This window comes from Gorilla gorilla, chromosome 4, assembly GCF_029281585.2.
Source record: "Gorilla gorilla gorilla isolate KB3781 chromosome 4, NHGRI_mGorGor1-v2.1_pri, whole genome shotgun sequence".
NCBI classification, from domain to species: domain Eukaryota; kingdom Metazoa; phylum Chordata; class Mammalia; order Primates; family Hominidae; genus Gorilla; species Gorilla gorilla.
The window spans coordinates 193,687,243-193,759,331 of record NC_073228.2 but is presented as its reverse complement, the minus strand read 5'-3'; positions in this window follow the sequence as shown (position 1 = coordinate 193,759,331).

Sequence of the window (72,089 nt, the reverse complement as noted above, 5' to 3'; positions counted from 1 at the left end):
CCGCTATCAGCATGAACATGGAAGTTTCTACACCGCCATCTGTATGAACATGGAAATATCTTCACCGCCATCCGTATGAACATGTAAATATCTGCACCGCCATCTGTATGAACATATAAATATCTACACCGCCATCTGTATTAAGATGGAGATATCTACACCGCTATCTGTATAAACATGGAAATATCTACACCGCTATCTGTATAAACATGGAAATTTCTACACCGCTATCTGTATAAACATGGAAATATCTACACCGCTACCTGTATAAACATGGAAATATCAGCACCGCTATCTGTATGAACATGGAAATATCTACACCGCCGTCTGTATGAACATGGAAATATCGTCACCGCCATCTGTATGAACATGGATATATCTACACAGCCATCTGTATGAACATGGAAACATCTTCACCGCCATCTGTATGAACATGGATATGTCTACACAGCCGTCTGGATGAACATGGAAATATCTACACCGCTATCTGTGTAAACATGCATACATCTTCACCACTATCTGTATAAACATGGAAATATCTACACCGCTATCTGTATGAACATGGAAATATCTACACCGCTATCTGTTTGAACATGGAAATATCTACACCGCTATCTGCATGAAAATGGAAATATCTACACGACTATCTGCATATAAATGGAAATATCTACACAGATATCTCTTTGCACATGGAAATATCTACACCGCTATCTCTATAAACATGGAAATATCTACACCGCCATCTGTATGAACATGGAAATATCTACACCGCCATCAGAATTAAGAAGGAGATATCTACACCGCTATCTGTATAAACATGGAAATATCTACACCGCTATCTGTATGAACATGGAAATATCTACACCGCTATCTGTATAAACACGGCAATATATACACCGCTACCTGTATAAACATGGAAGTATCAGCACCGCTATCGGTATGAACATGGCAATATCTACACGGCTATCTGTATGAACATGGAAGTATCTTCACCGCCATCTGTATGAACATGGATATATCTACACAGCCATCTGGATGAACATGGAAATATCTGCACCGCTATCTGTATGAACATGGAAATATCTACACCGCTATCTGTATGAACAGGGATATATCCACACAGCCATGTGGATGAACATGGAAATATCTACACCGCTATCTGTTTAAACATGCATACATCTTCACCGCTATCTGTATAAACTTGGAAATATCTACACTGCTATCTTTATGAACATGGAAATATCTACACCGCTAACTGTTTGAACAGGGAAATATATACACCGCTATCTGCATGAAAATGGAATTTCTACACAGCTATCTGCATATACATGGAAATATCTACACACCTATCTCTTTACACATGGAAATAACTACACCGATATCTGTATGAACATGGAAATATCTACACCGCTATCTGTATGAACATGAAAATATCTACACAGCCATCTGGATGAACATGGAAATATCTACACTGCTATCTGTATGAACATGGAAATACATACACCGATATCTGTATGAACATGGAAATATCTACACCGCTATCTGTATGAACATGGAAATATCTACACCGCTATCTGTATGAACATGGAAATATCTACACCGCTATCTGTATGAACATGGAAATATCTTCACCGCCATCTGTATGAACATGGATATATCTACACAGCCATCTGGATGAACGTGGAAATATCTACACCGCTATCTGTATGAACATGGAAATATCTTCACCGCCATCTGTATGAACATGGATATGTCTACACAGCCATCTGTATGAACATTTAAATATCTACACCGCCATCTGTATTAAGATGGAGATAACTATCTGCATAAACATGGAAATATCTACACCGCTATCTGTATAAACATGGAAATATCTACACCGCTATGTGTATAAACATGGAAATATCTTCACCGCTATCTGTATAAACATGGAAATATCTACACCGCTACCTGTATAAACATGGAAATATCAGCACCGCTATCAGTATGAACATGGAAGTTTCTACACTGCCATCTGTATGAACATGGAAATATCTTCACCGCCATCCGTATGAACATGGAAATATCTGCACCGCCATCTGTATGAACATATAAATATCTACACCGCCATCTGTATTAAGATGGAGATATCTACACCGCTATCTGTATAAACATGGAAATATCTACACCGCTATCTGTATAAACATGGAAATTTCTACACCGTTATCTGTATAAACATGGAAATATCTACACCGCTACCTGTATAAACATGGAAATATCAGCAATGCTATCTGTATGAACATGGAAATATCTACACCGCCGTCTGTATGAACATGGAAATATCGTCACCGCCATCTGTATGAACATGGATATATCTACACAGCCATCTGTATGAACATGGAAACATCTTCACCGCCATCTGTATGAACATGGATATGTCTACACAGCCGTCTGGATGAACATGGAAATATCTACACTGCTATCTGTGTAAACATGCATACATCTTCACCACTATCTGTATAAACATGGAAATGTCTACACCGCTATCTGTATGAACATGGAAATATCTACAGCGCTATCTGTTTGAACATGGAAATATCTTCACCGCTATCTGCATGAAAATGGAAATATCTACACGACTATCTGCATATAAATGGAAATATCTACACAGCTATCTCTTTGCACATGGAAATAACTACACCGCTATCTCTATAAACATGGAAATATCTACACCGCCATCTGTATGAACATGGAAATATCTACACCGCCATCAGAATTAAGAAGGAGATATCTACACCGCTATCTGTATAAACATGGAAATATCTACACAGCTATCTGTATGAACATGGAAATATCTACACCGCTATCTGTATAAACACGGCAATATATACACCGCTACCTGTATAAACATGGAAGTATCAGCACCGCTATCGGTATGAACATGGCAATATCTACACGGCTATCTGTATGAACATGGAAATATCTACACCGCTATCTGTATAAACATGGAAATATCTACACTGCTATCTTTATGAACATGGAAATATCTACACCGCTAACTGTTTGAACAGGGAAATATATACACCGCTATCTGCATGAAAACGGAAATATCTACAGAGCTATCTGCTTATACATGGAAATACCTACACAGCTATCTCTTTACACATGGAAATAACTACACCGCTATCTGTATGAACATGGAAATATCTACACCGCCATCTGTATGAACATGGAAGTATCTTCACCGCCATCTGTATGAACATGGATATATCTACACAGCCATCTGGATGAACATGGATATATCTGCACCGCTATCTGTATGAACATGGAAATATCTACACCACTATCTGTATGAACAGGGATATATCTACACAGCCATGTGGATGAACATGGAAATATGTACACCGCTATCTGTTTAAACATGCATACATCTTCACCGCTATCTGTATAAACTTGGAAATATCTACACTGCTATCTTTATGAACATGGAAATATCTACACCGCTAACTGTTTGAACAGGGAAATATATACACCGCTATCTGCATGAAAATGGAAATGTCTACACAGCTATATGCATATACATGGAAATATCTACACAGCTATCTCTTTACACATGGAAATAACTACACCGATATCTGTATGAACATGGAAATATCTACACCGCTATCTGTATGAACATGAAAATATCTACACAGCCATCTGGATGAACATGGAAATATCTACACTGCTATCTGTATGAACATGGAAATACATACACCGATATCTGTATGAACATGGAAATATCTACACCGCTATCTGTATGAACATGGAAATATCTACACCGCTATCTGTATGAACATGGAAATATCTACACCGCTATCTGTATGAACATGGAAATATCTTCACCGCCATCTGTATGAACATGGATATATCTACACAGCCATCTGGATGAACGTGGAAATATCTACACCGCTATCTGTGTAAACATGCATACAACTTCACCGCTATCTGTATAAACATGGAAATATCTACACCGCTATCTTTATGAACATGGAAATATCTACACCGCTAACTGTTTGAACAGGGAAATATATACACCGCTATCTGCATGAAAATGGAAATATCTACACAGCTATCTGTATGAAAATGGAAATACATACACCACTATCTGTATGAACATGGAAATATCTACACCGCTATCTGCATAAACATGGAAATATCTACACCGCTACATGTATAAACATGGACATATCAGCCCCGCTATCTGTATGAACATGGAAATATCTACACCGCCATCTGTATGAACATGGAAATATCTTCACCGCCATCTGTAGGAACATGGATATATCTACACAGCCATCTGTATGAACATGGAAATGTCTACACCGCTATCTGTATGAACATGGAAATATCTTCACCGCCATCTGTATGAACATGGATATGTCTACACAGCCATCTGTATGAACATTTAAATATCTACACCGCCATCTGTATTAAGATGGAGATAACTATCTGCATAAACATGGAAATATCTACACCGCTATCTGTATAAACATGGAAATATCTACACCGCTATGTGTATAAACATGGAAATATCTTCACCGCTATCTGTTTAAACATGGAAATATCTACACCGCTACCTGTATAAACATGGAAATATCAGCACCGCTATCAGTATGAACATGGAAGTTTCTACACCGACATCTGTATGAACATGGAAATATCTTCACCGCCATCCGTATGAACATGGAAATATCTGCACCGCCATCTGTATGAACATATAAATATCTACACCGCCATCTGTATTAAGATGGAGATATCTACACCGCTATCTGTATAAACATGGAAATATCTACACCACTATCTGTATAAACATGGAAATTTCTACACCGCTATCTGTATAAACATGGAAATATCTACACCGCTACCTGTATAAACATGGAAATATCAGCACCGCTATCTGTATGAACATGGAAATATCGTCACCGCCATCTGTATGAACATGGATATATCTACACAGCCATCTGTATGAACATGGAATCATCTTCACCGCCATCTGTATGAACATGGATATGTCTACACAGCCGTCTGGATGAACATGGAAATATCTACACCGCTATCTGTGTAAACATGCATACATCTTCACCACTATCTGTATAAACATGGAAATACCTACACCGCTATCTGTATGAACATGGAAATATCTACACCGCTATCTGTTTGAACATGGAAATATCTACACCGCTATCTGCATGAAAATGGAAATATCTACACGACTATCTGCATATAAATGGAAATATCTACACAGCTATCTCTTTGCACATGGAAATAACTACACCGCTATCTCTATAAACATGGAAATATCTACACCGCCATCTGTATGAACATGGAAATATCTACACCACCATCAGAATTAAGAAGGAGATATCTACACCGCTATCTGTATAAACAGGGAAATATCTACACCGCTATCTGTATGAACATGGAAATATCTACACCGCTATCTGTATAAACACGGCAATATATACACTGCTACCTGTATAAACATGGAAGTATCAGCACCTCTATCGGTATGAACATGGCAATATATACACTGCTATCTGTATGAACATGGAAATATCTACACCGCTATCTGTATAAACATGGAAATATCTACACCGCTATCTTTATGAACATGGAAATATCTACACCGCTAAATGTTTGAACAGGGAAATATATACACCGCTATCTGCATGAAAACGGAAATATCTACAGAGCTATCTGCTTATACATGGAAATACCTACACAGCTATCTCTTTACACATGGAAATAACTACACCGCTATCTGTATGAACATGGAAATATCTACACCGCCATCTGTATGAACATGGAAATATCTTCACCGCCATCTGTATGAACATGGATATATCTACACAGCCATCTGGATGAACATGGAAATATCTGCACCGCTATCTGTATGAACATGGAAATATCTTCACCGCCATCTGTATGAACATGGATATGTCTACACAGCCATCTGTATGAACATTTAAATATCTACAAAGCCATCTGTATTAAGATGGAGATAACTATCTGCATAAACATGGAAATATCTACACCGCTATCTGTATAAACATGGAAATATCTACACCGCTATGTGTATAAACATGGAAATATCTTCACCGCTATCTGTATAAACATGGAAATATCTACACCGCTACCTGTATAAACATGGAAATATCAGCACCGCTATCGGTATGAACATGGCAATATCTACACTGCTACCTGTATAAACATGGAAATATCAGCACCGCTATCTGTATGAACATGGAAATATCTACACCGCCATCTGTATTAAGATGGAGATATCTACACCGCCATCTGTATTAAGATGGAGATATCTACACCGCTATCTGTATAAACATGGAAATATCTACACCGCTATGTGTATAAACATGGAAATATCTACACTGCTATCTGTATAAACATGGAAATGTCTACACCGCTACCTGTATAAACATGGAAATATCAGCACCGTTATCAGTATGAACATGGAAGTTTCTACACCGCCATCTGTATGAACATGAAAATATCTTCACCGCCATCCATATGAACATGGAAATATCTGCACCGCCATCTGTATGAACATATAAATATCTACACCGCCATCTGTATTAAGATGGAGATATCTACACCGCTATCTGTATAAACATGGAAATATCTACACCGCTATGTGTATAAACATGGAAATATCTACACCGCTATCTGTATAAACATGGAAATATCTACACTGCTACCTGTATAAACATGGAAATATCAGCACCGCTATCTGTATGAACATGGAAATATCTACACCGCCATCTGTATGAACATGGAAAAATCTTCACCGCCATCTGTATGAACATGGATATATCTACACAGTCATCTGTATGAACATGGAAATATCTTCACCGCCATCTGTATGAACATGGATATGTCTACACAGCCGTCTGGATGAACATATAAATATCTACACCGCCATCTGTATTAAGAATGAGATACCTACACCTCTATCTGTATAAACATGGAAATATCTACACCGCTATCTGTATAAACATGGAAATATCTACACCGCTATCTGTATGAACATGGAAATATCTACACCGCTACCTGTATAAACACGGAAATATGTACACCACTACCTGTATAAACATGGAAGTATCAGCACCGCTATCGGTATGAACATGGCAATATGTACACGGCTATCTGTATGAACATGGAAATATCTACACCGCTATCTGTATGAACATGGAAATATCTACACCACTATCTGTATGAACATGGAAATAGCTACACAGCCATCTGGATGAACATGGAAATATCTACACCGCTAGCTGTATGAACATGGATATATCTACACAGCCATCTGGATGAACATGGAAATATCAACACCGCTATCTGTATGAACATGGAAATACATACACCGCTATCTGTATGGACATGGAAATATCTACACCGCTATCTGTATGAACATGGAAATATCTACACCGCTATCTGTATGAACATGGAAATATCTTCACCGCCATCTGTATGAACATGGATATATCTACACAGCCATCTGGATGAACATGGAAATATCTGCACCGCTATCTGTATGAACATGGAAATATCTACACCGCTATCTGTATGAACATGGATATATCTACACAGCCATCTGGATGAACATGGAAATATCTACACCGCTATCTGTTTAAACATGCATACATCTTCACCGCTATCTGTATAAACTTGGAAATATCTACACTGAAATCTTTATGAACATCGAAATATCTACACCGCTAACTGTTTGAACAGGGAAATATATACACCGCTATCTGCATGAAAATGGAAATGTCTACACAGCTATCTGCATATACTTGGAAATATCTACACAGCTATCTCTTTACACATGGAAATAACTACACCGCTATCTGTATGAACATTGAAATATCTACACCGCTATCTGTATGAACATGGAAATATCTACACAGCCATCTGGATGAACATGGAAATATCTACACCGCTATCTGTATGAACATGGAAATACATACACCGATATCTGTATGAACATGGAAATATCTACACCGCTATCTGTATGAACATGGAAATATCTACACCGCTATCTGTATGAACATGGAAATATCTACACCGCTATCTGTATGAAGATGGAAATATCTTCACCGCCATCTGTATGAACATGGATATATCTACACAGCCATCTGGATGAACGTGGAAATATCTACACCGCTATCTGTGTAAACATGCATACAACTTCACCGCTATCTGTATAAACATGGAAATATCTACACCGCTATCTGTGTAAACATGCATACATCTTCACCGCTATCTGTATAAACATGGAAATATCTACACCGCTATCTGTGTGAACATGGAAATATCTACACCGCTATCTGTTTGAACATGGAAATATCTACACCGCTATCTGCATGAAAATGGAAATATCTACACGACTATCTGCATATAAATGGAAATATCTACACAGCTATCTCTTTGCACATGGAAATAACTACACCGCTATCACTATAAACATGGAAATATCTACACCGCCATCTGTATGAACATGGAAATATCTACACCGCCATCAGAATTAAGAAGGAGATATCTACACCGCTATCTGTATAAACATGGAAATTTCTACACCGCTAACTGTATGAACATGGAAATATCTACACCGCTATCTGTATAAACACGGCAATATGTACACCGCTACCTGTATAAACATGGAAGAATCAGCACCGCTATCGGTATGAACATGGCAATATCTACACTGCCATCTGTATGAACATGGAAATATCTACACCGCTATCTGTATAAACATGGAAATATCTACACCGCTATCTTTATGAACATGGAAATATCTACACCGCTAACTGTTTGAACAGGGAAATATATACACCGCTTTCTGCATGAAAACGGAAATATCTACAGAGCTATCTGCTTATACATGGAAATAACTACACAGGTATCTCTTTACACATGGAAATAACTACACCGCTATCTGTATGAACATGGAAATATCTACACCGCCATCTGTATGAACATGGAAATATCTGCACCGCCATCTGGATGAACATGGAAATATCTACACCGCTATCTGTATGAAGATGGAAATATCTACACCGCTATCTGTATTAAGATGGAGATATCTACACCGCTATCTGTATAAACATGGAAATATCTACACCGCTATGTGTATAAACATGGAAATATCTGCACCGCTACCTGTATAAACATGGAAGTATCAGCACCGCTATCAGTATGAACATGGAAGTTTCTACACCGCCATCTGTATGAACATGGAAATATCTACACCGCCATCTGTATTAAGATGGAGATATCTACACCACTATCTGCATAAACATGGAAATATCTACACTGCTATCTGTATAAACATGGAAATATCTACACCGCTATGTGTATAAACATGGAAATATCTACACTGCTATCTGTATAAACATGGAAATATCTACACCGCTACCTGTATAAACATGGAAATATCAGCACCGCTATCAATATGAACATGGAAGTTTCTACACCGCCATCTGTATGAACATGGAAATATCTTCACTGCCATCCATATTAACATGGAAATATCTGCACAGCCATCTGTATGAACATATAAATATCTACACCGCCATCTGTATTAAGATGGAGATATCTACACCGCTATCTGTATAAACATGGAAATATCTACACCGCTATGTGTATAAACATGGAAATATCTACACCGTTACCTGTATAAATATGGAAGTATCAGCACCGCTATCGGTAGGAACATGGCAATATCTACACGTTTATCTGTATGAACATGGAAATATCTACACCGCTATCTGTATGAACATGGAAATGTCTTCACCGCCATCTGTATGAACATGGATATATCTACACAGCCATCTGGATGAACATGGAAATATCTACACCGCTATCTGTATAAACATGGAAATATCTACACCGCTACCTGTATAAACATGGAAATATCAGCACCGCTATCTGTATGAACATGGAAATATCTATACCGCCATCTGTATGAACATGGAAATATCTTCACCGCCATCTGTATGAACATGGATATATCTACACAGCCATCTGGATGAACATGGAAATATCTGCACCGCTATCTGTATGAAGATGGAAATATCTACACCGCTATCTGTATGAACATGGATATATCTACACAGCCATCTTGATGAACATGGAAATATCTACACCGCTATCTTTCTGAACATGGAATTATCTACACCGCTAACTGTTTGAACAGGGAAATATATACACCGCTATCTGCATGAAAATGGAAATATCTAGACAGCTATCTGCATATACATGGAAATATCTACACAGCTATCTCTTTACACATGGAAATAACTGCACCACTATCTCTATGAACAGGGAAATATCAACACCGCCGTGTGTATGGACATGGAAATATCTGCACCGCCATCTGTATGAACATATAAATATCTACACCGCCATCTATATTAAGATGGAGGTATCTACACCGCTATCTGTACAAACATGGAAATCTCTACACCGCTATCTGTATGAACATGGAAATATCTACACAGCCATCTGGATGAACATGGAAATATCTACACCGCTATCTGTATGAACATGGAAATACATTCACCGATATCTGTATGAACATGGAAATATCTACACCGCTATCTGTATGAACATGGAAATATCTACACCGCTATCTGTATGAACATGGAAATATCTACACCGCTATCTGTATGAACATGGAAATATCTTCACGGCCATCTGTATGAACATGGATATATCTACACAGCCATCTGGATGAACGTGGAAATATCTACACCGCTATCTGTGTAAACATGCATACAACTTCACCGCTATCTGTATAAACATGGAAATATCTACACCGCTATCTGTGTAAACATGCATACATCTTCACCGCTATCTGTATAAACATGGAAATATCTACACCGCTATCTGTGTGAACATGGAAATATCTACACCGCTATCTGTTTGAACATGGAAATATCTACACCGCTATCTGCATGAAAATGGAAATATCTACACGACTATCTGCATATAAATGGAAATATCTACACAGCTATCTCTTTGCACATGGAAATAACTACACCGCTATCACTATAAACATGGAAATATCTACACCGCCATCTGTATGAACATGGAAATATCTACACCGCCATCAGAATTAAGAAGGAGATATCTACACCGCTATCTGTATAAACATGGAAATTTCTACACCGCTAACTGTATGAACATGGAAATATCTACACCGCTATCTGTATAAACACGGCAATATGTACACCGCTACCTGTATAAACATGGAAGAATCAGCACCGCTATCGGTATGAACATGGCAATATCTACACTGCTATCTGTATGAACATGGAAATATCTACACCGCTATCTGTATAAACATGGAAATATCTACACCGCTATCTTTATGAACATGGAAATATCTACACCGCTAACTGTTTGAACAGGGAAATATATACACCGCTTTCTGCATGAAAACGGAAATATCTACAGAGCTATCTGCTTATACATGGAAATAACTACACAGGTATCTCTTTACACATGGAAATAACTACACCGCTATCTGTATGAACATGGAAATATCTACACCGCCATCTGTATGAACATGGAAATATCTGCACCGCCATCTGGATGAACATGGAAATATCTACACCGCTATCTGTATGAAGATGGAAATATCTACACCGCTATCTGTATTAAGATGGAGATATCTACACCGCTATCCGTATAAACATGGAAATATCTACACCGCTATGTGTATAAACATGGAAATATCTGCACCGCTACCTGTATAAACATGGAAGTATCAGCACCGCTATCAGTATGAACATGGAAGTTTCTACACCGCCATCTGTATGAACATGGAAATATCTACACCGCTATGTGTATAAACATGGAAATATCTACACTGCTATCTGTATAAACATGGAAATATCTACACCGCTACCTGTATAAACATGGAAATATCAGCACCGCTATCAGTATGAACATGGACGTTTCTACACCGCCATCTGTATGAACATGGAAATATCTTCACTGCCATCCATATTAACATGGAAATATCTGCACAGCCATCTGTATGAACATATAAATATCTACACCGCCATCTGTATTAAGATGGAGATATCTACACCGCTATCTGTATAAACATGGAAATATCTACACCGCTATGTGTATAAACATGGAAATATCTACACCGTTACCTGTATAAATATGGAAGTATCAGCACCGCTATCGGTAGGAACATGGCAATATCTACACGGTTATCTGTATGAACATGGAAATATCTACACCGCTATCTGTATGAACATGGAAATGTCTTCACCGCCATCTGTATGAACATGGATATATCTACACAGCCATCTGGATGAACATGGAAATATCTACACCGCTATCTGTATAAACATGGAAATATCTACACCGCTACCTGTATAAACATGGAAATATCAGCACCGCTATCTGTATGAACATGGAAATATCTATACCGCCATCTGTATGAACATGGAAATATCTTCACCGCCATCTGTATGAACATGGATATATCTACACAGCCATCTGGATGAACATGGAAATATCTGCACCGCTATCTGTATGAAGATGGAAATATCTACACCGCCATCTGTATGAACATGGATATATCTACACAGCCATCTGGATGAACGTGGAAATATCTACACCACCATCTGTATGAAAATGGAAATATCTGCACCGCCATCTGTATGAACATATAAATATGTAAACTGCCGTCTGTATTAAGAAGGAGATATCTATGCCGCTATCTATATAAACATGGAAATATCTACACTGCTATCTGTATGTACATGGAAATATCTACACCGCTACCTGTATAAACACAGAAATATGTACACCGCTACCTGTATAAACATGGAAGTATCAGCACATCTATCGGTATGAACATGCCAATATCTACACGGCTATCTGTATGAACATGGAAATATCTACAACGCCATCTGTATGAACATGGAAATATCTTCACCGCCATCTGTATGAACATGGATATATGTACACAGCCATCTGGATGAACATGGAAATATCTACACCGCTATCTGTATGAACATGGAAATATCTACACCGCTATCTGTATGAACATGGAAATATGTACACAGCCATCAGGATGAAGATGGAAATATCTACACCGCTATCTGTATGAACTTGGAAATACATACACCGCAATCTGTATGAACATGGAAATATCTACACCGCCATCTGTTTGAACATGGATATATCTACACAGCCATGTGGATGAACATGGAAATATCTACACCGCTATCTGTGTAAACATGCATACATCTTCACCGCTTTCTGTATAAACATGGAAATATATACACCGCTATCTTTATGAACATGCAAATATCTACACCGCTAACTGTTTGAACAGGGAAATATATACACCACTATCTGCATGAAAATGGAAATATCTACACCACTATCTGTATGAACATGGAAATACATACACCACTATCTTCATGAACATGGAAATATCTACACCGCTATCTGTATGAACATGGAAATATCTACACCACTATCTGTATGAACATGGATATATCTACACCGCTATCTGTATGAATTTGGAAATATCTTCACCGCCATCTGTATGAACATGGATATATATACACAGCCATCTGGATGAACATGGAAATATCTACACCGCTATCTGTATGAACATGGATATATCTACTCAGCCATCTGGATGAACATGGAAATATCTACACCGCTATCTGTATGAACATGGAAATATCTGCACAGCCATCTGGATGAACATGAAAATATCTACACCGCTATCAGTGTAAACATGCATACATCTTCACCGCTATCTGTATAAACATGGAAATATCTACACCGCTACCTGTATAAACATAGAAATATCTACACCGCTATCTCTATGAACATGGAAATATCCACACCGCTATCTGTATGAACATGGAAATAGCTACACCGCTATCTGTATGAACATGGAAATATCTACAGCACTATCTGTATGAACATGGAAATATCTACACCGCTATCTGTTTGAACAGGGAAGTATATACACCGCTATCTGCTTGAAAATGGAAATATCTACACAGCTATCTGCATATACATGGTAATATCTACACAGCTATCTCTTTACAAATGGAAATATCTACACCGCTATCTGTATGAACATGGAAATATCTACACCACCATCTGTATGAACATGGAAATATCTGCACCGCCATCTGAATAAACATATAAATATCTACACTGCCATCTGTATTAAGATGGAGATATCTACACCGCTATCTGTATAAACATGGAAATATCTACACCGCTACCTGTATAAACATGGAAATATCAGCACCGCTATCAGTATGAACATGGAAGTATCTACACCGCCATCTGTATGAACATGGAAATATCTTCACCGCCATCTGTATGAACATGGAAATATCTGCACCGCCATCTGTATGAACATATAAATATCTACACCGCCATCTGTATTAAGATGGAGATATCTACACCGCTATCTGTATAAACATGGAAATATCTACACCGCTATGTGTATAAACATGGAAATATCTACACCGCTATCTGCATAAACATGGAAATATCTACACTGCTACCTGTATAAACATGGAAATATCAGCACCGCTATCTGTATGAACATGGAAATATCTACACCGCCATCTGTATGAACATGGAAAAATCTTCACCGTCATCTGTATGAACATGGACATATCTACACAGCCATCTGTATGAACATGGAAATATCTTCACCGCCACCTGTATGAACATGGATATGTCTACACAGCCGTCTGGATGAACATGGAAATATCTACACCGCTATCTGTATGAACATGGAAATATCTACACCTCTATCTGTGTAAACATGCATACATCTTCACCGCTATCTGTATAAACATGGAAATATCCACACCGCTATCTGTATGAACATGGAAATATCTACACCGCTATCTGTTTGAACATGGAAATATCTACACCGCTATCTGCATGTAAATGGAAATATCTACACAGCTATCTCTTTGCACATGGAAATAACTACACCGCTATCTCTATAAACATGGAAATATCTACACCACCATCTGTATGAACATGGAAATATCTGCACCGCCATCTGTATTAAGAAGGAGATATCTATACCGCTATCTGTATAAACATGGAAATATCTACACCGCTATCTGTATGAACATGGAAATATCTACACCGTTACATGTATAAACACGGAAATATGTACACCGCTACCTGTATAAACATGGAAGTATCAGCACCGCTATAGGTATGAACATGGCAATATCTACACGGCTATCTGTATGAACATGGAAATATCTACAACGCCATCTGTATGAACATGGAAATACCTTCACCGCCATCTGTATGAACATGGATATATCTACACAGCCATCTGGATGAACATGGAAATATCTACACCGCTATCTGTATGAACATGGAAATATTTACTCCGCTATCTGTATGAACATGGAAATATCTACACAGCCATCAGGATGAACATGGAAATAGCTACACCGCTAACTGTTTGAACAGGGAAATATATACACCGCTATCTGCATGAAAATGGAAATATCTACACCACTATCTGTATGAACATGGAAATACATACACCCCTATCTGTATGAACATGGAAATATCTACACCGCTATCTGTATGAACATGGAAATATCTACACCGCTATCTGTATGAACATTGAAATATCTTCACCGCCATCAGTATGAACATGGATATATCTACACAGCCATCTGGATGAACATGGAAATATCTGCACCGCTATCTGTATGAACATGGAAATATCTACACCTCTATCTGTATGAACATGGATATATCTACACAGCCATCTGGATGAACATGGAAATATCTACACCGCTATCTGTTTAAACATGCATACATCTTCACCGCTATCTGTATAAACATGGAAATATCTACACCGCTATCTTTATGAACATGGAAATATCTACACCACTAACTGTTTGAACAGGGAAATATATACACCGCTATCTGCATGAGAACGGAAATATCTACACAGCTATCTGCTTATACATGGAAATATCTACACAGCTATCTCTTTACACATGGAAATAACTACACCGCTATCTGTACGAACATGGAAATATCTACACCGCCATCTGTATGAACATGGAAATATCTGCACCGACATCTGTATGAACATTTAAATATCTACACCGCCATCTGTATTAAGATGGAGATATCTACTCCACTATCTGCATGAACATGGAAATATCTACACCGCTATCTGTATAGACATGGAAATATCTACACCGCTATGTGTATAAACATGGAAATATCTACACTGCTATCTGTATAAACATGGAAATATCTACACCGCTACCTGTATAAACATGGAAATATCAGCACCGCTATCAGTATGAACATGGAAGTTTCTACACCGCCTTCTGTATGAACATGGAAATATCTTCACCGCCATCCGTATGAACATGGAAATATCTGCACCGCCATCTGTATGAACATATAAATATCTTCACCGCCATCTGTATTAAGATGGAGATATCTACACCGCTATCTGTATGAACATGGAAATATCTTCACCGCCATCTGTATGAACATGGATATATCTACACAGCCATCTGGATGAACGTGGAAATATCTACACCGCTATCTTTATGAACATGGAAATATCTACACCGCTAACTGTTTGAACAGGGAAATATATACACCGCTATCTGCATGAAAATGGAAATATCTACACTGCTATCTGTATGAACATGGAAATACATACACAGCTATCTGTATGAACATGGAAATATCTACACCGCTATGTGTATAAACATGGAAATATCTACACCGCTATCTGTATAAAGATGGAAATATCTACACCGCTACATGTATAAACATGGAAATATCAGCCCCGCTATCTGTATGAACATGGAAATATCTACACCGCCATCTGTTTGAACATGGAAATATCTTCACCGCCATCTGTAGGAACATGGATATATCTACACAGCCATCTGTATGAACATGGAAATATCTACACCACCACCTGTATTAAGATGGAGGCATCTACACAACTATCTGCATAAACATGGAAATATCTACACCGCTATCTGTATGAACATGGAAATATCTACACCGCCATCTGTATGAACATGGAAATATCGTCACCGCCATCTGTATGAACATGGATATATCTACACAGCCATCTGTATGAACATGGAAATATCTTCACCGCCATCTGTATGAACATGGATATGTCTACACAGCCATCTGGATGAAAATGGAAATATCTACACCGCTATCTGTATGAACATGGAAATATCTACACCGCTATCTGTGTAAACATGCATACATCTTCACCGCTATCTGTATAAACATGGAAATATCTACACCGCTATCTGTATGAACATGGAAATATCTACACCGCTATCTGTTTGAACATGGAAATATCTACACCGCTATCTGCATGAAAATGGAAATATCTACACAACTATCTGCATATAAATGGAAATATCTACACAGCTATCTCTTTGCACATGGAAATAACTACACCGCTATCTGTATAAACATGGAAATATCTACACCGCCATCTGTATTAAGAAGGAGATATCTACACCGCTATCTGTATAAACATGGAAATATCTACACCGCTATCTGTATTAACATGGAAATATCTACACCGCTATCTGTATAAACACGGAAATATGTTCACCGCTACCTGTATAAACATGGAAGCATCAGCACCGCTATAGGTATGAACATGGCAATATCTACACGGCTATCTGTATGAACATGGAAATATCTACACCGCTATCTGTATGAACATGGAAATGTCTTCACCGCCATCTGTATGAACATGGATATATCTACACAGCCATCTGGATGAAAATGGAAATATATACACCGCTATCTGTATGAACATGGAAATATCTACACCGCTATCTGTATGAACATGGGAATATCTACACAGCCATCTGGATGAACATGGAATTATCTACACCGCTATCGGTATGAACATGGAAATACATACACCGCTATCTGTATGAACATGGAAATATCTACACCGCTATCTGTAGGAACATGGAAATATCTACACCACTATCTGTATGAACATGGAAATATCTACACCGCTATCTGTATGAACATGGAAATAACTTCACCGCCATCTGTATGAACATGGATATATCTACACAGCCATCTGGATGAACGTGGAAATACCTACACCGCTATCTGTGTAAACATGCATACAACTTCACCGCTATCTGTATAAACATGGAAATATCTACACCGCTATCTGTATGAACATGGAAATATCTACAATGCTATCTGTGTAAACATGCATACATCTTCACCGCTATCTGTATAAACATGGAAATATCCACACCGCTATCTGTATGAACATGAAAATATCTACACCACTATCTGTTTGAACATGGAAATATCTACACCGCTATCTGCATGAAAATGGAAATATCTTCACAGCTATCTGCATATACATGGAAATATCTACACAGCTATCTCTTTGCACATGGAAATAACTACACCGCTATCTCTATAAACATGGAAATATCTACACCACCATCTGTATGAAAATGGAAATATCTACACCGCCATCTGTATGAACATATAAATATCTAAACTGCCGTCTGTATTAAGAAGGAGATATCTATGCCGCTATCTACATAAACATGGAAATATCTACACCGCTATCTGTATGTACATGGAAATATCTACACCGCTACCTGTATAAACACAGAAATATGTACACCGCTACCTGTATAAACATGGAAGTATCAGCACCGCTATCGGTATGAACATGCCAATATCTACACGGCTATCTGTATGAACATGGAAATATCTACAACGCCATCTGTATGAACATGGAAATATCTTCACCGCCATCTGTATGAACATGGATTGATGTACACAGCCATCTGGATGAACATGGAAATATCTACACCGCTATCTGTATGAACATGGAAATATCTACACCGCTATCTGTATGAACATGGAAATATGTACACAGCCATCAGGATGAACATGGAAATATCTACACCGCTATCTGTATGAACTTGGAAATACATACACCGCAATCTGTATGAACATGGAAATATCTACACCGCTATCTCTATGAACATGGAAATTTCTACACCGCTATCTGTATGAACATGGAAATATCTTCACCGCCATCTGTATGAACATGGATATATCTACACAGCCATCTGGATGAACATGGAAATAGCTACACCGCTATCTGTATGAACATGGAAATATCTACAGCACTATCTGTATGAACATGGAAATATCTACACCGCTATCTGTATGAACAGGGAAGTATATACACCGCTATCTGCTTGAAAATGGAAATATCTACACAGCTATCTGCATATACATGGTAATATCTACACAGCTATCTCTTTACAAATGGAAATATCTACACCGCTATCTGTATGAACATGGAAATATCTACACCGCCATCTGTATGAACATGGAAATATCTGCACCGCCATCTGAATAAACATATAAATATCTACACCGCCATCTGTATTAAGATGGAGATATCTACACCGCTATCTGTATAAACATGGAAATATCTACACCGCTATGTGTATAAACATGGTAATATCTACACCGCTATCTGTATAAACATGGAAATATCTATACCGCTACCTGTATAAACATGGAAATATCAGCACCGCTATCAGTATGAACATGGAAGTATCTACACCGCCATCTGTATGAACATGGAAATATCTTCACCGCCATCTGTATGAACATGGAAATATCTGCACCGCCATCTGTATGAACATATAAATATCTACACCGCCATCTGTATTAAGATGGAGATATCTACACCACTATCTGTATAAACATGGAAATATCTACACCGCTATGTGTATAAACATGGAAATATCTACACCGCTATCTGCATAAACATGGAAATATCTACACTGCTACCTGTATAAACATGGAAATATCAGCACCGCTATCTGTATGAACATGGAAATATCTACACCGCCATCTGTATGAACATTGAAAAATCTTCACCTTCATCTGTATGGACATGGATATATCTACACAGCCATCTGTATGAACATGGAAATATCTTCACCGCCACCTGTATGAACATGGATATATCTACACAGCCGTCTGGATGAACATGGAAATATCTACACCGCTATCTGTATGAACATGGAAATATCTACACCTCTATCTGTGTAAACATGCATACATCTTCACCGCTATCTGTATAAACATGGAAATATCCACACCGCTATCTGTATGAACATGGAAATATCTACACCGCTATCTGTTTGAACATGGAAATATCTACACCGCTATCTGCATGAAAATTGAAATATCTACCCAGCTATCTGCATATACAAGGAAATAACTACACCGCTATCTCTATAAACATGGAAATATCTACACCACCATCTGTATGAACATGGAAATATCTGCACCGCCATCTGTATGAACATATAAATATCTACACCGCCATCTGTATTAAGAAGGAGATATCTACACCGCTATCTGTATAAACATGGAAGTATCTACACCGCTAACTGTATGAACATGGAAATATCTACACCGTTACATGTATAAACACGGAAATATGTACACCGCTACCTGTATAAACATGGAAGTATCAGCACCGCTATCGGTATGAACATGGCAATATCTACACGGCTATCTGTATGAACATGGAAATATCTACAACGACATCTGTATGAACATGGAAATACCTTCACCGCCATCTGTATGAACATGGATATATCTACACAGCCACCTGGATGAACATGGAAATATCTACACCGCCATCTGTATGAACATGGAAAAATCTTCACCGTCATCTGTATGAACATGGATATATCTACACAGCCATCTGTATGAACATGGAAATATCTTCACCGCCACCTGTATGAACATAGATATGTCTACACAGCCGTCTGGATGAACATGGAAATATCTACACCGCTATCTGTATGAACATGGAAATATCTACACCTCTATCTGTGTAAACATGCATACATCTTCACCGCTATCTGTATAAACATGGAAATATCCACACCGCTATCTGTATGAACATGGAAATATCTACACCGCTATCTGTTTGAACATGGAAATATCTACACCGCTATCTGCATGAAAATGGAAATATCTACACAGCTATCCCTTTGCACATGGAAATAACTACACAGCTATCTCTATAAACATGGAAATATCTACACCACCATGTGTATGAACATGGAAATAACTGCACCGCCATCTGTAGGAACATATAAATATCTACACCGCCATCTGTATTAAGAAGGAGATATCTATACCGCTATCTGTATAAACATGGAAATATCTACACCGCTATCTGTATGAACATGGAAATATCTACACCGTTACATGTATAAACACGGAAATATGTACACCGCTACCAGTATAAACATGGAAGTATCAGCACCGCTATCGGTATGAACATGGCAATATCTACACGGCTATCTGTATGAACATGGAAATATCTACAACGCCATCTGTATGAACATGGAAATACCTTCACCGCCATCTGTATGAACATGGATATATCTACACAGCCATCTGGATGAACATGGAAATATCTACACCGCTATCTGTATGAACATGGAAATATTTACTCCGCTATCTGTATGAACATGGAAATATCTACACAGCCATCAGGATGAACATGGAAATAGCTACACCGCTAACTGTTTGAACAGGGAAATATATACACCGCTATCTGCATGAAAATGGAAATATCTACACCACTATCTGTATGAACATGGAAATACATACACCCCTATCTGTATGAACATGGAAATATCTACACCGCTATCTGTATGAACATGGAAATATCTACACCGCTATCTGTATGAACATGGAAATATCTTCACTGCCATCAGCATGAACATGGATATATCTACACAGCCATCTGGATGAACATGGAAATATTTGCACCACTATCTGTATGAACATGGAAATATCTACACCTATATCTGTATGAACACGGATATATCTACACAGCCATCTGGATGAATATGGAAATATCTACACCGCTATCTGTTTGAACAGGGAAATATATACACCGCTATCTGCATGAGAACGGAAATATCTACACAGCTATTTGCTTATACATGGAAATATCTACACAGCTATCTCTTTACACATGGAAGTAACTACACCGCTATCTGTACGAACATGGAAATATCTACACCGCCATCTGTATGAACATGGAAATATCTGCACCGCCATCTGTATGAACATTTAAATATCTACACCGCCATCTGTATTAAGATGGAGATATTTACTCCACTATCTGCATAAACATGGAAATATCTACACCGCTATCTGTATAGACATGGAAATATCTACACCGCTATGTGCATAAACATGGAAATATCTACACTGCTATCTGTATAAACATGGAAATATCTACACCGCTACCTGTATAAACATGGAAATATCAGCACCTTTATCAGTATGAACATGGAAGTTTGTACACCGCCTTCTGTATGAACATGGAAATATCTTCACCGCCATCCGTATGAACATGGAAATATCTGCACCGCCATCTGTATGAACATATAAATATCTACACCGCCATCTGTATTAAGATGGAGATATCTACACCGCTATCTGTATGAACATGGAAATATCTTCACCGCCATCTGTATGAACATGGATAAATCTACACAGCCATCTGGATGAACGTGGAAATATCTACACCGCTATCTGTGTAAACATGCATACAACTTCACCGCCATCTGTATAAACCTGGAAATATCTACACCGCTATCTTTATGAACATGGAAATATCTACACCGCTAACTGTTTGAACAGGGAAATATATACACCGCTATCTGCATGAAAATGGAAATATCTACACTGCTATCTGTATGAACATGGAAATACATACACCGCTATCTGTATGAACATGGAAATATCTACACCGCTATTTGTATAAACATGGAAATATCTACACCGCTATCTGTATAAAGATGGAAATATCTACACCGCTACATGTATAAACATGGAAATATCAGCCCCGCTATCTGTATGAACATGGAAATATCTACACCGCAATCTGTTTGAACATGGAAATATCTTCACCGCCATCTGTAGGAACATGGATATATCTACACAGCCATCTGTATGAACATGGAAATATCTACACCGCTATCTGTATTAACATGGAAATATCTACAACGCTATCTCTATGAACATGGAAATATCTTCACCGCCATCTGTATGAACATGGATATGTCTACACAGCCATCTGAATGAACATTTAAATATCTACACCACCACCTGTATTAAGATGGAGGCATCTACACAACTAACTGCATAAACATGGAAATATCTACACCGCTATCTGTATGAACATGGAAATATCTACACCGCCATCTGTATGAACATGGAAATATCGTCACTGCCATCTGTATGAACATGGTTATATCTACACAGCCACCTGTATGAACATGGAAATATCTTCACCGCCATCTGTATGAACATGGATATGTCTACACAGCCGTCTGGATGAACATGGAAATATCTACACCGCTATCTGTATGAACATGGAAATATCTACACCGCTATCTGTGTAAACATGCATACATCTTCACCGCTATCTCTATAAACATGGAAATATCTACACCGCTATCTGTTTGAACATGGAAATATCTACACCGCTATCTGCATGAAAATGGAAATATCTACACAACTATCTGCATATAAATGGAAATATCTACACAGCTATCTCTTTGCACATGGAAATAACTACACCGCTATCTCTATAAACATGGAAATATCTTCACCGCCATCTGTATGAACATGGAAATATCTACAGCGCCATCTGTATTAAGAAGGAGATATCTACACCGCTATCTGTATAAACATGGAAATATCTACACCGGTATCTGTATTAACATGGAAATATCTACACCGCTATCTGTATAAACACGGAAATATGTTCACCGCTACCTGTATAAACATGGAAGCATCAGCACCGCTATCGGTATGAACATGGCAATATCTACACGGCTATCTGTATGAACATGGAAATATCTACACCGCTATCTGTATGAACATGGAAATGTCTTCACCGCCATCTGGATGAATATGGAAATATATACACCGCTATCTGTATGAACATGGAAATATCTACACCGCTATCTGTATGAACATGGGAATCTCTACACAGCCATCTGGATGAACATGGAAATATCTACACCGCTATCTGTATGAACATGGAAATACATACACCGCTATCTGTATGAACATGGAAATATCTACACCGCTAACTGTATGAACATGGAAATATCTACACCACTATCTGTATGAACATGGAAATATCTACACCGCTATCTGTATGAACATGGATATATCTACACAGCCATCTGGATGAACGTGGAAATACCTACACCGCTATCTGTGTAAACATGCATACAACTTCACCGCTATCTGTATAAACATGGAAATATCTACACCGCTATCTTTATGAACATGGAAATATCTACACGGCTAACTGTTTGAACAGGGAAATATATACACCGCTATCTGCTTAAAAATGGAAATATCTACACCACTATCTGTATGAACATGGAAATACTTACACCGCTATCTGTATGAACATGGAAATATCTACACCGCTATGTGTATGAACATGGAAATATCTACACCGCTATCTGTATGAACATGGAAATACCTTCACCGCCATCTGTATGAACATGGATATATCTACACAGCCATCTGGATGAACATGGAAATATCTTCACAGCCATCTGTATGAACATGGATATGTCTACACAGCCGTCTGGATGAACATGGAAATATCTACACAGCTATCTGTATGAACATGGAAATATCTACACCGCTATCTGTGTAAACATGCATACATCTTCACCGCTAACTGTATAAACATGGAAATATCCACACCGCTATCTGTATGAACATGGAAATATCTACACCGCTATCTGTTTGAACATGGAAATATCAACACCGCTATCTGCATGAAAATGGAAATATCTTCACAGCTATCTGCATATACATGGAAATATCTACACAGCTATCTCTTTGCACATGGAAATAACTACACCGCTATCTCTATAAACATGGAAATATCTACACCACCATCTGTATGAAAATGGAAATATCTGCACCGCCATCTGTATGAACATATAAATATCTAAACTGCCGTCTGTATTAAGAAGGAGATATCTATGCCGCTATCTATATAAACATGGAAATATCTACACCGCTATCTGTATGTACATGGAAATATCGACACCGCTACCTGTATAAACACAGAAATATGTACACCGCTACCTGTATAAACATGGAAGTATCAGCACCGCTATCGGTATGAAAATGCCAATATCTACACGGCTATCTGTATGAACATGGAAATATCTACAACGCCATCTGTATGAACATGGAAATATCTTCACCGCCATCTGTATGAACATGGATATATGTACACAGCCATCTGGATGAACATGGAAATATCTACACCGCTATCTGTATGAACATGGAAATACCTACACCGCTATCTGTATGAACATGGAAATATGTACACAGCCATCAGGATGAACATGGAAATATCTACACCGCTATCTGTATGAAGTGGGAAATACATACACCGCAATCTGTATGAACATGGAAATATCTACACCGCTATCTCTATGAACATGGAAATATCTACACCGCTATCTGTATGAACATGGAAATATCTTCACCGCCATCTGTTTGAACATGGATATATCTACACAGCCATGTAGATGAACATGGAAATATCTACACCGCTATCTGTGTAAACATGCATACATCTTCACCGCTTTCTGTATAAACATGGAAATATCTACACCGCTATCTTTATGAACATGGAAATATCTACACCACTATCTGTATGAACATGGAAATAAATACACCACTATCTTCATGAACATGGAAATATCTACACCGCTATCTGTATGAACATGGAAATATCTACACCACTATCTGTATGAACATGGAAATAAATACACCACTATCTTCATGAACATGGAAATATCTACACCGCTATCTGTATGAACATGGAAATATCTACACCACTATCTGTATGAACATGGATATATCTACACCGCTATCTGTATGAATTTGGAAATATCTTCACCGCCATCTGTATGAACATGGATATATATACACAGCCATCTGGATGAACATGGAAATATCTACACCGCTATCTGTATGAACATGGAAATATCTTCACCGCCATCTGTATGAACATGGATATATCTACACAGCCATCTGGATGAACATGGAAATATCTCCACCGCTATCTGTATGAACATGGAAATATCTACACAGCCATCTGGATGAACATGGAAATATCTACACCGCTATCTGTATGAACATGGAAATAGCTACACCGCTATCTGTATGAACATGGAAATATCTACAGCACTATCTGTATGAACATGGAAATATCTACACCGCTATCTGTTTGAACAGGGAAGTATATACACCGCTATCTGCTTGAAAATGGAAATATCTACACAGCTATCTGCATATACATGGTAATATCTACACAGCTATCTCTTTACAAATGGAAATATCTACACCGCTATCTGTATGAACATGGAAATATCTACACCGCCATCTGTATGAACATGGAAATATCTGCACCGCCATCTGAATAAACATATAAATATCTACACCGCCATCTGTATTAAGATGGAGATATCTACACCGCTATCTGTATAAACATGGAAATATCTACACCGCTATGTGTATAAACATGGTAATATCTACAACGCTATCTGTATAAACATGGAAATATCTACACCGCTACCTGTATAAACATGGAAATATCAGCACCGCTATCAGTATGAACATGGAAGTATCAACACCGCCATCTGTATGAACATGGAAATATCTTCACCGCCATCTGTATGAACGTGGAAATATCTGCACCGCCATCTGTATGAACATATAAATATCTACACCGCCATCTGTATTAAGATGGAGATATCTACACCGCTATCTGTATAAACATGGAAATATCTACACCGCTATGTGTATAAACATGGAAATATCTACACCGTTATCTGCATAAACATGGAAATATCTACACTGCTACCTGTATAAACATGGAAATATCAGCACCGCTATCTGTATGAACATGGAAATATCTACACCGCCATCTGTATGAACATGGAAAAATCTTCACCGTCATCTGTATGAACATGGATATATCTACACAGCCATCTGTATGAACATGGAAATATCTTCACCGCCACCTGTACGAACATGGATATGTCTACACAGCCGTCTGGATGAACATGGAAATATCTACACCGCTATCTGTATGAACATGGAAATATCTACACCTCTATCTGTGTAAACATGCATACATCTTCACCGCTATCTGTATAAACATGGAAATATCCACACCGCTATCTGTATGAACATGGAAATATGTACACCGCTATCTGTTTGAACATGGAAATATCTACACCGCTATCTGCATGAAAATGGAAATATCTACACAGCTATCTGCATATACATGGAAATATCTACACAGCTATCTCTTTGCACATGGAAATAACTACACCGCTATCTCTATAAACATGGAAATATCTACACCACCATCTGTATGAACATGGAAATATCTGCACCGCCATCTGTATGAACATATAAATATCTACACCGCCATCTGTATTAAGAAGGAGATATCTACACCGCTATCTGTATAAACATGGAAATATCTACACCGCTATCTGTATAAACACGGAAATATGTACACCGCTAGCTGTATAAACATGGAAGTATCAGCACCGCTATCGGTATGAACATGCCAATATCTACACGGCTATCTGTATGAACATGGAAATATCTACAACGCCATCTGTATGAACATGGAAATACCTTCACCGCCATCTGTATGAACATGGATATATCTACACAGCCACCTGGATGAACATGGAAATATCTACACCGCTATCTGTATGAACTTGGAAATATTTACTCCGCTATCTGTATGAACATGGAAATATCTACACAGCCGTCAGGATGAACTTGGAAATACCTACACCGCTAACTGTTTGAACAGGGAAATATATACACCGCTATCTGCATGAAAATGGAAATATCTACACCACTATCTGTATGAACATGGAAATACATACACCCCTATCTGTATGAACATGGAAATATCTACACCACTATCTGTATGAACATAGAAATATCTTCACCGCCATCAGTATGAACATGGATATATCCACACAGCCATCTGGATGAACATGGAAATATCTGCACCGCTATCTGTATGAACATGGAAATATCTACACCTCTATCTGTATGAACATGGATATATCTACACAGCCATCTGGATGAACATGGAAATATCTACACCGCTATCTGTTTAAACATGCATACATCTTCACCGCTATCTGTATAAACATGGAAATATATACACCGCTATCTTTATGAACATGGAAATATCTACACCACTAACTGTTTGAACAGGGAAATATATACACCGCTATCTGCATGAGAACGGAAATATCTACACAGCTATCTGCTTATACATGGAAATATCTACACAGCTATCTCTTTACACATGGAAATAACTACACCGCTATCTGTATGAACATGGAAATATCTACACCGCCATCTGTATGAACATGGAAATATCTGCACCACCATCTGTATGAACATTTAAATATCTACACCGCCATCTGTATTAAGATGGAGATATCTACACCAGTATCTGCATAAACATGGAAATATCTACACCGCTATCTGTATAGACATGGAAATATCTACACCGCTATGTGTATAAACATGGAAATATCTACACTGCTATCTGTATAAACATGGAAATATCTACACCGCTACCTGTATAAACATGGAAATATCAGCACCGCTATCAGTATGAACATGGAAGTTTCTACACCGCCTTCAGTATGAACATGGAAATATCTTCACCGCCATCCGTATGAACATGGAAATATCTGCACCGCCATCTGTATGAACATATAAATATCTACACCGCCATCTGTATTAAGATGGAGATATCTACACCGCTATCTGTATGAACATGGAAATATCTTCACCGCCATCTGTATGAACATGGATATATCTACACAGCCATCTGGATGAACGTGGAAATATCTACACCGCTATCTGTGTAAACATGCATACAACTTCACCGCCATCTGTATAAACCTGGAAATATCTACACCGCTATCTTTATGAACATGGAAATACCTACACCGCTAACTTTTTGAACAGGGAAATATATACACCGCTATCTGCATGAAAATGGAAATATCTACCCTGCTATCTGTATGAACATGGAAATACATACACCGCTATCTGTATGAACATGGAAATATCTACACCGCTATGTGTATAAACATGGAAATATCTACACCGCTATCTGTATAAAGATGGAAATATCTACACCGCTACATGTATAAACATGGAAATATCAGCCCCGCTATCTGTATGAACATGGAAATATCTACACCGCCATCTGTATGAACATGGAAATATCTTCACCGCCATCTGTAGGAACATGGATATATCTACACAGCCATCTGTATGAACATGGAAATATCTACAACGCTATCTGTATGAACATGGAAATATCTACAACGCTATCTGTATGTACATGGAAATATCTTCACCGCCATCTGTATGAACATGGATATGACTACACAGCCATCTGAATGAACATTTAAATATCTACACCACCACCTGTATTAAGATGGAGGCATCTACACAACTATCTGCATAAACATGGAAATATCTACACCGCTATCTGTATGAACATGGAAATATCTACACCGCCATCTGTATGAAGATGGAAATATCGTCACCGCCATCTGTATGAACATGGATATATCTACACAGCCATCTGTATGAACATGGAAATATCTTCACCGCCATCTGTACGAACATGGATATATCTACACAGCCGTCTGGATGAACATGGAAATATCTACACCGCTATCTGTGTAAACATGCATACATCTTCACCGCTATCTGTATAAACATGGAAATATCTACACCGCTATCTGTATGAACATGGAAATATCTACACCGCTATCTGTTTGAACATGGAAATATCTACACCGCTATCTGCATGAAAATGGAAATATCTACACAACTATCTGCATATAAATGGAAATATCTACACAGCTATCTCTTTGCACATGGAAATAACTACACCGCTATCTCTATAAACATGGAAATATCTACACCGCCATCTGTATGAACATGGAAATATCTACACCGCCATCTGTATTAAGAAGGAGATATCTACACCGCTATCTGTATAAACATGGAAATATCTACACCGCTATCTGTATTAAAATGGAAATATCTACACCGCTATCTGTATAAACACGGAAATATGTTCACCGCTACCTGTATAAACAAGGAAGCATCAGCACCGCTATCGGTATGAACATGGCAATATCTACACGGCTATCTGTATGAACATGGAAATATCTACACCGCTATCTGTATGAACATGGAAATGTCTTCACCGCCATCTGTATGAACATGGATATATCTACACAGCCATCTGGATGAATATGGAAATATATACACCGCTATCTGTATGAACATGGAAATATCTACACCGCTATCTGTATGAACATGGGAATATCTACACAGCCATCTGGATGAACATGGAAATATCTACACAGCTATCTGTATGAACATGGAAATACATACACCGCTATCTGTATGAACATGGAAATATCTACACCGCTATCTGTATGAACATGGAAATATCTACACCACTATCTGTATGAACATGGAAATATCTACACCGCTATCTGTATGAACATGGAAATAACTTCACCGCCATCTGTATGAACATGGATATATCTACACAGCCATCTGGATGAACGTGGAAATACCTACACCGCTATCTGTGTAAACATGCATACAACTTCACCGCTATCTGTATAAACATGGAAATATCTACACCGCTATCTTTATGAACATGGAAATATCTACACCGCTAACTGTTTGAACAGGGAAATATATACACCGCTATCTGCTTAAAAATGGAAATATCTACACCGCTATCTGTATGAACATGGAAATATCTACACCGCCATCTGTATGAACATGGAAATACCTGCACCGACATCTGTATGAACATATAAATATCTACACCGCCATCTGTATTAAGTTGGAGATATCTACACCACTATCTGCATAAACATGGAAATATCTACACCGCTATCTGTATAAACATGGAAATATCTACACCGCAATGTGTATAAACATGGATATATCTACACCGCTATCTGTATCAAGATGGAAATATCTACACAGCTATCTCTTTGCACATGGAAATAACTACACCGCTATCTCTATAAACATGGAAATATCTACACCACCATCTGTATGAACATGGAAATATCTGCACCGCCATCTGTATGAACATATAAATATCTACACCGCCATCTGTATTAAGAAGGAGATATCTACACCGCTATCTGTATAAACATGGAAATATCTACACCGCTATCTGTATAAACACGGAAATATGTACACCGCTAGCTGTATAAACATGGAAGTATCAGCACCGCTATCGGTATGAACATGGCAATATCTACACGGCTATCTGTATGAACATGGAAATATCTACAACGCCATCTGTATGAACATGGAAATACCTTCACGGCCATCTGTATGAACATGGATATATCTACACAGCCACCTGGATGAACATGGAAATATCTACACCGCTATCTGTATGAACATGGAAATATTTACTCCGCTATCTGTATGAACATGGAAATATCTACACAGCCGTCAGGATGAACTTGGAAATACCTACACCGCTAACTGTTTGAACAGGGAAATATATACACCGCTATCTGCATGAAAATGGAAATATCTACACCACTATCGGTATGAACATGGAAATACATACACCCCTATCTGTATGAACATGGAAATATCTACACCACTATCTGTATGAACATTGAAATATCTTCACCGCCATCAGTATGAACATGGATATATCCACACAGCCATCTGGATGAACATGGAAATATCTTCACCGCTATCTGTATGAACATGGAAATATCTACACCTCTATCTGTATGAACATGGATATATCTACACAGCCATCTGGATGAACACGGAAATATCTACACCGCTATCTGTTTAAACATGCATACATCTTCACCGCTATCTGTATAAACATGGAAATATATACACCGCTATCTTTATGAACATGGAAATATCTACACCACTAACTGTTTGAACAGGGAAATATATACACCGCTATCTGCATGAGAACGGAAATATCTACACAGCTATCTGCTTATACATGGAAATATCTACACAGCTATCTCTTTACACATGGAAATAACTACACCACTATCTGTACGAACATGGAAATATCTACACCGCCATCTGTATGAACATGGAAATATCTGCACTGCCATCTGTATGAACATTTAAATATCTACACCGCCATCTGTATTAAGATGGAGAAATCTACACCACTATTTGCATAAACATGGAAATATCTACACCGCTATCTGTATAGACATGAAAATATCTACACCGCTATGTGTATAAACATGGAAATATCTACACTGCTATCTGTATAAACATGGAAATATCTACACCGCTACCTGTATAAACATGGAAATATCAGCACCGCTATCAGTATGAACATGGAAGTTTCTACACCGCCTTCAGTATGAACATGGAAATATCTTCACCGCCATCCGTATGAACATGGAAATATCTGCACCGCCATCTGTATGAACATATAAATGTCTACACCGCCATCTGTATTGAGATGGAGATATCTACACCGCTATCTGTATGAACATGGAAATATCATCACCGCCATCTGTATGAACATGGATATATCTACACAGCCATCTGGATGAACGTGGAAATATCTACACCGCTATCTGTGTAAACATGCATACAACTTCACCGCCATCTGTATAAACCTGGAAATATCTACACCGCTATCTTTATGAACATGGAAATATCTACACCGCTAACTGTTTGAACAGGGAAATATATACACCGCTATCTGCATGAAAATGGAAATATCTACACTGCTATCTGTATGAACATGGAAATACATACACCGCTATCTGTATGAACATGGATATATCTACACTGCTATGTGTATAAACATGGAAATATCTACACCGCTATCTGTATAAAGATGGAAATATCTACACCGCTACATGTATAAACATGGAAATATCAGCCCCGCTATCTGTATGAACATGGAAATATCTACACCGCCATCTGTATGAACATGGAAATATCTTCACCGCCATCTGTAGGAACATGGATATATCTACACAGCCATCTGTATGAACATGGAAATATCTACACCGCTATCTGTATGAACATGGAAATATCTACAACGCTATCTGTATGAACATGGAAATATCTTCACTGCCATCTGTATGAACATGGATATGACTACACAGCCATCTGAATGAACATTTAAATATCTACACCACCACCTGTATTAAGATGGAGGCATCTACACAACTATCTGCATAAACATGGAAATATCTACACCGCTATCTGTATGAACATGGAAATATCTACACCGCCATCTGTATGAAGATGGAAATATCGTCACCGCCATCTGTATGAACATGGATATATCTACACAGCCATCTGTATGAACATGGAAATATCTTCACCGCCATCTGTACGAACATGGATATGTCTACACAGCCGTCTGGATGAACATGGAAATATCTACACCGCTATCTGTATGAACATGGAAATATCTACAACGCTATCTGTGTAAACATGCATACATCTTCACCGCTATCTGTATAAACATGGAAATATCTACACCGCTATCTGTATGAACATGGAAATATTTACACCGCTATCTGTTTGAACATGGAAATATCTACAACGCTATCTGCATGAAAATGGAAATATCTACACAACTATCTGCATATAAATGGAAATATCTACACAGCTATCTCTTTGCACATGGAAATAACTACACCGCTATCTCTATAAACATGGAAATATCTACACCGCCATCTGTATGAACATGGAAATATCTACACCGCCATCTGTATTAAGAAGGAGATATCTACACCGCTATCTGTATAAACATGGAAATATCTACACCGCTATCTGTATTAACATGGAAATATCTACACCGCTATCTGTATAAACACGGAAATATGTTCACCGCTACCTGTATAAACATGGAAGCATCAGCACCGCTATCGGTATGAACATGGCAATATCTACACGGCTATCTGTATGAACATGGAAATATCTACACCGCTATCTGTATGAACATGGAAATGTCTTCACCGCCATCTGTATGAACATGGATATATCTACACAGCCATCTGGATGAATATGGAAATATATACACCGCTATCTGTATGAACATGGAAATATCTACACCGCTATCTGTATGAACATGGGAATATCTACACAGCCATCTGGATGAACATGGAAATATCTACACCGCTATCTGTATGAACATGGAAATACATACACCGCTATCTGTATGAACATGGAAATATCTACACCGCTATCTGTATGAACATGGAAATATCTACACCACTATCTGTATGAACATGGAAATATCTACACCGCTATCTGTATGAACATGGAAATTACTTCACCGCCATCTGTATGAACATGGATATATCTACACAGCCATCTGGATGAACGTGGAAATACCTACACCGCTATCTGTGTAAACATGCATACAACTTCACCGCTATCTGTATAAACATGGAAATATTTACACCGCTATCTTTATGAACATGGAAATATCTACACGGCTAACTGTTTGAACAGGGAAATATATACACTGCTATCTGCTTAAAAATGGAAATATCTACACCGCTATCTGTATGAACATGGAAATACTTACACCGCTATCTGTATGAACATGGAAATATCTACACCGCTATCTGTATGAACATGGAAATATCTACACCGCTATCTGTATGAACATGGAAATACCTTCACCGCCATCTGTATGAACATGGATATATCTACACAGCCATCTGGATGAACATGGAAATATCTGCACCGCTATCTGAATGAACATGGAAATATCTACACCGCTATCTGCATGAACATGGATATATCTACACAGCCATGTGGATGAACATGGAAATAGCTACACCGCTATCTGTGTAAACATGCATACATCTTCACCGCTATCTGTATAAACATGGAAATATCTACACCGCTATCTTTATGAACATAGAAATATCTACACCGCTAACTGTTTGAACAGGGAAATATATACACCGCTATCTGCAAGAAAATGGAAATATCTACACAGCTATCTGCTTATACATGGAAATATCTATGCAGCTATCTCTTTACACATGGAAAAAAATACACCGCTATCTGTATGAACATGGAAATATCTACACCGCCATCTGTATGAACATGGAAATACCTGCACCGCCATCTGTATGAACATATAAATATCTACACCGCCATCTGTATTAAGTTGGAGATATCTACACCACTATCTGCATAAACATGGAAATATCTACACCGCTATCTGTATAAACATGGAAATATCTTCACCGCAATGTGTATAAACATGGACATATCTACACCGCTATCTGTATCAAGATGGAAATATCTACACAGCTATCTCTTTGCACATGGAAATAACTACACCGCTATCTCTATAAACATGGAAATATCTACACCACCATCTGTATGAACATGGAAATATCTGCACCGCCATCTGTATGAACATATAAATATCTACACCGCCATCTGTATTAAGAAGGAGATATCTACACCGCTATCTGTATAAACATGGAAATATCTACACCGCTATCTGTATAAACACGGAAATATGTACACCGCTAGCTGTATAAACATGGAAGTATCAGCACCGCTATCGGTATGAACATGGCAATATCTACACGGCTATCTGTATGAACATGGAAATATCTACAACGCCATCTGTATGAACATGGAAATACCTTCACCGCCATCTGTATGAACATGGATATATCTACACAGCCACCTGGATGAACATGGAAATATCTACACCGCTATCTGTATGAACATGGAAATATTTACTCCGCTATCTGTATGAACATGGAAATATCTACACAGCCATCAGGATGAACATGGAAATACCTACACCGCTAACTGTTTGAACAGGGAAATATATACACCGCTATCTGCATGAAAATGGAAATATCTACACCACTATCTGTATGAACATGGAAATACATACACCCTTATCTGTATGAACATGGAAATATCTACACCACTATCTGTATGAACATTGAAATATCTTCACCGCCATCAGTATGAACATGGATATATCCACACAGCCATCTGGATGAACATGGAAATATCTGCACCGCTATCTGTATGAACATGGAAATATCTACACCTCTATCTGTATGAACATCGATATATCTACACAGCCATCTGGATGAACATGGAAATATCTACACCGCTATCTGTTTAAACATGCATACATCTTCACCGCTATCTGTATAAACATGGAAATATATACACCGCTATCTTAATGAACATGGAAATATCTACACCACTAACTGTTTGAACAGGGAAATATATACACCGCTATCTGCATGAGAACGGAAATATCTACACAGCTATCTGCTTATACATGGAAATATCTACACAGCTATCTCTTTACACATGGAAATAACTACACCGCTATCTGTAAGAACATGGAAATATCTACACCGCCATCTGTATGAACATGGAAATATCTGCACCGCCATCTGTATGAACATTTAAATATCTACACCGCCATCTGTATTAAGATGGAGATATCTACACCACTATCTGCATAAACATGGAAATATCTACACCGCTATCTGTATAAACATGGAAATATCTACACCGCTATGTGTATAAACATGGAAATATCTTCACCGCTATCTGTATAAACATGGAAATATCTACACCGCTACCTGTATAAACATGGAAATATCAGCACCGCTATCAGTATGAACATGGAAGTTTCTACACTGCCATCTGTATGAACATGGAAATATCTTCACCGCCATCCGTATGAACATGGAAATATCTGCACCGCCATCTGTATGAACATATAAATATCTACACCGCCATCTGTATTAAGATGGAGATATCTACACCGCTATCTGTATGAACATGGAAATATCTTCACCGCCATCTGTATGAACATGGATATATCTACACAGCCATCTGGATGAACGTGGAAATATCTACACCGCTATCTGTGTAAACATGCATACAACTTCACCGCCATCTGTATAAACCTGGAAATATCTACACCGCTATCTTTATGAACATGGAAATATCTACACCGCTAACTGTTTGAACAGGGAAATATATACACCGCTATCTGCATGAAAATGGAAATATCTACACTGCTATCTGTATGAACATGGAAATACATACACCGCTATCTGTATGAACATGGAAATATCTACACCGCTATGTGTATAAACATGGAAATATCTACACCGCTATCTGTATAAAGATGGAAATATCTACACCGCTACATGTATAAACATGGAAATATCAGCCCCGCTATCTGTATGAACATGGAAATATCTACACCGCCATCTGTATGAACATGGAAATATCTTCACCGCCATCTGTAGGAACATGGATATATCTACACAGCCATCTGTATGAACATGGAAATATCTACACCGCTATCTGTATGAACATGGAAATATCTACAACGCTATCTGTATGAACATGGAAATATCTTCACCGCCATCTGTATGAACATGGATATGACTACACAGCCATCTGAATGAACATTTAAATATCTACACCACCACCTGTATTAAGATGGAGGCATCTACACAACTATCTGCATAAACATGGAAATATCTACACCGCTATCTGTATGAACATGGAAATATCTACACCGCCATCTGTATGAAGATGGAAATATCGTCACCGCCATCTGTATGAACATGGATATATCTACACAGCCATCTGTATGAACATGGAAATATCTTCACCGCCATCTGTATGAACATGGATATGTCTACACAGCCGTCTGGATGAACATGGAAATATCTACACCGCTATCTGTATGAACATGGAAGTATCTACACCGCTATCTGTGTAAACATGCATACATCTTCACCGCTATCTGTATAAACATGGAAATATCTACACCGCTATCTGTATGAACATGGAAATATCTACACCGCTATCTGTTTGAACATGGAAATATCTACACCGCTATCTGCATGAAAATGGAAATATCTACACAACTATCTGCATATAAATGGAAATATCTACACAGCTATCTCTTTGCACATGGAAATAACTACACCGCTATCTCTATAAACATGGAAATATCTACACCGCCATCTGTATGAACATGGAAATATCTACACCGCCATCTGTATTAAGAAGGAGATATCTACACCGCTATCTGTATAAACATGGAAATATCTACACCGCTATCTGTATTAACATGGAAATATCTACACCGCTATCTGTATAAACACGGAAATATGTTCACCGCTACCTGTATAAACATGGAAGCATCAGCACCGCTATCGGTATGAACATGGCAATATCTACACGGCTATCTGTATGAACATGCAAATATCTACACCGCTATCTGTATGAACATGGAAATGTCTTCACCGCCATCTGTATGAACATGGATATATCTACACAGCCATCTGGATGAATATGGAAATATATACACCGCTATCTGTATGAACATGGAAATATCTACACCGCTATCTGTATGAACATGGGAATATCTACACAGCCATCTGGATGAACATGGAAATATCTACACCGCTATCTGTATGAACATGGAAATACATACACCGCTATCTGTATGAACATGGAAATATCTACACCGCTATCTGTATGAACATGGAAATATCTACACCACTATCTGTATGAACATAGAAATATCTACACCGCTATCTGTATGAACATGGAAATTACTTCACCGCCATCTGTATGAACATGGATATATCTACACAGCCATCTGGATGAACGTGGAAATACCTACACCGCTATCTGTGTAAACATGCATACAACTTCACCGCTATCTGTATAAACATGGAAATCTCTACACCGCTATCTTTATGAACATGGAAATATCTACACGGCTAACTGTTTGAACAGGGAAATATATACACCGCTATCTGCTTAAAAATGGAAATATCTACACCGCTATCTGTATGAACATGGAAATACTTACACCGCTATCTGTATGAACATGGAAATATATACACCGCTATCTGTATGAACATGGAAATATCTACACCGCTATCTGTATGAACATGGAAATACCTTCACCGCCATCTGTATGAACATGGATATATCTACACAGCCATCTGGATGAACATGGAAATATCTGCACCGCTATCTGTATGAACATGGAAATATCTACACCGCTATCTGCATGAACATGGATATATCTACACAGCCATGTGGATGAACATGGAAATAGCTACACCGCTATCTGTGTAAACATGCATACATCTTCACCGCTATCTGTATAAACATGGAAATATCTACACCGCTATCTTTATGAACATAGAAATATCTACACCGCTAACTGTTTGAACAGGGAAATATATACACCGCTATCTGCAAGAAAATGGAAATATCTACACAGCTATCTGCTTATACATGGAAATATCTACGCAGCTATCTCTTTACACATGGAAAAAAATACACCACTATGTGTATGAACATGGAAATATCTACACCGCCATCTGTATGAACATGGAAATACCTGCACCGCCATCTGTATGAACATATAAATATCTACACCGCCATCTGTATTAAGTTGGAGATATCTACACCACTATCTGCATAAACATGGAAATATCTACACCGCTATCTGTATAAACATGGAAATATCTTCACCGCAATGTGTATAAACATGGACATATCTACACCGCTATCTGTATCAAGATGGAAATATCTACACAGCTATCTCTTTGCACATGGAAATAACTACACCGCTATCTCTATAAACATGGAAATATCTACACCACCATCTGTATGAACATGGAAATATCTGCACCGCCATCTGTATGAACATATAAATATCTACGCCGCCATCTGTATTAAGAAGGAGATATCTACACCGCTATCTGTATAAACATGGAAATATCTACACCGCTATCTGTATAAACACGGAAATATGTACACCGCTAGCTGTATAAACATGGAAGTATCAGCACCGCTATCGGTATGAACATGGCAATATCTACACGGCTATCTGTATGAACATGGAAATATCTACAACGCCATCTGTATGAACATGGAAATACCTTCACCGCCATCTGTATGAACATGGATATATCTACACAGCCACCTGGATGAACATGGAAATATCTACACCGCTATCTGTATGAACATGGAAATATTTACTCCGCTATCTGTATGAACATGGAAATATCTACACAGCCATCAGGATGAACATGGAAATACCTACACCGCTAACTGTTTGAACAGGGAAATATATACACCGCTATCTGTATCAAGATGGAAATATCTACACCGCTATCTGTATAAACACGGAAATATGTACACCGCTATCGGTATGAACATTGCAATATCTACACGGCTATCTGTATGAACATGGAAATATCTACACCGCTATCTGTATGAACATGGAAATATCTTCACCGCCATCTGGATGAACATGGATATATCTACACAGCCATCAGGATGAACATGGAAATATCTACACCGCTATCTGTATGAACATGGAAATATCTACACCGCTATCTGCATGAATATTTAAATATCTACACAGCCATCTGGATGAACATGGAAATATCTACACCGCTATATGTATGAACATGGAAATACATACACCGCTATCTGTATGAACATGGAAATATCGACACCGCTATCTGTATGAACATGGAAATATCTACAGCACTATCTGTATGAACATGGAAATATCTTCACCGCCATCTGTATTAACATGGATATATCTACACAGCCATCTGGATGAACATGGAAATATCTACACCGCTATCTGTGTAAACATGCATACTTCTTCACCGCTATCTGTATAAACATTGAAATATCTACACCGCTATCTTTATGAACATGGAAATATCTAAACCGCTAACTGTTTGAACACGGAAATATATACACCACTATCTGCATGAAAATGGAAATATCTACACCGCTACCTGTATGAACATGGAAATATCAGCACCGCTATCGGTATGAACATGGAAATATCTACACCGCCATCTGTATGAACATGGAAATATCTTCACCGCTATCTGTATGAACTTGGATATATCTACACAGCCATCTGAATGAACATGGAAATATCTAAACCGCTAACAGTTTGAACAGGGAAATATATACACCGCTGTCTGCATGAAAATGGAAATAGCTACACCGCTATCTGTATGAACATGGAAATACATACACCGAAAACTGTATGAACATGGAAATATCTACACCGCTATCTGTATAAACACGGAAATATCTACACCGCTATCTGTATAAACATGGAAATAGCTACACCGCTATGTGTATAAACATGGAAATATCTACACCGCTATATCTTTGAACATGGAAATATTTACACCGCTATCTGCATGAAAATGGAAATATCTACACAGCTATCTGCATATACATGGAAATACCTACACAGCTATCTCTTTACACATGGAAATAACTACACCGGTATCTCTATAAACATGGAAATATCTACACCGCCATCTGTATGAACATGGAAATATCCGCACCGCCATCTGAATGAACATATAAATATCTTCACCGCCAACTGTATGAAGAAGGATATATCTACACCGCTATCTGTATAAACATGGAAATATCTATACCGCTACCTGTATGAACATGGAAATATCTACACCGCTATCTGTATAAACATGGAAATATGTACACCTCTACCTGTATAAACATGGAAGTATCAGCACCGCTATCGGTATAAACATGGCAATATCTACACAGCTATCTGCATATACATGGAAATATCTACAAAGCTATCTCTTTACACATGGAAATAACTACACTGCTATCTCTATAAACATGGAAATATCTACACCGCCATCTGTATGAACATGGAAATATCTGCACCGACATCTGTATGTACATATAAATATCTACACCGCCATCTGTATTAAAATGGAGATATCTACACCGCTATCTGTATAAACTTGGAAATATCTACACCGCTATCTGTAAAAACATGGAAATATCTACGCCGCTTTCTGTATAAACAAGGAAATATCTACACTGCTACCTGTATAAACATGGAAATATCAGCACCGCTATCTGTATTATCATGTAAATAGCTACACAGCCATCTGGATGAACATGGAAATATCTACACCGCTATCTGTATGAACATGGAAATAGCTACACTGCTATCTGTATGAACATGGAAATATCTACACCGCTATCTGTATAAACATGGAAATATCTACACCGCTATCTGTATGAACATGGAAATATCTTCACCGCCATCTGTATGAACATGGATATATCTACACAGCCATCTGGATGAACATGGAAATATCTACACCGCTATCTGTATGAACATGGAAATATCTACACAGCCTTCTGGATGAACATGAAAATATCCACACCGCTATCTGTGTAAACATGCATACATCTTCACCGCTATCTGTATAAACATGGAAATACCTACCCCGCTACCTGTATAAACATGGATATATCTACACCGCTATCTCTATGAACATGGAAATATCCACACCGCTATCTGTATGAACATGGAAATAGCTACACCGCTATAGGTATGAACATGGAAATATCTACACCACTATCTGTATGAACATGGAAATATCTACACCGGTATCCGTTTGAACAGGGAAGTATATACACCGCTATCTGCTTGAAAATGGAAATATCTACACAGCTATCTGCATATACATGGGAAAATCTACACAGCTATCTCTTTACACATGGAAATAACTACACCGCTATCTGTATGAACATGGAAATATATACACTGCCATCTGTATGAACATGGAAATATCTGCACCGCCATCTGTATGAACATATAAATATCTACACCGCCATCTGTATTAAGATGGAGATATCTACACCGCTATCTGTATAAACTTGGAAATATCTACACCGCTATCTGTATAAACATGGAAATATCTACACCACTATCTGTATAAACATGGAAATGTCTACACCGCTACCTTTATAAACATGGAAATATCAGCACCGCTATCTCTATGAACATGTAAATATCTACACCGCTATCTCTATGAACATGGAATTATCTACACCGCTATCTGTATGAACATGGAAATATCTACACCGCTATCTGTATAAACATGGAAATATGTGCACCGCTACCTGTATAAACATGGAAGTATCAGCACCGCTATCGGTATAAACATGGCAATATCTACACGGCTATCTGTATGAACATGGAAATATCTGCACCGCTATCTGTATGAACATGGAAATATCTTCACCGCCATCTGTATGAACATGGATATATCTACACAGCCATCTGCATGAACATGGAAATATCTACACCGCTATCTGTATGAACATGGAAATATCTACACCGCTATCTGAATGAACATGGAAATATCTACACCGCTATCTGTATGAACATGGAAATATCTACACCGCTATCTGTATGAACATGGAAATATCTTCTCCGCCATCTGTAAGAACATAGATATATCTAATCAGCCATCTGTATGAACATGGAAATATCTACACCGCTATCTGTATGAACATGGAAATATCTACACCGCTATCTGTGTAAACATGTATACATCTTCACCGCTATCTGCATGAAAATGGAAATATCTACACAGCTATCTGCATATACATGGAAATATCTACAAAGCAATCTCTTTACACATGGAAATATCTACACTGCTATCTCTATAAACATGGAAATATCTACACCGCCATCTGTATGAACATGGAAATATCTGCACCGACATCTGTATGAACATGGAAAATCTGCACCGTTACCTGTATAAACACGGAAATATGTACACCGCTACCTGTATAAACATGGAAGTATCAGCACCGCTATCGGTATGAACATGGCAATATCTACACGGCTATCTGTATGAACATGGAAATATCCACAACGCCATCTGTATGAACATGGAAATACCTTCACAGCCATCTTTATGAACATGTATATATCTTCACAGCCATCTGGATGAACATGGAAATATCTACACCGCTATCTGTATGAACATGGAAATATCTACACCTCTATCTGTGTAAACAAGCATACATCTTCACCGCTATGTGTATAAACATGGAAATATTCACACCGCTATCTGTATGAACATGGAAATATCTACACCGCTATCTGTTTGAACATGGAAATATCTACACCGCTATCTGCATGAAAATGGAAATATCTACACAGCTATCTGCATATACATGGAAATATCTACACAGCTATCTCTTTGCACATGGAAATAACTACACCGCTATCTCTATAAACATGGAAATATCTACACCACAATCTGTATGAACATGGAAATATCTGCACCGCCATCTGTATGAACATATAAATATCTACACCGCCATCTGTATTAAGAAGGACATATCTACACCGCTATCTGTATAAACATGGAAATATCTACACCGCTATCTGTATGAACATGGAAATATCTACACCGTTACATGTATAAACACGGAAATATGTACACCGCTACCTGTATAAACATGGAAGTATCAGCACCGCTATCGTTATGAACATGGCAATATCTACACGGCTATCTGTATGAACATGGAAATATCTACAACGCCATCTGTATGAACATGGAAATACCTTCACCGCCATCTGTATGAACATGGATATATCTACACAGCCACCTGGATGAACATGGAAATATCTACACCGCTATCTGTATGAACATGGAAATATTTACTCCGCTATCTGTATGAACATGGAAATATCTACACAGCCATCAGGATGAACATGGAAATACCTACACCGCTAACTGTTTGAACATGGAAATATATACACCGCTATCTGCATGAAAATGGAAATATCTACACCACTATCTGTATGAACATGGAAATACATACACCCCTATCTGTATGAACATGGAAATATCTACACCGCTATCTGTATGAACATGGAAATATCTACACCGCTATCTGTATGAACATTGAAATATCTTCACCGCCATCAGTATGAACATGGATATATCCACACAGCCATCTGGATGAACATGGAAATATCTGCACCGCTATCTGTATGAACATGGAAATATCTACACCTCTATCTGTATGAACATGGATATTTCTACACAGCCATCTGGATGAACATGGAAATATCTACACCGCTATCTGTTTAAACATGCATACACCTTCACCGCTATCTGTATAAACATGGAAATATATACACCGCTATCTTTATGAACATGGAAATATCTACACCACTAACTGTTTGAACAGGGAAATATATACACCGCTATCTGCATGAGAACGGAAATATATACACAGCTATCTGCTTATACATGGAAATATCTACACAGCTATCTCTTTACACATGGAAATAACTACACCGCTATCTGTACGAACATGGAAATATCTACACCGCAATCTGTATGAACATGGAAATATCTGCACCGCCATCTGTATGAACATTTAAATATCTACACCGCCATCTGTATTAAGATGGAGATATCTACACCACTATCTGCATAAACATGGAAATATCTACACCGCTATCTGTATAGACATGGAAATATCTACACCGCTATGTGTATAAACATGGAAATATCTACACTGCTATCTGTATAAACATGGAAATATCTACACCGCTACCTGTAAACATGGAAATATCAGCACCGCTATCAGTATGAACATGGAAGTTTCTACACCGCCTTCAGTATGAACATGGAAATATCTTCACCGCCATCCGTATGAACATGGAAATATCTGCACCGCCATCTGTATGAACATATAAATATCTACACCACCATCTGTATTAAGATGGAGATATCTACACCGCTATCTGTATGAACATGGAAATATCTTCACCGCCATCTGTATGAACATGGATATATCTACACAGCCATCTGGATGAACGTGGAAATATCTACACCGCTATCTGTGTAAACATGCATACAACTTCACCGCCATCTGTATAAACCTGGAAATATCTACACCGCTATCTTTATGAACATGGAAATATCTACACCGCTAACTGTTTGAACAGGGAAATATATACACCGCTATCTGCATGAAAATGGAAATATCTACACTGCTATCTGTATGAACATGGAAATACATACACCGCTATCTGTATGAACATGGAAATATCTACACCGCTATGTGTATAAACATGGAAATATCTACACCGCTATCTGTATAAAGATGGAAATATCTACACCGCTACATGTATAAACATGGAAATATCAGCCCTGCTATCTGTATGAACATGGAAATATCTACACCGCCATCTGTATGAACATGGAAATATCTTCACCGCCATCTGTAGGAACATGGATATATCTACACAGCCATCTGTATGAACATGGAAATATCTACACCGCTATCTGTATGAACATGGAAATATCTACAACGCTATCTGTATGAACATGGAAATATCTTCACCGCCATCTGTATGAACATGGATATGACTACACAGCCATCTGAATGAACATTTAAATATCTACACCACCACCTGTATTAAGATGGAGGCATCTACACAACTATCTGCATAAACATGGAAATATCTACACCGCTATCTGTATGAACATGGAAATATCTACACCGCCATCTGTATGAAGATGGAAATATCGTCACCGCCATCTGTATGAACATGGATATATCTACACAGCCATCTGTATGAACATGGAAATATCTTCACCGCCATCTGTATGAACATGGATATGTCTACACAGCCGTCTGGATGAACATGGAAATATCTACACCGCTATCTGTATGAACATGGAAGTATCTACACCGCTATCTGTGTAAACATGCATACATCTTCACCGCTATCTGTATAAACATGGAAATATCTACACCGCTATCTGTATGAACATGGAAATATCTACACCGCTATCTGTTTGAACATGGAAATATCTACACCGCTATCTGCATGAAAATGGAAATATCTACACAACTATCTGCATATAAATGGAAATATCTACACAGCTATCTCTTTGCACATGGAAATAACTACACCGCTATCTCTATAAACATGGAAATATCTACACCGCCATCTGTATGAACATGGAAATATCTACACCGCCATCTGTATTAAGAAGGAGATATCTACACCGCTATCTGTATAAACATGGAAATATCTACACCGCTATCTGTATTAACATGGAAATATCTACACCGCTATCTGTATAAACACGGAAATATGTTCACCGCTACCTGTGTAAACATGGAAGCATCAGCACCGCTATCGGTATGAACATGGCAATATCTACACGGCTATCTGTATGAACATGCAAATATCTACACCGCTATCTGTATGAACATGGAAATGTCTTCACCGCCATCTGTATGAACATGGATATATCTACACAGCCATCTGGATGAATATGGAAATATATACACCGCTATCTGTATGAACATGGAAATATCTACACCGCTATCTGTATGAACATGGGAATATCTACACAGCCATCTGGATGAACATGGAAATATCTACACCGCTATCTGTATGAACATGGAAATACATACACCGCTATCTGTATGAACATGGAAATATCTACACCGCTATCTGTATGAACATGGAAATATCTACACCACTATCTGTATGAACATAGAAATATCTACACCGCTATCTGTATGAACATGGAAATTACTTCACCGCCATCTGTATGAACATGGATATATCTACACAGCCATCTGGATGAACGTGGAAATACCTACACCGCTATCTGTGTAAACATGCATACAACTTCACCGCTATCTGTATAAACATGGAAATCTCTACACCGCTATCTTTATGAACATGGAAATATCTACACGGCTAACTGTTTGAACAGGGAAATATATACACCGCTATCTGCTTAAAAATGGAAATATCTACACCGCTATCTGTATGAACATGGAAATACTTACACCGCTATCTGTATGAACATGGAAATATATACACCGCTATCTGTATGAACATGGAAATATCTACACCGCTATCTGTATGAACATGGAAATACCTTCACCGCCATCTGTATGAACATGGATATATCTACACAGCCATCTGGATGAACATGGAAATATCTGCACCGCTATCTGTATGAACATGGAAATATCTACACCGCTATCTGCATGAACATGGATATATCTACACAGCCATGTGGATGAACATGGAAATAGCTACACCGCTATCTGTGTAAACATGCATACATCTTCACCGCTATCTGTATAAACATGGAAATATCTACACCGCTATCTTTATGAACATAGAAATATCTACACCGCTAACTGTTTGAACAGGGAAATATATACACCGCTATCTGCAAGAAAATGGAAATATCTACACAGCTATCTGCTTATACATGGAAATATCTACGCAGCTATCTCTTTACACATGGAAAAAAATACACCACTATGTGTATGAACATGGAAATATCTACACCGCCATCTGTATGAACATGGAAATACCTGCACCGCCATCTGTATGAACATATAAATATCTACACCGCCATCTGTATTAAGTTGGAGATATCTACACCACTATCTGCATAAACATGGAAATATCTACACCGCTATCTGTATAAACATGGAAATATCTTCACCGCAATGTGTATAAACATGGACATATCTACACCGCTATCTGTATCAAGATGGAAATATCTACACAGCTATCTCTTTGCACATGGAAATAACTACACCGCTATCTCTATAAACATGGAAATATCTACACCACCATCTGTATGAACATGGAAATATCTGCACCGCCATCTGTATGAACATATAAATATCTACACCGCCATCTGTATTAAGAAGGAGATATCTACACCGCTATCTGTATAAACATGGAAATATCTACACCGCTATCTGTATAAACACGGAAATATGTACACCGCTAGCTGTATAAACATGGAAGTATCAGCACCGCTATCGGTATGAACATGGCAATATCTACACGGCTATCTGTATGAACATGGAAATATCTACAACGCCATCTGTATGAACATGGAAATACCTTCACCGCCATCTGTATGAACATGGATATATCTACACAGCCACCTGGATGAACATGGAAATATCTACACCGCTATCTGTATGAACATGGAAATATTTACTCCGCTATCTGTATGAACATGGAAATATCTACACAGCCATCAGGATGAACATGGAAATACCTACACCGCTAACTGTTTGAACAGGGAAATATATACACCGCTATCTGTATCAAGATGGAAATATCTACACCGCTATCTGTATAAACACGGAAATATGTACACCGCTATCGGTATGAACATTGCAATATCTACACGGCTATCTGTATGAACATGGAAATATCTACACCGCTATCTGTATGAACATGGAAATATCTTCACCGCCATCTGGATGAACATGGATATATCTACACAGCCATCAGGATGAACATGGAAATATCTACACCGCTATCTGTATGAACATGGAAATATCTACACCGCTATCTGCATGAATATTTAAATATCTACACAGCCATCTGGATGAACATGGAAATATCTACACCGCTATATGTATGAACATGGAAATACATACACCGCTATCTGTATGAACATGGAAATATCGACACCGCTATCTGTATGAACATGGAAATATCTACAGCACTATCTGTATGAACATGGAAATATCTTCACCGCCATCTGTATTAACATGGATATATCTACACAGCCATCTGGATGAACATGGAAATATCTACACCGCTATCTGTGTAAACATGCATACTTCTTCACCGCTATCTGTATAAACATTGAAATATCTACACCGCTATCTTTATGAACATGGAAATATCTAAACCGCTAACTGTTTGAACACGGAAATATATACACCACTATCTGCATGAAAATGGAAATATCTACACCGCTACCTGTATGAACATGGAAATATCAGCACCGCTATCGGTATGAACATGGAAATATCTACACCGCCATCTGTATGAACATGGAAATATCTTCACCGCTATCTGTATGAACTTGGATATATCTACACAGCCATCTGAATGAACATGGAAATATCTAAACCGCTAACAGTTTGAACAGGGAAATATATACACCGCTGTCTGCATGAAAATGGAAATATCTACACCGCTATCTGTATGAACATGGAAATACATACACCGAAAACTGTATGAACATGGAAATATCTACACCGCTATCTGTATAAACACGGAAATATCTACACCGCTATCTGTATAAACATGGAAATAGCTACACCGCTATGTGTATAAACATGGAAATATCTACACCGCTATATCTTTGAACATGGAAATATTTACACCGCTATCTGCATGAAAATGGAAATATCTACACAGCTATCTGCATATACATGGAAATACCTACACAGCTATCTCTTTACACATGGAAATAACTACACCGGTATCTCTATAAACATGGAAATATCTACACCGCCATCTGTATGAACATGGAAATATCCGCACCGCCATCTGAATGAACATATAAATATCTTCACCGCCAACTGTATGAAGAAGGATATATCTACACCGCTATCTGTATAAACATGGAAATATCTATACCGCTACCTGTATGAACATGGAAATATCTACACCGCTATCTGTATAAACATGGAAATATGTACACCTCTACCTGTATAAACATGGAAGTATCAGCACCGCTATCGGTATAAACATGGCAATATCTACACAGCTATCTGCATATACATGGAAATATCTACAAAGCTATCTCTTTACACATGGAAATAACTACACTGCTATCTCTATAAACATGGAAATATCTACACCGCCATCTGTATGAACATGGAAATATCTGCACCGACATCTGTATGTACATATAAATATCTACACCGCCATCTGTATTAAAATGGAGATATCTACACCGCTATCTGTATAAACTTGGAAATATCTACACCGCTATCTGTAAAAACATGGAAATATCTACGCCGCTTTCTGTATAAACAAGGAAATATCTACACTGCTACCTGTATAAACATGGAAATATCAGCACCGCTATCTGTATTATCATGTAAATAGCTACACAGCCATCTGGATGAACATGGAAATATCTACACCGCTATCTGTATGAACATGGAAATAGCTACACTGCTATCTGTATGAACATGGAAATATCTACACCGCTATCTGTATAAACATGGAAATATCTACACCGCTATCTGTATGAACATGGAAATATCTTCACCGCCATCTGTATGAACATGGATATATCTACACAGCCATCTGGATGAACATGGAAATATCTACACCGCTATCTGTATGAACATGGAAATATCTACACAGCCTTCTGGATGAACATGAAAATATCCACACCGCTATCTGTGTAAACATGCATACATCTTCACCGCTATCTGTATAAACATGGAAATACCTACCCCGCTACCTGTATAAACATGGATATATCTACACCGCTATCTCTATGAACATGGAAATATCCACACCGCTATCTGTATGAACATGGAAATAGCTACACCGCTATAGGTATGAACATGGAAATATCTACACCACTATCTGTATGAACATGGAAATATCTACACCGGTATCCGTTTGAACAGGGAAGTATATACACCGCTATCTGCTTGAAAATGGAAATATCTACACAGCTATCTGCATATACATGGGAAAATCTACACAGCTATCTCTTTACACATGGAAATAACTACACCGCTATCTGTATGAACATGGAAATATATACACTGCCATCTGTATGAACATGGAAATATCTGCACCGCCATCTGTATGAACATATAAATATCTACACCGCCATCTGTATTAAGATGGAGATATCTACACCGCTATCTGTATAAACTTGGAAATATCTACACCGCTATCTGTATAAACATGGAAATATCTACACCACTATCTGTATAAACATGGAAATGTCTACACCGCTACCTTTATAAACATGGAAATATCAGCACCGCTATCTCTATGAACATGTAAATATCTACACCGCTATCTCTATGAACATGGAATTATCTACACCGCTATCTGTATGAACATGGAAATATCTACACCGCTATCTGTATAAACATGTAAATATGTGCACCGCTACCTGTATAAACATGGAAGTATCAGCACCGCTATCGGTATAAACATGGCAATATCTACACGGCTATCTGTATGAACATGGAAATATCTGCACCGCTATCTGTATGAACATGGAAATATCTTCACCGCCATCTGTATGAACATGGATATATCTACACAGCCATCTGCATGAACATGGAAATATCTACACCGCTATCTGTATGAACATGGAAATATCTACACCGCTATCTGAATGAACATGGAAATATCTACACCGCTATCTGTATGAACATGGAAATATCTACACCGCTATCTGTATGAACATGGAAATATCTTCTCCGCCATCTGTAAGAACATAGATATATCTAATCAGCCATCTGTATGAACATGGAAATATCTACACCGCTATCTGTATGAACATGGAAATATCTACACCGCTATCTGTGTAAACATGTATACATCTTCACCGCTATCTGCATGAAAATGGAAATATCTACACAGCTATCTGCATATACATGGAAATATCTACAAAGCCATCTCTTTACACATGGAAATATCTACACTGCTATCTCTATAAACATGGAAATATCTACACCGCCATCTGTATGAACATGGAAATATCTGCACCGACATCTGTATGAACATGGAAAATCTGCACCGTTACCTGTATAAACACGGAAATATGTACACCGCTACCTGTATAAACATGGAAGTATCAGCACCGCTATCGGTATGAACATGGCAATATCTACACGGCTATCTGTATGAACATGGAAATATCCACAACGCCATCTGTATGAACATGGAAATACCTTCACAGCCATCTTTATGAACATGTATATATCTTCACAGCCATCTGGATGAACATGGAAATATCTACACCGCTATCTGTATGAACATGGAAATATCTACACCTCTATCTGTGTAAACAAGCATACATCTTCACCGCTATGTGTATAAACATGGAAATATTCACACCGCTATCTGTATGAACATGGAAATATCTACACCGCTATCTGTTTGAACATGGAAATATCTACACCGCTATCTGCATGAAAATGGAAATATCTACACAGCTATCTGCATATACATGGAAATATCTACACAGCTATCTCTTTGCACATGGAAATAACTACACCGCTATCTCTATAAACATGGAAATATCTACACCACAATCTGTATGAACATGGAAATATCTGCACCGCCATCTGTATGAACATATAAATATCTACACCGCCATCTGTATTAAGAAGGACATATCTACACCGCTATCTGTATAAACATGGAAATATCTACACCGCTATCTGTATGAACATGGAAATATCTACACCGTTACATGTATAAACACGGAAATATGTACACCGCTACCTGTATAAACATGGAAGTATCAGCACCGCTATCGTTATGAACATGGCAATATCTACACGGCTATCTGTATGAACATGGAAATATCTACAACGCCATCTGTATGAACATGGAAATACCTTCACCGCCATCTGTATGAACATGGATATATCTACACAGCCACCTGGATGAACATGGAAATATCTACACCGCTATCTGTATGAACATGGAAATATTTACTCCGCTATCTGTATGAACATGGAAATATCTACACAGCCATCAGGATGAACATGGAAATACCTACACCGCTAACTGTTTGAACATGGAAATATATACACCGCTATCTGCATGAAAATGGAAATATCTACACCACTATCTGTATGAACATGGAAATACATACACCCCTATCTGTATGAACATGGAAATATCTACACCGCTATCTGTATGAACATGGAAATATCTACACCGCTATCTGTATGAACATTGAAATATCTTCACCGCCATCAGTATGAACATGGATATATCCACACAGCCATCTGGATGAACATGGAAATATCTGCACCGCTATCTGTATGAACATGGAAATATCTACACCTCTATCTGTATGAACATGGATATTTCTACACAGCCATCTGGATGAACATGGAAATATCTACACCGCTATCTGTTTAAACATGCATACACCTTCACCGCTATCTGTATAAACATGGAAATATATACACCGCTATCTTTATGAACATGGAAATATCTACACCACTAACTGTTTGAACAGGGAAATATATACACCGCTATCTGCATGAGAACGGAAATATATACACAGCTATCTGCTTATACATGGAAATATCTACACAGCTATCTCTTTACACATGGAAATAACTACACCGCTATCTGTACGAACATGGAAATATCTACACCGCAATCTGTATGAACATGGAAATATCTGCACCGCCATCTGTATGAACATTTAAATATCTACACCGCCATCTGTATTAAGATGGAGATATCTACACCACTATCTGCATAAACATGGAAATATCTACACCGCTATCTGTATAGACATGGAAATATCTACACCGCTATGTGTATAAACATGGAAATATCTACACTGCTATCTGTATAAACATGGAAATATCTACACCGCTACCTGTAAACATGGAAATATCAGCACCGCTATCAGTATGAACATGGAAGTTTCTACACCGCCTTCAGTATGAACATGGAAATATCTTCACCGCCATCCGTATGAACATGGAAATATCTGCACCGCCATCTGTATGAACATATAAATATCTACACCACCATCTGTATTAAGATGGAGATATCTACACCGCTATCTGTATGAACATGGAAATATCTTCACCGCCATCTGTATGAACATGGATATATCTACACAGCCATCTGGATGAACGTGGAAATATCTACACCGCTATCTGTGTAAACATGCATACAACTTCACCGCCATCTGTATAAACCTGGAAATATCTACACCGCTATCTTTATGAACATGGAAATATCTACACCGCTAACTGTTTGAACAGGGAAATATATACACCGCTATCTGCATGAAAATGGAAATATCTACACTGCTATCTGTATGAACATGGAAATACATACACCGCTATCTGTATGAACATGGAAATATCTACACCGCTATGTGTATAAACATGGAAATATCTACACCGCTATCTGTATAAAGATGGAAATATCTACACCGCTACATGTATCAACATGGAAATATCAGCCCCGCTATCTGTATGAACATGGAAATATCTACACCGCCATCTGTATGAACATGGAAATATCTTCACCGCCATCTGTAGGAACATGGATATATCTACACAGCCATCTGTATGAACATGGAAATATCTACACCGCTATCTGTATGAACATGGAAATATCTACAACGCTATCTGTATGAACATGGAAATATCTTCACCGCCATCTGTATGAACATGGATATAACTACACAGCCATCTGAATGAACATTTAAATATCTACACCACCACCTGTATTAAGATGGAGGCATCTACACAACTATCTGCATAAACATGGAAATATCTACACCGCTATCTGTATGAACATGGAAATATCTACACCGCCATCTGTATGAAGATGGAAATATCGTCACCGCCATCTGTATGAACATGGATATATCTACACAGCCATCTGTATGAACATGGAAATATCTACACCGCTATCTGTATGAACATGGAAATATCTACACCGCTATCTGTATGAACATGGAAATATCTACACCGCTATGTGTATGAACATGGAAATATCTTCACCGCCATCTGTATGAACATGGATATATCTACACAGCCATCTGGATGAACATGGAAATATCTACACCCCTATCTGTATGAACATGGAAATATCTACACCGCTATCTGTGTAAACTTGCATACATCTTCACCGCTATCTGTATAAACATGGAAATATCTACAGCGCTATCTGTATGAACATGGAAATATCTACACCGCTATCTGTTTGAACATGGAAATATCTACACCGCTATCTGCATGAAAATGGAAATATCTACACAGCTATCTGCATGTACATTGAAATATCTACAAAGCTATCTCTTTACACATGGAAATAACTACACCGCTATCTCTATAAACATGGAAATATCTATACCGCCATCTGTATGAACATGAAAATATCTGCAACGCCATCTGTATTAACATACAAATATCTACACCACCATCTGTATTAAGATGGAGGTATCTACACCGCTATCTGTACGAACATGGAAATATCTACACCGCTATCTGTATGAACATGGAAATAGATGCACCGCTATCTGTATGAACATGGGAATATCTACAGCACTATCTGTATGAACATGGAAATATCTACACCGCTACCTGTATAAACATGGAAATATCTACACCGCTATCTGTATGAACATGGAAATATCTTCACCGCCACCTGTATGAACACGGATATATCTTCACAGCCATCTGGATGAACATGGAAATATCTACACCGCAATCTGTGTGAACATGGAAAGATCTACACCGCTATCTGTATGAACATTTAAATATCTTCACTGCCATCAGTATGAACATGGATATATCTACACAGCCATCTGGATGAACATGGAAATATCTACACCGCTATCTGTATGAAGATGGAAATATCTACACCGCTATCTGTGTAAACATGCATACATCTTCACCGCTATCTGTATAAACATGGAAATATCTACACCGCTATCTGCATGAAAATGGAAATATCTTCACAGCTATCTGCATATACATGGAAATATCTACACAGCTATCTCTTTACACATGGAAATAACTACACCGGTATCTGTATGAACATGGAAATATCTACACCGCTATGTGTATAAACATGGAAATATCTACACCGCTATCTGTATAAACATGGAAATATGTACACCGCTACATGTATAAACATGGAAATATTAGCACCGCTATCTGTATGAACATGGAAATATCTACACCGCCATCTGTATGAACATGGAAAAATCTTCACCGCCATCTGTATGAACTTGGATATATCTACACAGCCATCTGTATCAACATGGAAATATCTTCACCGCCATCTGTATGAACATGGATATGTCTACACAGCCGTCTGGATGAACATGGAAATATCTACACCGCTATCTGTATGCACATGGAAATATCTACACCACTATCTGTGTAAACATGCATACATCTTCACCGCTATCTGTATAAACATGGAAATATCCACACCGCTATCTGTATGAACATGGAAATATCTACACCGCCATCTGTATGAACATGGAAATATCTGCACCGCCGTCTGTATGAACATATAAATATCTACACCGCCATCTTTATTAAGAAGGAGATATCTACACCGCTATCTGTATAAACATGGAAATATCTACACCGCTCTCTATATGAACATGGAAATATCTACACCGCTACATGTATAAACACGGAAATATGTACAACGCTACCTGTATAAACATGGAAGTATCAGCACCGCTATCGGTATGAACATCGCAATATCTACACGGCTATCTGCATGAACATGGAAATATCTACATCGCTATCTGTATGAACATGGAAATATCTACACCACTATCTGTAAGAACATGGAAATAGCTACACAGCCATCTGGATGAACATAGAAATATCTACACCGCTATCTGTATGAACATGGAAATACATACACCGCTATCTGTATAAACATGGAAATATCTACACCGCTATCTGTATGAACATGGAAATATCTACACCGCTATCTGTATGAACATGGAAATATCTACACCGCTATCTGTATGAACATGGAAATATCTTCACCGCCATCTGTATGAACATGGATATATCTACACAGCCATCTGGATGAACATGGAAATATCTGCACCGCTATCTGTATGAACATGGAAATATCTACACCGCTATCTGTATGAACATGGAAATATCTACACCGCTATCTGTATGAACATGGAAATATCTTCACCGCCATCTGTATGAACATGGATATATCTACACATCCATCTGGATGAACATGGAAATAACTGCACCGTTATCTGTATGAACATGGAAATATCTACACCGCTATCTATATGAACATGGATATATCTACACAGCCATCTGGATGAACATGGAAATATCTACACCGCTATCTGTGTAAACATGCATACATCTTCACCGCTATCTGTATAAAGATGGAAATATCTACACTGCTATCTTTATGAACATGGAAATATCTACACCGCTAACTGTTTGAACAGGGAAATATATACACCGCTATCTGCTTGAAAATGGAAATGTCTACACAGCTAACTGCATATACATGGAAATATCTACACAGCTATCTCTTTACACATGGAAATAACTACACTGCTATCTGTATGAACATGGAAATATCTACACCGCCATCTGTATGAACATGGAAATATCTGCACCGCCATCTGAAAGAACATATAAATATCTTCACCGTCATCTGTATTAAGATGGAGATATCTACACCGCTATCTTTATAAACATGGAAATATCTACACCGCTATGTGTAAAAACATGGAAATATCTACACCGCTATATGTATAAACATGGAAATATCTACACCGCTACCTGTATAAACATGGAAATATCAGCACCGCTATCAGAATGAACATGGAAGTATCTACACCGCCGTCTGTATGAACATGGAAATATCTTCACCGCCATCTGTATGAACATGGAAATATCTGCACCGCCATCTGTATGAACATATAAATATCTACACCGCCATCTGTATTAAGATGGAGATATCTACACTGCTATCTGTATAAACATGGAAATATCTACACCGCTATCTGTATGAACATGGAAATATCTACACCACTACCTGTATGAACGTGGAAATATCTACACCACTATCTGTATGAGCATGGAAATAGCTACACAGCCTTCCAGATGAACATGGAAATATCTACACCGCTATCTGTATGAACATGGATATATCTACACAGCCATCTGGGTGAACATGGAAATATCTACACCGCTATCTCTATGAACATGGAAATACATACACCGCTATCTGTATGAACATGGAAATATCTACACCGCTATCTGTATGAACATGGAAATATCTACACCGCTATCTGTATGAACATGGAAATATCTTCACCGCCATCTGTATGAACATGGATATATCTGCACAGCCATCTGGATGAACATGGAAATATCTGCACCGCTATCTGTATGAACATGGAAATATCTACACCGCTATCTGTGTAAACATGCATACATCTTCACCGCTATCTGTATAAACATGGAAATATCTACACTGCTATCTTTATGAACATGGAAATATCTGCACCGTTAACTGTTTGAACAGGGAAATATATACACCACTATCTGCATGAAAATGGAAATGTCTACACAGCTATCTGCATATACATGAAATGTCTACACAGCTATCTCTTTACACATGGAAATAACTACACCACTATCTGTATGAACATGGAAATATCTACACCGTCATCTGTATGAACATGGAAATATCTACACCGCTATCTGTATGAACATGGAAATATCTACAACGCTATCTGTATGAACATGGAAATATCTACACCACTATCTGTATGAACATGGAAATAGCTACACAGCCATCTCGATGAACATGGAAATATCTACACCGCTATGTGTATGAACATGGATATATCTACACAGCCATCTGGATGAACATGGAAATATCTACACCGCTATCTGTATGAACATGGAAATACATACACCGCTATCTGTATGAACATGGAAATATCTACACCGCTATCTGTATGAACATGGAAATATCTACACCGCTATCTGTATGAACATGGAAATATCTACACCGCTACCTGTATAAACACGGAAATATGTGCACCGCTACCTGTATAAACATGGAAGTATCAGCACCGCTATTGGTATGAACATGGCAATATCTACACGGCTATCTGTATGAACATGGAAATATCTACACCACTACCTGTATGAACGTGGAAATATCTACACCACTATCTGTATGAGCATGGAAATAGCTACACAGCCATCTGGATGAACATGGAAATATATACACCGCTATCTGTATGAACATGGATATATCTACACAGCCATCTGGATGAACATGGAAATATCTACACCGCTATCTGTATGAACATGGAAATACATACACCGCTATCTGTATGAACATGGAAATATCTACACCGCTATCTGTATGAACATGGAAATATCTACACCGCTATCTGTATGAACATGGAAATATCTTCACCGCCATCTGTATGAACATTGATATATCTACACAGCCATCTGGATGAACATGGAAATATCTGCACCGCTATCTGTATGAACATGGAAATATCTACACCGCTATCTGTATGAACATGGATATATCTACACAGCCATCTGGATGAACATGGAAATATCTACACCGCTATCTGTGTAAACATGCATACATCTTCACCGCTATCTGTATAAACATGGAAATATCTACACTGCTATCTTTATCAACATGGAAATATCTGCACCGCTAACTGTTTGAACAGGGAAATATATACACCGCTATCTGCATGAAAATGGAAATGTCTACACAGCTATCTGCATATACATGTAAATATCTACACAGCTATCTCTTTACACATGGAAATAACTACACCGCTATCTGTAAGAACATGGAAATATCTACACCGTCATCTGTATGAACATGGAAATATCTACACCGCTATCTCTATAAACATGGAAATATCTACACCGCTATCTGTATGAACATGGAAATATCTACACCACTATCTGTATGAACATGGAAATAGCTACACAGCCATCTGGATGAACATGGAAATATCTACACCGCTATGTGTATGAACATGGATATATCTACACAGCCATCTGGATGAACATGGAAATATCTACACCGCTATCTGTTTGAACAGGGAAATATATACACCGCTATCTGCATGAAAATGGAAATGTCTACACAGCTATCTGCATATACATGGAAATATCTACACAGCTATCTCTATGCACATGGAAATAACTACACCGCTATCTCTATAAACATGGAAATATGTACTCCACCATCTGTATGAACATGGAAATATCTGCACCGCCATCTGTATGACCATATAAATATCTACACCGCCATCTGTATTAAAAAGGAGATATCTACACCGCTATCTGTATAAACATGGAAATATCTACACCGCTATCTGTATGTACATGGAAATATCTACACCGCTACCTGTATAAACACGGAAATATGTACACCGTTACCTGTATAAACATGAAAGTATCAGCACCGCTATCGGTATGAACATGGCAATATCTACACGGCTATCTGTATGAACATGGAAATATCTACACCGCTATCTGTATGAACATGGAAATATCTACACCACTATCTGTATGAACATGGAAGTAGCTACACAGCCATCTGGATGAACATGGAAATATCTACACCGCTATGTGTATGAACATGGATATATCTACACAGCCATCTGGATGAACATGGAAATATCTACACCGCTATCTGTATGAACATGGAAATACATACACCGCTATCTGTATGAACATGGAAATATCTACACCGCTATCTGTGTGAACATGGAAATATCTACACCGCTATCTGTATGAACATGGAAATATCTTCACCGCCATCTGTATGAACATGGATATATCTCCACAGCCATCTGGATGAACATGGAAATATCTGCACCGCTATCTGTATGAACATGGAAATATCTACACCGCTATCTGTATGAACATGGATATATCTACACAGCCATCTGGATGAACATGGAAATATCTGCACCGCTATCTGTATGAACATGGAAATATCTACACCGCTATCTGGATGAACATGGATACATCTACACAGCCATCTGGATGAACATGGAAATATCTGCACCGCCATCTGTATGAACATATAAATATCTACACGGCCATCCGTATTAAGATGGAGATATCTACACCGCTATCTGTATGAACATGGAAATAACTACACCGCAATCTCTATAAACATGTAAATATTTACAACGCTATCTGGGTAAACATGGAAATGTCTATAGAGCTATCTCTATAAACTTGGAAATATCTACACCACCATCTGTAGAAACATGGAAATAGATATACCGCTGTCAGTATAAACATGGAAATATCTACAACGCTATCTCTATAAACATGGAAATATCTACAACGCCATCTGTACGAACAAGGAAATATCTACACCTCCATCCGTATGAACTTGGAAATATCGACACCGCTATCTGTCTGAACATGGAAATATGTACAAAGCTATCTGTATATACATGGAAATATCTACACCGCTATCTCCAGGAACATGGAAATAACTTCACCGCTATCTCTATAAATATGGAAATATCTACACCGCCATCCCTATGAACATGGAAAAACTACACCGCCATCTGTATGAACATGGAAATATCTGCACCGCTATCTGTGTGAACATGGAAATACATACACCGCTATCTGTATGAACTTGGAAATAACTACACCGCTATCTGTATGAACGTGGAAATATCTACTCCGCTATCTGTATGAACATGGAAATATCTTCACCGCCATCTGTATGAACATGGATATATCTACACAGCCATATGGATGAACATGGAAATATCTGCACTGCTATCTTTATGAACATGGAAATATCTACACCACTAACTGTTTGAACAGGGAAATATATACACCGCTATCTGCATGAAAATGGAAATGTCTACACAGCTGTCTGCATATACATGGAAATATCTACACAACTATCTCTTTACACATGGAATATAACTACACCGCTATCTGTATGAACATGGAAATATCTACACCGCCATCTCTATGAACATGGAAATATCTCCACCGCCATCTGAATGAACATACAAATATCTACACCGCCATCTGTATTAAGATGGAAATATCTACACCGCTATCTGTATAAACATGGAAATATCTACACCGCTATGGGTATAAACATGGAAATATCTACACCGCTATATGTATAAACATGGAAATATCTACACCGCTACCTGTATAAACATGGAAATATCAGCACCGCTATCAGTATGAAAATGGAAGTATCTACACCGCCATCTGTATGAACATGGAAATATCTTCACCGCCATCTGTATGAACATGAAAATATCTGCACCGCCATCTGTATGAACATATAAATATCTACACCGCCATCTGTATTAAGATGGAGATATCTACACGCTATCTGTATAAACATGGAAATATATACACCTCTATATGTATAAACATGGAAATATCTACACCGCTATCTGTATAAACATGGAAATATCTACACTGCTACCTGTATAAACATGGAAATATCAGCACTGCTATCTGTATGAACATGGAAATATCTACACCGCTTCTGTATGAACATGGAAAAAACTTCACCGCCATCTCTATGAACCTGGATATATCTACACAGCCATCTGTATGAACATGGAAATATCTTCACCGCCATCTGTATGAACATGGATATGTCTACACAGCCGTCTGGATGAACATGGAAATATGTACACCGCTATCTGTATGAACATGGAAATATCTACACCGCTATCTGTGTAAACATGCATACATCTTCACCGCTATCTGTATAAACATGGAAATATCCACACCGCTATCTGTATGAACATGGAAATATCTACACCGCTATCTGTTTGAACATGGAAATATCTACACCGCTATCTGCATGAAAATGGAAATATCTACACAGCTATCTGTATATACATGGAAATATCTACACAGCTATCTCTTTGCACATGGAAATAACTACACCGCTATCTCTATAAACATGGAAATATCTACACCACCATCTGTATGAACATGGAAATATCTGCACCGCCATCTGTATGAACATATAAATATCTACACCGCCATCTGTATTAAGAAGGAGTTATCTACACCGCTATCTGTATAAACATGGAAATAGCTACACCGCTATCTGTATGAACATGGAAATATCTACACCGCTACCTGTATAAACACGGAAATATGTACACCGCTACCTGTATAAACATGGAAGTATCAGCACCGCTATCGGTATGAACATGGCAATATCTACACGACTATCTGTATGAACATGGAAATATCTACACCGCTATCTGTATGAACATGGAAATATCTACACCACTATCTGTATGAACATGGAAATAGCTACACAGCCTTCTGGAAGAACATGGAAATATCTTCAGCGCTATCTGTATGAACATGGATATATCTACACAGCCATCTGGAGGAACATGGAAATATCTACACCGCTATCTGTATGAACATGGAAATACATACACCGCTATCTGTATGAACATGGAAATATCTACACCGCTATCTGTATGAACATGGAAATATCTACACCGCTATCTGTATGAACATGGAAATATCTTCACCGCCATCTGTATGAACATGCATATATCTACACAGCCATCTGGATGAACATGGAAATATCTGCACCGCTATCTGTATGAACATGGAAATATCTACACCGCTATCTGTATGAACATAGATATATCTACACAGCCATCTGGATGAACATGGAAATATCTACACCGCTATCTGTGTAAACATGCATATATCTTCACCGCTATCTGTATAAACAAGGAAATATCTACACTGCTATCTTAATGAACATGGAAATATCTACACCACTAACTGTTTGAACAGGGAAATATATACACCGCTATCTGCATGAAAATGGTAATGTCTACACAGATATCTGCATATACATGGAAATATCTACACAGCTATCTCTTTACACATGGAAATAACTACACCGCTATCTGTATGAACATGGAAATATCTACACCGCCATCTGTATGAACTTGGAAATATCTGCACCGCCATCTGAATGAACATATAAATATCTACACCGCCATCTGTATTAAGATGGAGATATCTACACTGCTATGTGTATAAACATGGAATTATCTACACCGCTATGTGTATAAACATGGAAATATCTACAGCGCTATCTGTATATACATGGAAATATCTACACCGCTACCTGTATAAACATGGAAATATCAGCACCGCTATCAGTATGAACATGGAAGTATCTACACCGCCATCTGTATGAACATGGAAATATCTTCACCGCCATCTGTATGAACATGGAAATATCTGCACCGCCATCTGTATGAACATATAAATATCTACACTGCCATCTGTATTAAGATGGAGATATCTACACCGCTATCTGTATAAACATGGAAATATCTACACCGCTATGTGTATAAACATGGAAATATCTACACCACTATGTGTATAAACATGGAAATATCGACACTGCTACCTGTATAAACATGGAAATATCAGCACCGCTATCTGTATGAACATGGAAATATCTACACCGAAATCTGTATGAACATGTAAAAATCTTCACCGCCATCTGTATCAACATGGATATATCTACACAGCTTCTGTATAAGCTTGGAAATATCTTCACCGCCATCTGTATGAACATGGATATGTCTACACAGCCGTCTGGATGAACATGGAAATATCTACACCGCTATCTGTATGAACATGGAAATATCTACACCGCTATCTGTGTAAACATGCATACATCTTCACCGCTATCTGTATAAACATGGAAATATCCACACCGCTATCTGTATGAACATGGAAATATCTACACCGGTATCTGTTTGAACATGGAAATATCTACACCGCTATCTGCATGGAAATGGAAATATCTACACAGCTATCTGTATATACATGGAAATATCTACACAGCTATCTCTTTGCACATGGAAATAACTACACCGCTATCTCTATAAACATGGAAATATCTACACCACAATCTGTATGAACATGGAAATATGTGCACCGCCTTCTGTATGAACATATAAATATCTACACCGCCATCTGTATTAAGAAGGAGGTATCTACACCGCTATCTGTATAAACATGGAAATATCTACACCGCTATCTGTATGAACATGGAAATATCTACACCGCTACCTGTATAAACACGGAAATATGTACACCGCTACCTGTATAAACATGGAAGTATCAGCACCGCTATCGGTATGAACATGGCAATATCTACACGGCTATCTGTATGAACATGGAAATATCTACACCGCTATCTGTATGAACATGGAAATATCTGCACCACTATCTGTATGAACATGGAAATAGCTACACAGCCATCTGGATGAACATGGAAATATCTACACCGCTATCTGTATGAACATGGATATATCTACACAGCCATCTGGATGAACATGGAAATATTTACACTGCTATCTGTATGAACATGGAAATACATACACCGCTATCTGTATGAACATGGAAATATCTACACCGCTATCTGTATGAACACGGAAATATCTACACCGTTATCTGTATGAACATGGAAATATCTTCACCGCCATCTGTATGAACATGGATATATCTACACAGCCATCTGGATGAACATGGAAATATCTGCACCGCTATCTGTATGAACATGGAAATATCTACACCGCTATCTGTATGAACATGGATGTATCTCCTCAGCCATCTGGATGAACATGGAAATATATACACCGCTATCTGTGTAAACATGCATACATCTTCACCGCTATCTGTATAAACATGGAATTATCTACACAGCTATCTTTATGAACATGGAAATATCTGCACCGCTATCTGTTTGAACAGGGAAATATATACACCGCTATCTGCATGTAAATGGAAATGTCTACACAGATATCTGCATATACATGGAAATATCTACACAGCTATCTCTTTACACATGGAAATGACTACACTGCTATCTGTATGAACATGCAAATATCTACACTGCTATCTTTATGAACATGGAAATATCTACACCGCTAACTGTTTGAACAGGGAAATATATACACCGCTATCTGCATGAAAATGGAAATGTCTACACAGCTATCTGCATATACATGGAAATATCTACACAGCTATCTCTTTACACATGGAAATAACTACACGGCTATCTGTATGAACATGGAAATATCTACACCGCCATCTGTATGAACATGGAAATATCTGCACCGCCATCTGAATGAACATATAAATATCTACACCGCCATCTGTATTAAGATGGAGATATCTACACTGCCATGTGTATAAACAAGGAAATATCTACACCGCTATGTGTATAAACATGGAAATATCTACACCGCTATCTGTATAAACATGGAAATATCTACACCGCTACCTGTATAAACATGGAAATATCAGCACCGTTATCAGTATGAACATGGAAGTATCTACACCGCCATCTGTATGAACATGGAAATATCTTCACCGCCATCTGCATGAATATGGAAATATCTGCACTGCCATCTGTATGAACATATAAATATCTACACCACCATCTGTATTAAGATGGAGATATCTACACCGCTATCTGTATAAACATGGAAATATCTACACCGCTATGTGTATAAACATGGAAATATCTACACCACTATCTGTATAAACATGGAAATATCGACACTGCTACCTGTATAAACATGGAAATACCAGCACCGCTATCTGTATGGACATGGAAATATCTACACCTCCATCTGTATGAAAATGGAAAAATCTTCACCGCCATCTGTATCCACATGGATATATATACACAGCTTCTGTATAAGCATGGAAATATCTTCACCGCCATCTGTATGAACATGGATATGTCTACACAGCCGTCTGGATGAACATGGAAATATCTACACCGCTATCTGTGTAAACATGCATACATCTTCACCGCTATCTGTATAAACATGGAAATATCCACACCGCTATCTGTATGAACATGGAAATATCTACACCGCTATCTGTTTGAACATGGAAATATCTACACCGCTATCTGCATGGAAATGGAAATATCTACACAGCTATCTGTATATACATGGAAATATCTACACAGCTATCTCTTTGCACATGGAAATAACTACACCGCTATCTCTATAAACATGGAAATATCTACACCACCATCTGTATGAACATGGAAGTATCAGCACCGCTATCGGTATGAACATGGCAATATCTACACGGCTATCTGTATGAACATGGAAATATCTACAACGCTATCTGTATGAACATGGAAATATCTACACCACTATCTGTATGAACATGGAAATAGCTACACAGCCATCTGGATGAACATGGAAATATCTACACCGCTATCTGTATGAACATGGATATATCTACACAGCCATCTGGATGAACATGGAAATATCTACACTGCTATCTGTATGAACATGGAAATACATACACCGCTATCAGTATGAACATGGAAATATCTACACCGCTATCTGTATGAACATGGAAATATCTACACCGCTATCTGTATGAACATGGAAATATCTTCACCGCCGTCTGTATGAACATGGATATATCTACACAGCCATCTGGATGAACATGGAAATATCTGCACCGCTATCTGTATGAACATGGAAATATCTACACCGCTATCTGTATGAACATGGATATATCTACACAGCCATCTGGATGAACATGGAAATATATACACCGCTATCTGTGTAAACATGCATACATCTTCACCGCTATCTGTATAAACATGGAATTATCTACACAGCTATCTGTATAAACATGGAAATATGTACACCGCTACCTGTATAAACATGGAAGTATCAGCACCGCTATCGGTATGAACATGGCAATATCTACACGGCTATCTGTATGAACATGGAAATATCTACACCGCTATCTGTATGAACATGGAAATATCTTCACAGCCATCTGTATGAACATGGATATATCTACACAGCCATCTGGATGAACATGGAAATATCTACACCGCTATCTGTATGAACATGTTAATATCTACACCGCTATCTGTATGAACCTTGAAATATCTACACAGATATCTGGATGAACACGGAAATATCTACACCGCTATCTGTATGAACCTGGAAATATCTACACCGCTATCTGTATGAACATGGAAATATCTACACCGCTATCTTTCTGAACATGGAAATATCTACACCGCTATCTGTTTGAACAGGGAAATATATACACCGCTATCTGCATGAAAATGGAAATATCTACACAGCTATCTGCATATACATGGAAATATCTACACAGCTATCTCTTTACACATGGAAATAACTGCACCACTATCTGTATGAACATGGAAATATCTACACCGCCGTGTGTATGAACATGGAAATATCTGCACCGCCATCTGTATGAACATATAAATATCTACACCGCCATCTGTATTAAGATGGAGATATCTACACCGCTATCTGTACAAACATGGAAATATCTACACCCCTATCTGTATGAACATGGAAATATCTACACCGCTATCTGTTTGAACAGGGAAGTATATACACCGCTATCTGCTTGAAAATGGAAATATCTACACAGCTATCTTCATATACATGGGAATATCTACACAGCTATCTCTTTACACATGGAAATAACTACACCGCTATCTGTATGAACATGGAAATATCTACACCGCCATCTGTATGAACATGGAAATATCTGCACCGCCATCTGAATGAACATAAAAATATCTACACGGCCATCTCTATTAAGATGGACATATCTACACCGCTATCTGTATAAAGATGGAAATATCTACACCGCTATGTCTATAAACATGGAAATATCTACACCGCAATCTGTATAAACATGGAAATATCTACACCGCTACCTGTATAAACATGGAAATATCAGCACCGCTATCAGTATGAACATGGAAGTATCTACACCGCCATCTGTATGAACATGGAAATATCTTCACCACCATCTTTATGAACATGGAAATATCTGCACCGCCATCTGTATGAACATATAAATATCTACTCCGCAATCTGTATTAAGATGGAGATATCTACACCGCTATCTGTATGAACATGGAAATATCTACACCGCTATGTGTATAAACATGGAAATATCTACACGGCTATCTGTATAAACATGGAAATATCTACACTGCTACCTGTATAAACATGGAAATATCAGCACCGCTATCTGTATGAACATGGAAATATCTACACTGCCATCTGTATGGACATGGAAAAATCTTCACCGTCATCTGTATGAACATGGATATATCTACACAGCCATCTGTATGAACATGGAAATATCTTCACCGCCATCTGTATGAACATGGATATGTCTACACAGCCGTCTGGATGAACATGGAAATATCTACACCGCTATCTGTATGAACATGGAAATATCTACACCGCTATCTGTGTAAACATGCATACATCTTCACCGCTATCTGTATAAACATGGAAATATCTACACCGCTATCTGTTTGAACATGGAAATATCTACACCGCTATCTGCATGAAAATGGAAATATCTACACAGCTATCTGCATATACATGGAAATATCTACACAGCTATCTCTTTGCACATGGAAATAACTACACCGGTATCTCTATAAACATGGAAATATCTACACCACCATCTGTATGAAAATGGAAATATCTGCACCGCCATCTGTATGAATATATATATATCTACACTGCCGTCTGTATTAAGAAGGAGATATCTACGCTGCTATCTGTAAAACATGGAAATATCTCCACCGCTATCTGTATGAACATGGAAATATCTACACCGCTACCTGTATAAACACAGAAATATGTACACCGCTACCTGTATAAACGTGGAAGTAGCAGCACCGCTATTGGTATGAACATGCCAATATCTACACGGCTATCTGTATGAACATGGAAATATCTACAACGCCATCTGTATGAACATGGAAATATCTTCACCGCCATCTGTATGAACATGGATATATGTACACAGCCATCTGGATGAACATGGAAATATCTACACTGCTATCTGTATGAACATGGAAATATCTACACCGCTATCTGTATGAACATGGAAATATGTACACAGCCATCAGGATGAACATGGAAATATCTACACCGCTATCTGTATGAACATGGAAATACATACACCGCTATCTGTATGAACATGGAAATATCTACACTGCTATCTCTATGAACATGGAAATATCTACACCGCTATCTGTATGAACATGGAAATGTCTTCAACGCCATCTGTTTGAACATGGATATATCTACACAGCCATGTGGATGAACATGGAAATATCTACACCGATATCTGTGTAAACATGCATACATCTTCACCGCTATCTGTATAAACATGGAAATATCTACACCTCTATCTTTATGAACATGGAAATATCTACACCGCTAACTGTTTGAACAGGGAAATATATACACCGCTATCTGCATGAAAATGGAAATATCTACACCACTATCTGTATGAACATGGAAATACATACACCACTATCTGTATGAACATGGAAATATCTACACCGCTATCTGTATGAACATGGAAATATCTGCACCGCTATCTGTATGAACATTGAAATATCTACACCACTAACTGTATGAACATGGATATATCAACACCGCTATCTGTATGAATATGGAAATATCTTCACCGCCATCTGTATGAACATGGATATATCTACACAGCCATCTGGATGAACATGGAAATATCTACACCGCTATCTGTAGGAACATGGAAATAGCTACACTGCTATCTGTATGAACATGGAAATATCTACACCGCTATCTCTTTGAACATGGAAATATCTACACCGCTATCTGTATGAACATGGAAATATCTTCACCGCCATCTGTATGAACATGGATATATCTACACAGCCATCTGGATGAACATGGAAATATCTACACCGCTATCTGTATGAACATGGAAATATCTACACAGCCATCTGGATGAACATGAAAATATCTACACTGCTATCTGTGTAAACATGCATACATCTTCACCGCTATCTGTATAAACATGGAAATATCTACACCGCTACCTGTATAAACATGGAAATATCTACACCGCTATCTCTATGAACATGGAAATATCCACACCGCTATCTGTATGAACATGGAAATAGCTACACCGCTATCTGTATGAACATGGAAATATCTACACCGCCATCTGTATGAACATGGAAATATCTGCACCGCCATCTGAATAAACATAAAAATATCTACACCGCCATCTGTATTAAGATGGAGATATCTACACCGCTATCTGTATAAACATGGAAATATCTA